Source organism: Eumetopias jubatus, unplaced genomic scaffold (assembly GCF_037043125.1).
Source record: "Eumetopias jubatus isolate StellerSeaLion01/CBP00866 unplaced genomic scaffold, mEumJub1_p1.0 scaffold_147, whole genome shotgun sequence".
Lineage (NCBI taxonomy): Eukaryota > Metazoa > Chordata > Mammalia > Carnivora > Otariidae > Eumetopias > Eumetopias jubatus.
In genome coordinates this window covers 338728-410816 of record NW_028274953.1, presented here as the reverse complement: position 1 = coordinate 410816, position 72089 = coordinate 338728, and the positions used below count along the sequence as shown (strand labels likewise).

Sequence of the window (72089 nt, the reverse complement as noted above, 5' to 3'; positions counted from 1 at the left end):
AAGGACAGTGAACGTGGGTGCAAGCCAGCGTGGCCTCCCTTCCCTGCTGCCCAGGTAGAAATTCAGCGTTGAGAGGAGGAGGAGGGACAGGAGAAGCCGGCGGCCAGTGTTTGCTGAAACTGTCAGGCATGAATTTAAGCACCTCGCCTACGTTCATTTAATTCCTAGTTTTAGACAATTAACATAGGAAATTCTTACTATAAAAAAGAAAAATAACTGAAATGTCCAAGACCAAAGGTGGTCTATCCATACCACGTGACATCACCCGGTTTAAAAGAAGTAGGCAATGTGACGTGTGCCATGGCACGAAGCTTGAAAACATTTCGCTCAGTGCAATAAGCCAGACGCAATACGACAGACCCCGAAGGGCTCCACCTCCACGAGGTGACAGCAGTCAACTCCACAGACACGGAGGTACAGAAAGGCTACGGGGGCCGGGGAGGGGGGACAGCGAGGCGTCTCCCGGGTGCAGAGCTTGGGTTTGGGAGGAGGAAGGAGGCCTGGGGGCGGGAGGTGAGGACAGTGGTACAACAGCGTGAATGTGCTCACGGCCACTGCACTGCACGCTTGGGTAGACGTGCTTAAGATGGTAAGTTTTATGTTAGGTCTGATAAATTTTTTAAAAAGGAACACATTCTATAAATATCGCTGAAATCCAGCTTCCTAGCAGCCGCGTAACCCCCGGAAGATGGGTATTTCCTCATCACTACCCACATCTCCAACATACGAAGCTGGTTTCTACCCTGGGGTCGGCCTGAACGCACCACCAGGCCCCTTCCCCTCACCCTCCTGCCGGCTGCCGCAGTTAAGGAACTAGAATCGGTATGGCTATCCTGGAAAAGCCAAATCCTCACACACCAGGCACATTCAGGCAAGAGTTTGATCACTTGGGGAGCTGGCCTGTCAATGAGACCAAACACCAGAAGGAGAGAGAACACTCCTGAAGGCCTCCTGGACTGTGAGGCCCTGGAGAAGGGGGCTGGGGTCTACGGAGCCCTTCCCACAACCGGGCACCCAGGGTACCTGTATTCTGCATGGTCCAAGAAGAAAAGTTTAGCGCAAATGAGAAACTTTTACAGCACATGACAGTAAAACCATTCCTCAGAAACAGTTCTCACAAATAAAATTTAAAAAAAGCAAACACTTGGGTGCCTGGGTGGCTCAGTTGGTTAAGCGACTGCCTTCAGCTCAGGTCACGATCCTGGAGTCCCAGGATTGAGTCCCGCATCGGGCTCCCTGCTCGGTGGAGAGCCTGCTTCTCCCTCTCCCTCTGCCTGCCTCTCTGCCTACTTGTGCTCTCTCTCTATCTCCGTCAAATAAATAAATAAAATCTTTAAAAAAAAAAGCAAACACTTTGAATGACAGATGAGCAAAGACAATTCATAAAAAAAGAAATACAGCTGTACTTAGAGAATTATGTGCAGCCACATTAGGAACTCTAACCCTTCCCACACACACCTGAGGGACCGCCCTGGGCGAGCGCTGTCCCGACGAGGACAAGCACAAGAAGCGGGCTGCCTACTTGCAAAGGGAGACGTGCTGGGAAGACTCTAATACAGAAGGCGCGAGGGCCAGAAGGAAGCCGAGTCTCAAGAGGAGACACCTGCATGAAAGGAACCAACCACAGAAGGTCTTGGGAGACCTGGAAGGGGCTGCAGAGCCTTGAGGGCTCAGGACTGGAGAGAAAGCCGGGGCAGCTGGAGTGGGCAAGGCACGGGAGGGACACCGGATGCGGCTGAAGGGGTGGGCAGGGCTGAGTCCCGTGGGCACGGCCTGCCAGGATAAGGAGTCTCACTTTAACTCTCAGGGGAAGGGAAGTCAGTGGAAGGTTTTAAGACTAGGAGTCATTTTTGTTTCCAAGAGAACTTCTAAAACACGCAAATTAAAACAACTGAAAAAAATTCTTCACCCTTAGCATTCTTAACAGTCTTGGTTAACGAAGCACTCTTAATGGCTAGCAAGAGTGTGAACAACTTTTATGGAGGACAGTTTGTGAAAATGCCCTGACAGCCCTTTTTTGTAATGGGAGTAACTTTAACCATAGCTTCTAATGATCCATGAAAGCAAATATTTGAAAACATGAAAAATGTACAAAAGATTGATCTACCAAGATGACCATGACTGTGCTGTGCTGCTCAAAAGTCTACCCAAAAAGCACGGAAGACTTTAGTTCCAGTGATGAGACCCGGTCCCGGGTGTCGGACACCCACACACTGTCGCTGACAGCAGTAAGGCGGAGGGAGGGCCTTCCGAGAGTCACAGGGAGGAGCGGCAGCACCTGTCCCCGCCCCGACCAGCACCCAGGGTCCCCTCGCTCCAGTCACCATCCACACACCACACAACATCACAACAGGAGACTCGTCATTTGAGGGGCTCACACAAAAGCTCCTCTCAGCTGTGAGGGAGCGGGCCTAAAACAGAGTCAATAGGTTTCCTCAGAAAAATTCCTTTTTTCTCATTCTCTGCATAAGATCACTTCTTTTAAAACAGTCAACTAGAAAATGAATATTTATACAAAATGCAATTAAAATTCAAAATGCCACTTAAATATATTATAATATAGTATACAAAATGAGATTTTTAGTCTTTTTCATTAAGTTCTTTCAGCGATTGTGCTGCATTTTAGCAAAAGTCACAATCTTATCAAGTTTCATGCTAGAAAAGTAGTACAAAGAGTCTGAAAGATAATGAACATAAGCAACATCACGTTTAGTAACCTCCACTTCAGAGATGGAGCCTTTGAACTGGCAAGCAATTTATTCCATTTCCAAAGCAATTTTCCTATCGTATTGAAAATTTTACCTCAGTATTTAAAAACAATAAGATGATGAATAATGGATTTTTTCAGAGACAGGATAAGCAGAAAATCCTAAGTGTCTGTGTTGCCTAGTGTCATACACACTTAATTGGTTTGTCACTCAAGAAAAATCAACGTTTCCAGCAATTAAGTATAATTCTGGAAACATATTTTTAAAAAGAGTAAAAACAATGTGAACAAAGAGACAGAACAGATGATACCAAACCCAAGAGTACTGCCACACTAAGAAACGGAGACAACTCTCTTAGCTGCTGCCAAAGGTTTAGAAAAATTGGGAACCTTCAACAAAAAACACTCAAGTACTAGAAGGTGCGTAATTTACATGTATCTAAGTAAAAGTAGGTCAATACAGTAACTAGCTTAAACTCACATTAAGTATGTAATAGCCTTATTGTTTCCATTTTGAGGAGAAGCATTGCTGAGAAGCCAACTGATAGTAAAGGGAGAAACCATTTAAAATATGCCTAATGCTTAAACCTTCTTTAAGAAAAATAAACACTGCCCTCTTTGCCTACATGTTAATAGAGTAGAAAAACAAAGCAACAAAGTACTATAAAGAAATGGGTATGTTTCCTTCATCAAACACAGCTTCCAAGTTCAAGCGTGTCACTGATGAGTCACTAATAAGCAGCAAAACTGTATACTGGGAAACTGGGACTCTTCCCTTCCTACAGTAGCAGAGGAGTTAAACAGCAGAATAGTTGTGTAGAAAAAAAAAAAAAAAAAGGAAAGGAACATTGCCTGAAAGGCACGCCTTGACCTCAGCAATAAAAACAAGCAAGACGCGCAAGGGCCAGTCAGTGCCCACGCCCGGAGATGCCCCCCATGTGGACTATGGACACAGTAACCTCGGAGCCACCGACTCCTCTTCCACGGCGTTCTGTAAAAAAACCTCAATACCAATTTCTTAACATAAGAAATTACACCAACGCTATACATGAATCGAAACAAGCCTCTAAATTAGAGTAATGGGACAATATCTAATATTATGTAAACGCCAATCCAGATATTAAAAACATACGTGGGCCGATTAGCTCAGGACACATGACCCAGTTATACCCAAAACTGTCATGTTCACAATCACCAAATCTATCTTCATGCTAATACTGTCAGCTGTAGAAACTACAGTGAAACAGACCTGTTCTGGCAGGTTTAAAGAATTTCATGAACTCGAGTGAACTACAGATCCTTAAAAATATGTCTCTGATTCCAAGGAGTCCTGGGCCTGAGCACTTTGATAAACACTATCTTAAGAATCATTTGGTAGCGGCACCTGGGCGGCTCAGTCACTAGCGTCTGCCTTCGGCTCAGGTCGTGATCCCAGGGTCCTGGGATCGAGTCCCACACTGGATTCCCAGGGGGTCCGCTTCTCCCTCTGCCCCTCCCCCTGCTTGTGCTCTCTCTTTCTCTCACTCTCTGTCAAATAAATAAATAAATCTTAAAAAAAAAAAACAAAGGAAGAATCATTTGGTACTTGAAAAAACCTTTTCAGCTGTGAAAACACAAAAAAGAAGTTTCATCTTTATAACTAGAGTAAAGGCATTTTTTTAGATCATCATAACTGTAAAATTTTTAAAGATTCAGAGGAAATCGTGTATAGACACTCATTCTGAGTGTCTATAAAAAAAACTGTGTTGCCTCTATTAAGAAACACACGAATATTTTAGAGATAATCAGACAAGAGCCATCTGTTCTCAGCATGACTCTCTTCTCAAACACTAAAGTTTAACCATTATAATATTGCAAATGACTCTAGGCAGGGCCAAAAGCCACACTGCAACATGAAGCAAAGAATAGGTACTAATAGACATGGATAAACACAATGATGTCCAGTGTCAGTCATTCTCTTTTCAAATGTGAAGATAATTTGAATGACATGGGTACCATTTAAAAGACAGAAATGAAAAATATCAAATTAACAAATACCTTACTTTTACCCACCTATACATACTACAAGAAGAAAATCAATGCCTCACATTAGTTCACAGAAAATGATCTTAACAAGTAATTGCACTCTTACTGAACTATTAAATACTATGCGTGGGACACAGCATTTCATTCACCTAGTAACTTCCAAAAAAAAAAAAAAAACCCACCCCCCCAAAAAAAACCAAGAACATCCTCCTGTATTAACCATACTCAAATCATATCTAATTTGTCCCCTTGAAATTTTCATAAAGTACAAACCCAATGATGAAAAATTTTATACCAGTTGTAATAATTTATGATCACTACATGTTAAATATATTGTGTCCTAAACTAGCATGATTATAATGAAATAAAAGTAGTTTCACTCCAAGGAAAACCTGAAAACCTTTAAAATACATTACTACAGTTCCTTATACCTTATGAACACAAAATGACATTTTTATATGGTCAAAAAAAAGCCTTTTAAAGCTCACAAAGCAAGAAAAGCCCGTGTCAAAGCTGTTTTTCTAACAACTAATTAGCTTTCAATTGCCAATGTGGAAGAAAAAGACCCCATAATATAAACTTTTGTTATTGGAAATAGAAGACTGAATTTGCACTTTTTATTTTTTTATCTATTTTTTTAGCTGTCTTCTAATTTACAGCACACATTTCCCAAAACAGAAATACTAGAAAAGCCATAATTTGGATATAAAACTTTACTCACTTTACAGTTCTGAAATATGAAATTAGAGATTTGTTATATATTAAGTCAAAAGTACCCTAAACACAGTTAGCTTTGTTAAGTATATCTCACTGCAGTAAGAAAACCTCCAGAGATGAGGTGCGGGAGGTGCTGAGAGGCGGGGCGCTAGGTCTCTCTCAGAGGTGAAGAAAATCTTCCAACCCTGCCCGTGGTGATGGCTGCATTTACCTTGTGAATACATAAATAGTGTATTTTTTGAATACACTGAATTTTACACTCCAAACGGGAGGCCTGTAGCCAAAACTTGTTAGTGAATGGAAAAATAAATAATAAGACGGACTTTCAAATACAAAGAGTAAAGACAAAAACAGAACAAAGGTAAATGACTCCTTCCTGCCAGTTCCAGAACAAGACTTGAGCAGACAGGGCGCCCTCCCCCTCTCCCCCATAAGCTATAACCCTGGAGACGACAGAGGGAAAGGTGAAGAGAAGGAGGCAGACCAGGAGGGACCCAGACCCCAGAGGTCACACAACAGGGAGTTCCCAATGCGCTCCTTCAGCCTCATTTATCCCAAATTGTGTACCAGAGAGTCAGCAGCCAGAAAAACCACGGATATAAACCAAAGAGAGCCCCAAGAACAGCCCAGGCCCTCCTGCCCATCCCTACCACTGGGTTCACAGGAACCCAGACGTAAAGGCCCCCCAGGCCATACTGCAGGAGGCCAGAGGCTGCAATAAACAGGCATTCCTCCCCTCCCCAGACAAGGGGACATCAGCAGAGCCCCACGCGGCACCGCAGACCCCATGTCTGCCCAGCGGTGAAGGGGGCACCCTCTTCTCCCAGGTGTCAAAGGGAACCCAGCTTTCACCCCATCTGCCAGCAACAAGGCAGCACCACCTCATCCCACCTCCCTAACCCCAGTCCCATGGGGTGTCAGAGGAGGCCTGATAAAACAGAAGATTATTTGAATAAAGTCCAGAACCTCCCAGCATAATACCCAAAATGTCCAGGATACAATTTAAAAAAAAAAAAAGGACTCATTATACCAAAAGCCAGGAAAATCTCTAATCCTGAAGGAAAAATAACCAACAAATGCCAACACCAAAGGGATGCATATGGTGAAATTATCTGACAAGGATTCTCATATCCATCATAAAAATGTGTCTATGGGCAATTACAAACATACTTGAAGCAAATGAAAACAAACAAACAGCTATTTCAGCAAAGAAAGCTAATATGAAGAAGAACCAAATGGAAATTCTAAAACTAAAAAATACAATAATGGAGATTTGAAAACAATGCATAGGGTTCAGGGGCAGAAAAGAAGAGACAAAGGAAAAGTCAATGAACTTGAAGAGTGAACAACAGAAACCAATCTGGACAGAAAATGGACTTAAAACAAATGAGGAGAAACTCAGGACGTTTGAGACACAAGAAAGATCTCACAAGGTGTCTCCAGAGAGAGTGTTAGAAGAGATGAAAGAGGGTGGGGCTCAAAAAGTTCTAGACAAATAATGGCTGAAAACTCCTAACCTGACAAAAGATAAAACTTGCAGATTCAATATGCTACGTGAACCCCAAACAGTATAAACCCAAAGAAATCTATGTCAAGACCCATAATAATCAAACTACTGAACTAAAGACAAGAAAAAAAGCTTGTAAGTAGTGAGAAATGACATCTTACCCACAGGAAAAGAAAACATTCCAATGACATCAGATTTCTCATCAGAAATCATGGAGGCCAGAAAGAAGTAGCATAACATTTTCCAAGGGCTTAAAATAGAAAAAGGACTGTCAACCCCAAATTGTGTATCTGGTGAAATTACCCTTCAGGAATGAAGCAGAAATAAGACCTTCTAAGACGAAAGAAAACTAAGAGAATTTGTTTTCAGCAGACCTACACTAAAAGAATAGCAAGGAATTCTTAGAACAGAAATAATAAGGAATTCAGGACCTTCAAGAAATAAGAGAACAACAGAAATAGTGAAAACATGGGTGAATAGAATAGGCATTTCTTCTCCTTTTGAGTTTTCTAGATTATGTTTGAGAGAGAGAAAAATTAACACTGATGTGTAACTCTAGTCATATGTAAGGGAAATATTTATGTACTTTTGCAAAATTAAAGTATTTATGTAATTGTACAAGATAATTACTTTACCAGTAAGGATGAGTAAAGGGATGTAAAGAGGTACTGATTCTTCACTTTACTAACACTGATAAAATATCAACACCAGAATACTGTGATGAATCACATATGTATAATGTCATATCTAGAACTACCACTAAATAACATCTATACAAAGACATACAGTGGAGAAACACCATAGGTAAATCAAAATGGAATTCCAAAAATTGTTCAAGTAACCCACAGAAAAACAGGAAAAAGAAAACAAAGAAACAACGCAGCAATCAAAAAGGAAAATGGCAGATATAAGCCCTAACTTGTCAATCATTACACTGAACATAAATGCTCTAAATATATCAATCATAAGACAGAGATTGGCACAGGCTCAGGTCTTGATCCTGGAGTCCCGGGATCGGGTCCCGCATCGGGCTCCCTGTTTGGCGGGGAGTCTGCTTCTCCCTCTGACCCTCTCTCCTCTCATGCTGTCTCTCTATCTCATTCTCTCTCTCAAATAAATAATTCTTTAAAAAAAAACAAAAACAAAACATAAGCCAACCATATGCTGACTACAACAAACTTACCTTAAATATAAGCAGGTGGAAAGTAAAAGGATGGAAAATTATATGCCAGGTAAACATTAGTCAAAATAAAGCATGAGTGGCTATATAAATGTCAGAAAAAGGAAAGCCCAGAGCAAAAATATTACTAGAGACAGATGGAAATTATAAAATAATAAAAGCATCAGTCCATCAAAACAGAGCAATCCCAAACATGTCTGCACCAAATGACAGACTGGCAAAACAGTAAAGTAAAAATTGATAAAACCAAAAGGAAAAATAGACAAATGCACAATTACAGTTAGAGACTTCAACGACCCACCCTCAACCAAGAAAACAACTAGAACATAAACTAGCAAAGATAACAGGATCTTATCAACATTTCAGAACATTTCACCCAACGACAGCACAATACACCTTCTTTTGGGCCCTGAAATTCTTACCAATACAGACCATATTCTTGGTCACAAGACAAACCACCAAAATTAAATGAAGTAACACGAAGCATGTTCTTTAACCACAAAGAAATCATGCTAGAAATTAGTAACAGAAAAATAACAGCAAATTTTCCATACACATTCCTAAGTAATCCATGAGACAGAGGGGAAGTCTCAAAGTAAAACAAAATGCCAAAATTTGTGGGACACCGATAAATCAGTGCTGAGAGGGAAATTGACAGCACAAAATCCTTATGTTAAAAAAAGAGGAAAAGTCTCCAATCAATAATCTAAACTCCCACCATAAGAAACAAGAATGAGAAGATAAAAAATAAAACCTAAAGAAGCAATCAAAAAGAAGGAAAAGTAAAGCACAGAAATTAATAAAAGTGAAAACAGACAACTACAAAAAAAATAAGAAAAATAAAGGATAGCTCTTTGAAAAAACTCAAACCTCTAGTAAGACTAACCAACAAAGGAGTGAAGGCACAAACCACCAATATCTGAATGAAACAACATCAAAAAGATAGTAAGAGAATAGATGATGAACAACACTACACACATAAATATGGCAACTTTCCTGAAAAGGACCGATTCCTCAAAGGGCACAATCACAACTCACCCCAAACAAAATAGCTCATTTGAATAGCCTAGTTAACTATTAAAGAAACTGAGTTCGTAAAGTGAAACACCCAAAAAAGAAATCTCTTAGGTCCAGACGGTTTCACTGGGAATTCTACCAAACATTTAAAGAAGAGAGCAACTCTATTCGAAGTCTTCCAGAAAGCAGGAGAGAAGGGAACACTTTCCAAGTCATCTCATGAGGCCAGGCATCAGGGCTAAAATCTGACAGTCACTGCCGTTCCATTCATGGAAAAGAGACATCTACAGTCAAGTGCAATCTGTGCTCTGAGGGGGAACAGGGGCCTGTAGGAGCCAGCAGGGGCATCTAACTCTATCCTGGCTGGGGTTGAGATAATGGAAGGCTTCAAAAGAAAAGTAATTTTCGATGCTGACAGAGTCAGAAATATAGCCACTGAAATATGGAGATTTTAAATGCCAGAAGAAACAGCTAGAAGAATCCAAAATAAGTGCCTTGGGGGTGAGAGGCTGGGGTAAGGAGGAAGCAATAAGCGGAGTACAGAGCCACAGTATATTCTCATTAGCCTTTTACCATATGTTATTATGATAAAATACAACCAACCTTCACAAAATAACGTAAAAGCACAACTTCCAGTTTAAGATCCATCTCTCCCTGCTCCTCTTCCCTAAGCCCAACTATAAGCTTGGAAATAAAGCAAGAGCCAAACAAAGGAGAGCTCTGGAAGGGGGCGAGAAGGCAGCAGTGAAGAGGAAGAGGGTTAGGGGGGCTTGGGACCAAGGACTGAGAAACGACACAGCGGCAGGACGTCCTACAGGCCCTCACCCAACAGCAGGAAGGAGACAGGCCTGGCATTCCCTAACTCCCAACCCAGCAAGGAAAGGCAGCCCAGAAAGATCATTCCTCCCCTGGAGGGAGCAAGAGTACACCACCACCAGCAAGAGAGATCAAAAAGTGCCGTGGGAAACGGCATCCTTCCCCATGGAACTAAGACTCCCCTGTCCCATCGAGGGACAGGGGTGCATCTGGGCGGCAGCAGTTAGAGGAACCCTGCCACAAAAACAGGTTAGAAGCCTCAGAAAGCCCCTGTGTCCCCGTGGGCCGAGACGCCCCTCTCTTCTAACCAGGAGGGAAACCAGGCAGCATCACCAAGCACAGCCCCACTTCAGAAGCAGCCAGTCCAGGAAACCGCTTCTATTCAGGGCCTGAACTCCCCTCCTCTGCCACCAGAGACCAGAGCAGCAGGAAGCACCAGCAAGAGGGATTCCAAGGGCCACAGCGGTGCTGAGGCTCCTCCCCTAACCAGACACACCAGAACAGCCAGCAGGCTCGTGCAGAGCGGGTACAATCACAACCACTGCCCATCCAACAAGGCCTTTTCATCACATGGACTGACCATTCCTTCTCTTACCAAGAGACACTGGGCCTGGGGAGATCGCCTCTTCCTTTCAGCACGATAAGCAGGGACAAGAAGGAGTCCCAGTACACCACATAAACCAAGCACACCAAAAACTGTAACACAAAATTAAACTGTCACTGGGATCACAACCCACAAATGTAGGCCAGGACCTACAAGGTAAACCTAAACAGGGCGATCACCTGCTAAAGTAAAAGATATAAACAGAACCCACATTCTCCAGACGTAAGAAACAGAATGTCCAGGATAAAATAAAAAATCATCCATCACATCAAGAACCAGAAGATTCACAGTGTGAGTTAGAAAGGATAATCAACAGACACCAAAACTCAAATTAACTCAGATACTGGAATTATGTGACAATCATTTTAAGCAGCAAACATAAACATGCTTCAACAAGCAATAACAATTCTCTTGAAACAAACAGAAATTATAAAACTGACAAACACACTAGTTCAAATGAAACACTGCTGCATGGAATCAACAGAAGAGTGAAGATGACAAAGGACAGAATTAGGGAATTTGCGAACAAAAATCAATACAATGCACACAATCTTAACACAGAAAAAAGAAACTGGGGGGGGCGGGGAACCTAAGGGAATTATGTAACACTAACAAAAGATCCAACATTTGTATCACCCCAGTACCAGCAGGAGAGAGAAGACAGTGGAAACCAGAGTCCTTGAAGAAACTCCCCAACTTTGGTGAAACAAAACCCAACAGATTAAAATCTCTTACTAAATACCAACCAAGATAAACCAAAAGAAATCCACACCAAGATACATCACAGTTAAACTTGTAAAAATGAAAAACAAATAAGACCTTGAAAGCAGTCAGAGAGAAATGACACGTTACCCGCAGGGAAACGCCAACTCGCGCAGCAGTGAACTTCTCATCAGGAATCATGAAGGCAAGGTGGGCAGTAGCCAGTTTTCAAGGCTAACGAAAGAACTGTCAACCAGGAATTCTATACCCAATACATCCATCCTTCCGGAATGAAGGGGAAATAAGAACATTCTAAGGTGGAAGAAATTTCAAAAATTGGCTATAGGAAGCACTTCAAATAGAAGGGAATGGGGAAAAAAGAATCCTGGAATACAAGGAAGGAGTAACAGAAAGAGTAGAAACATGGGTACGTACATTAGACTATCCTTATAATCATGAGTTTTATAAATATTTGATGATTTAAACAAAAAGTGTAACACCATCTGATACTCAAGATAGGATATTTGAAGTGTAGGGGGAGAAGATGGGTAAAGGGACCAAAATGCAAGTAAGGTTTACACACTCTACTCCACAGACTAAAATACGAATCCCAACGCCCCATGGTGATAAGTCACATACGTATACTGCAATACCCAACAGAGCACACACTACAAAAACTACAAGAAGACCTACACTCAAAAACCCCGCAGAGATCTCCAAAAAAAGTTCAAATGACCTAAAGGAAGTCAAAAAGAGAAACAGAAGAGGAATGAGAATCAGAAGAAACAAAATAAACAAATAATAAAATAGCACCTACACTCTAATGTAGCAATAATTAACTTAAATGTAAAGGGTCTAAATACACCCATCCAGAGAATGACAGAGTGCATAACGGAAAACAAGGATCCAACAAAGAGACTCCAAATTCAACTTAGGCTGAAAGCAAACACCATGCAAACATTAATCCACAATAAAGCAGGAGGAGATTTCAGAGCAAAGAAAATTGCCAGAGACAAAGAAGAACATTACGCAAAAAAAGAAACACTCTACCAGAAGACGTAAGAATCCTAAATATGTACACACCAAATGACAGAGCCTCAAAATACCTGCAGCAAAAACTGAGATGCAAGCCGCGACGGAAACCTATTGTGAAATAAATAGCATATTTCCAAATAATGATCTCCCCAAATCAAGCACTCAGAGAATTTCTGACACAATCACTGTTACAGGTACTGTCAAGGAGGAAAAGAGAAATGGTACTTCTGGCCAAACGCTAAACACAGGCACCTCAGTAGGTTCTCCTGTAACCCTTCACCATCCTGTAGGAAAACAACAGTATTCCCCCCCATTTTACATCCCAGGAAATGGGCGTTCAGGTTAATGAGATCAAACAGCTAGTCAGTAAATGAGCCGCGATTCAATTCAGCTCTACAACATTACAACACATACTTTCTGACTCTATGTTACAGCTTCTCAAAGAGCCCAGAACCAAAGTTACTCTAAAACTCGAATCCTGAAGCAACTGGATATTGAAATTTTTTTTTCCTCTTCTGTACTAAAAGTTAGCAGCTTCTGCGGCACCTGTCCAACTCTCGACTTCAGCTCAGGTCGTGATCTCAGGTGGTGGGATCAAGGCCCGCCTAGGGCTCCACGCTCAGGGGGAGTCCGCTTGAGGTTCTCTCTCTCTCTCCGACCCTCCCCCCGCACGCACGCGCACTCTCTCAAATAAATTTTTTAAAAAGTTAATTGCTTCTACAATTCCTTAGGAATAAAATTTCGATTAACTGCAGAAGACAGTACTTCCTCTTTTTATAAGTTCCTTTTTTATAAAATGTAGTATTCCTCTCTTCGGGCGAGAAACAAGTGCGAGCTGAAACCAACTAGGGGAGGAGGCTTCCATTTTCAACGAAAGGTCTCTATGTTTTAAATGGACGACTGAAGTGGGGTCCCATTAAACAATCTAACCTTGTAAAGTTCCGTTTCTCATCGCTAAAAGCACAACTTCTGGCCAACGAACATGATTAAGTGCACCTGGGTTTGGCACAGAACCTGAACCCTTTGCATCTGTGACAGGCCGTGCTTCTCCACTCAGGTGTGTGCTTCGTGTCTGCACGTTCACGGTCCCTACGGGAACCACGCCGAGGCTCGGACAGCAGCAGTGTCTGCGGGATGAGGGCCCCGCCCGCCCGGCTCCCGTGAGAGCGCCGCAGCCGCACGCCGGCCCCCACCTCCGAGGGCGTCGATGGCCAAGGCAGCCCAGGACTGGGGCGGAGCTGGGGGTGACCCCGCCCGGCCCCGACGCTGGGTCCCGGGGCCTCTCCCAAGGGTGGTCGCCCCCCCAGAGTGCAGGCGCGCGGGAGTCGAAGCACTGTGCGCGGCCTGGGAGCTGGGACAGACCCGCCGCCGGGGGCCGGGGGGCGGGGGGCCCGGACGGGGCGCGGGGGGAGGGACGCCGCGGGGGGAGGGAGGTCGGCGCCGTCGTTACCTGCTGGGCCGTTCGGCGCCCGGCCCAGGCCCGGCCGCGCTGTAGTAGGTCGCGCGTTTGCGGTTGGCCACGGCGGCCGCGCTGCGCACCGGGTACAGAGGGATCCGCTCCGCCATGTTCCGGCCGCCACCTTCCCGCCCCTTCTCGATTCGCTGCCTTTCCCCGCCCTCTCCGCTCAGCTCCAACCCGGCTGAGGCGCCGCCCGCGCGTCCGTGCCCGCCCCGCGAGCGCCGGAGCCCGAGAGCTTCACAGAGCGTCGGAGCCTGATGACGACAGCATGCGGCGAAGGGAGGGCACAAAACGCGGCGGCGTTAAGAGGCTCCGTCCCGCGTCCGGGCCCGATGACGTCAACGCCGCGGCGCGGGCGCAAGCGGAGGCGGCGACGCGCTGAGGCTCCGCCTCTCGCGCGCCGGGGCCGGATGGCGTCACCGCGGCGCGCAGAGGGGGTGTGTCCCGGCGGCCCCGCCCCGGGCTCTGGGCGCTGGGGGCTGGGCGCGTGCGCGTGCGCGAGGGCGCGCGCCGGAGGCCGGCCCGGGGCTGTGCCCCAGGTGCGCGTGTCCGGGGACGGCGGCGGCCGCGGCCCCCGGAGTCCTGCCTTTCCCGGTCGCCGGGGACTTCCCGGTCCCTTAACTCGCCGCCTTGTCGGGCTTCCCCTGCGCGCAGGTGTGTGCGGCGTTGTCCCGCACCTACGGAATACGATTCCCGTAAGTGGCCTCCAAAGAGTGGGCCAACAGTCGGGTCCAGAGAGTGCTCAACTTCGCGCTCGTGTTGTTAAAGTTTGTTACTGATTCATAGCTTGGAAGTGTGGTCTGAACTCTTTCCCTGCTTTAAAATTGAGGTTTTCTTCTGATCAAAAATAAAGCCAGCTGTCCGCGATGTAATTGACCCAGGACCCACAGAGTTAGCTGTGCCTGCTCCCCTCAGTCGTAATTTTTGACCGAAAAAACTTGACTTCCAATGCCTGCTGTTGGCCGGAAGCCTTACCGGTAAAGTAAACGGTGATGAACGCGTTTTGTATGTTGTATGTATAACATACTGTGTTCTTACAATAAAAAGCTAAAGAAAAGAAAATGTTATAGAGGAGCTCATGAGTTAGAGAAAATGCATTTACAGCACTGTTATCTATATTTATTGGGAAAAACCCCCGTAGAAACCCATATTATTCAGGGGCGCCTGGGTGGCTCAGTTGGTTAAGCCACTGCCTTAGGCTCAGGTCATGATCCCGGAGTCCCGGGATCGAGTCCCGGGATCGAGTCCCGGGATCGAGTCCCGGGATCGAGCCCCGCATCGAGTCCCGGGATCGAGCCCCGCATCGAGCCCCGCATCGAGCCCCGCATCGAGCCCCGCATCGAGCCCCGCATCGAGCCCCGCATCGAGCCCCGCATCAGGCTCCCTGCTCGGCAGGGGGTCGACCTCTCTCTTTGACCCTCCCCCCTCTCATGCTCTCTCTCATTCTCTCTCTCCCTCTCTGCAAAAAAAAAAAAAGTTATTCAAGGGTCATGTGTCTTGGCAAATAGATTTTCTGTTCCAAGATGGAAATGCTAACGGAGTAGTGGTGTTCTTGGAGACCTCCTTCTAATCCACCCCAGTAGGTGGTCATTTCCTTAATGCTCCTTGAGAGTCGGTTTGGAGGCACCTTTATCATGGGGTCACTTCTCAAGAGGATACTCACTCTAAAGAGTCCCAGCGGCCCCACTTGTTCCAAGGTGCGGACCCCTGCAGAACACCTGTCTCTCCTAGCATCCCACAGTACGTCTTCTTGGAAGTTGCCCAAACTGCTTCCTGGCCCCCTTCAGACAACCAAGGACGGTCAGAAGTACCTGCAGACAAACTGAAGTCTCTTCTACTCCAAAATCCCACCTTAATAGGATGCTTCCCAGTCCAAGGCTTTTCCCCTTCTATGTGATAAAACTTAATTTCCTTTCTAAAACCCTTGAAAGTGACATCAGAAGGGCTCCCTTGCTGCAAGTTGATGGGTAAACAGCCTTTATTAATTTTGTCTTGAGGTCGTTTTGTTTGTGATAGTTTGAGGTATTTATTTCAATGACTTTTATTTTTTACTTTGAAGATTTTAATTGGTCCTTTTTCCTATGCATCTATTCTTATTTCATTTCTGTCTTTTGTTTCTTACTTTCAATTATCTAAGGAGAAGAAAATGTTTTGACTGTTGATTTGTTAACTTTCTTAGCATTGGGTTTCTTCACATGTCCTGGAATTTAGGTTTGCGGGCAGCGGGCAGGAGATAGCGGCTCTTCCCCCTTCCCCTCCTGCTCCTCACCCTTCCCTAGTCAGTGGCCTTGCCATCGCTTCCACCTGCAGCCCAGAACGGGGTCCCACGTGGCATGTCAAGGCTTTCAATAACAGGGAGAGCATGTCAGATGCAGGGTCTGCAGGCAGTGGTATTCATTCTTGGTCTTCAGTTTGGGTCTCTGTCTTTGTACTCCTAAGCCCCCACTGTGTTCAAAAGCCCTAGGCAGCTGTCAGCAACAGGGTTTTGTTGGTTGTTTGGTTTAGTTTCCTACACCGCGTAGGACAGCCTCACCCACGCCTGTGGGGTGAGCCCCTTGCCCACTCCGGTGGCCAACTTCCAGCCCCAGAAACCAGCCGACAGGAGCCACTCTCACCTCTGTTTCTGGTCCAATAACTTTGGTGTTTTCGAGCCCTGCTGTGTCTTTTTGTTTTCTGTTTCCATAATTTATAAATCCATTATGACTATGTGTTTGAAGCAATGTGTTCAACATAAACTTCTAAATTCTAGTCTCATCTTGACTATTTTCATGTATTACCTTCTCCATTTGAAAACTTATTTTTAAAAAAGTTAATATTCTTGAGTAGTTGCTCCAACTTTCTGGTTCCAGTTTGCTATTTCGCTGCTTTTTATGTGGCTTGAATACAGGCCACTTTGTAGACACCCCTCTCAAATGACGCCGTGGCCTCCTATGTGCAAAATGAACTTGTGCTCATTCTTTTCCTTACTCCGACTCACTGCGGCAGCTGACATTCACCTCTTTCAACAGCTGACATTTGTTACACCAAGTGCTCGACCACACTCCACAGAGGACACTGTTAACACAACAGCTCAACCACACTGAAGACTTAACATTGTAACACCAGGTCCTTACATGTTTCCCTTCTGTGATAACTTTGAGACAAATCCTCTGGCTCTCCTCGATTAACTCACTCTCTCCTGGATAGTTCTCTTTCACAACCTACCCACTTTAAATAAGAACCCCTCCAGTCTTTTTTCTACATGCTGACCTCTCCTGGCTCCATTTCTGCATTGCTAATTTAGGTCAGTTTAGCCAAGATTCTTCATTCCCATTCTGTGCCCAGGTGAGGGATGGGTGTGGTGGGGATGCAAATATAACTAAGACATGGCGTCTGCCCTGCAGGAGGCTCTTCCTGGGCAGGGAGGCCAATCTGCAAACTGCTGGCTGCAACTTGGGCCACAGTGGAATGAATACGTGCGTGCTGTAAGCCTAAAGTTCCGTTAGGGTCTTTGCAGGAGCTGGATGGCCTGCTGCAGCATTCAGTTGAAGAGTTTAGTGGAGGAACTGTTTACAGATGTGTGGGTGGGAATAAAAACCAAAGCAGTTGGAGGGACTCCCGGGGACAGGTAGATGGGAAACCGTTCTCACCTCCAGGCTCAAAGAGACCGGAAGAGGAAGAGTAGTACTGGAGCCAAGGGGAGCCCAGGAGCCAGATGCCCCCCCAACCCCTACCCAGAGATGCTGAGGCTATAAAGCCGGGGTCACAGCACACTGCTCACAGGTAAAGTCTACCTGTCATCTGTTTGGTAAAGATAGTTTGTTTAGACATAACCATGCTATTTTATCAACATATCATCTATGGCCGCTTTCAAGCTATAATGGTGGAGTTGAGGAGGCCCTACAAAGCCTATGTGGCCCTTTACAGGCAAAGCTTGCAACCCCTGTTACGGAGGCCCAGGGCCTTGCTAATATCTGGGAACGGCAGGGGGGCATGCCCTGACAGCGCAGGGATGGACTGTTTCTATGGGGACAGCACTTCCCTTGAGCAGTCCCTGAAGGAATAATGAGAGAAGGCATAATAACACGTTAATGGAGGGGACTGGAGTGACAGAGAATACTTGCATAATCTTTAGGAAGGCATGGAACGAGTTTTCAAAAAAAGAACAGATGGAGGAAAGAGCAAACCAATAAGATGGTAGAGTTACACCTGAATGTCACTTCATGTACATTAAATGTAAGCCGACTAAGTACACCAATAAAAAGTCAAATTGTCAGATTGGACTACAAACCAAATCCAGATATATGCCTGAGGTCTAAGAGGCCTCCTATGGAGAAGCAGAAAGTGAAAGGATAGAAGACCATGTGATCACTGGCCATAATGACGCGTCGTGAGTGTCCCTCACCTCCGCAGATGAGGACCCCGATGCACACCATGGGTACGCGGCTGACCTGGGTCACAGCCAGAACTCGAACCCAGGCTCCAAAGGCCATGTTTAGCCTCTGAACCAGAGTTGCCAGCTGAGCGAGAATAAAGAGAATACTGACCGCCCGAGCTTGGACATAAGGCGAAAGGAGGCTGGCATGTCATTTCTTCTCACGTAAGGGTACAGGCCACCCGAAGACTGGGAAAATGGACTTTGTTCAACTGACTGCTATTTAGTAGAGGTCCCCAACTTAGTGAAATTAGACATTTGCGTGAAGGTTTTTGCCGGTAGAGAAGCAAATAATTTCGGTCCGGGAAGAAAATAGAACATCAAAGGATATAGTTTATTGTCCTTTAGGATATTAACCACTTTTGTGTCTAACTAAGTGACCTGATCCTAACAGCTATGAATTCTAGGTCCTGAAAAACTCTCCCCGGCTGTCTTAAGGTCCTACTCACCCACAGTCAGCTAGCGGGCGATACAGAGCTAGAGCATCTCTAACACGAGACATTGCAGGAGGCATGGGGCAGAGTCAGCCCTGGCGGCAGCTAAGATCTAGAACCATCTGATGCACTAGAACGTACCCCCGCGTTGACTCGAGCCAGCCATGGAAGCAGCTCGAGAGCCTGAGCCAGTGCCCCCACAGACTAGAGCCCCTCTGCTCCGACCCGTGGACCCCGTCCACAGGCAAAACCCGCTCCGGCATGAGGTCCGGAGCAAAGCCAACTGCACACCAGTTCTCTCATCCGATCCAGCATCATTGCCAGAGTGAGAGCCAGCCCGAGATCGAGAGCCACTTCTCAAGGCAGCTCAGTGCTGCTGTGGGAGGCTGTGCGGGGTTTCCTGTGAAAGGCACAGGGACAGGCGGTGGGGATCAGCACAGGGTGATCACCCTGGCAGGGTGGTGGTCTTCTCTCCTCCTGCCGCTACGGCACCATCTGCAGATGGAGGACTGGCCACTGCAGCAGGGCTGGTCACCACTGCAGGGTTGACGGGGCTCAGAAGCAGCTACAGACCCAAAGCCCGCTCCAGAGCTCGAGGCATTTCTATCTTCTGCTGCGGTGCCTTTGTCGGGAGCTCGGGAGCTGGAGCCAAGTGCGCCCCAGTGTGGGTAAGCCCCCTGCCCCTGCAGCCAGCTCGTGCCCCCGCTGCACAAACACAGGGGTGCTTACCACCTGGCGAGCTAGAGCAGACGCTCAGACGTGCGCCAAGCGAGCATTACCTCCACCCACAAAGCCAGAGCCACCGCACACAGCAGCCCCCGCACCGACTGCGGACGACGGCCCCCCCCGGCGGCAGCTCCCGGGCTAGAGGCCCCTCTATCTGCTCGCCTGGACCAGCTTCAGTGCAGCAGTCCTCTCTGCTGCCGGTTCCTCCACCAAATTTGGCAACAATGCCAGCCTGAGAGTTCACTGAGCCCTGGAGTCCATTCCAGAATCAGCTTGAGCCCCACCATCGGGGACGGAGACAGCTCCAGCTGCAGCTCCAGCTCAGGTCCTGGGCTGGTTCCACGGCAGGAGCCGGGGGCATCCCTGGCATCGGCCGTAGCTCCGGCCCATGGCTCGAGCCACTCTGCCGAGGTCCACCTGTCACCGAATCTTTTTATTTTTTTCAAGAGAAACTTTTTTTTAGCATTTTATTTGTTAGAGAGAGGGAGAGAGCGCAGAAGCAGGGGGTGCAGCAGAGGGAGAGAGAGAAAGAGATCCCCCCGCTGAGCAGGGAGCCCGCACCAGGACTCGATCCCACTACCCTGAGGTCCTGACCTGAGCCGAAGGCAGACGCTTTAACCGACTGAGCCACCCAGGAGACCCCACCCTTCACCCTTTTCTGTTACAGGTTTTATGATTTTTACATTTAACAGTTAATATTTAGATTCAGTAAAAGTTAACCTTCCGTCACTTTCAGCTGTACCATTCAAGGCTACTTCCTCAGGCTCCTGCATGAGCTCAGGCTTGGGTCAGGTTGACCTGGGTTCAAAGCCACAGCGGAGCCATGTCACAGCCCTGTGACAGGCAAGCTCCTATGGGAACTCTTGGAATCATGCGCGCGGCCATGGCGTGGGGAGGGGTAACTTGCCGGGCTGAATGCCAGGGGTCCCCGTGATGCACAAAGTACTGCCACGCGAACCCACATTCCAGAAACAGCCCCCCGCCCAGCTCATTTCGTTGGAGATCCTCGAACCAAAAACATGTTTGCATGTTGCATCCCAAAGACCGGAGGCTACAGGCTGAGGAAAGCAAACTGTGCAAACACTCCCTCGCTGGGGATGTCATGTCAGGGCTCCCCGACGTCTCTGTCCATTTGGCTGGAAAGACCGAAAGGAGACACTAGGAGGCCCAGAGCCAGCCACCCAGCCCCACAGGGTCTAATCGATGTATGCAGCCCCAGGTCCCCTCCCCGTGTGTGCGTGTGTGTGTGTGAACAGGGGTCATGTAGGGCGGGCCAAGCCGTTCAAGAGCAGGCTGATGAGGGGTCAGATACCCAGGGGACAGGTCATGTTCAAGGTCAAGGCTGGGTGGGTGGGATGGAGTGTGGGGGGCTGCGCGCTTCTGCCTCAGGGTTTATCCCGCTAGCCCTGCGGGGATGGGTCAGTGTCCCGCGTGCAGGGCTGTGCACGCACAGGTGTGTGTGTCACATCTGGGAGCAACAGGGGGACGGGGCAGGGGGACAGGGAGGTTGGCGGGGCAGGGCTGTGATGCCTCTGGGCCGGCTACCCGTCCCTGTCTTTGCAAGCCACAGATGAAATGGGGACGAGGCTGGCGGACACCTCCTCCTACTCCATGAGCTGGGGCGTGACCCCACAGGGGTCCCCAGGAGCAGGGGCTGGGGATTGTGGGGGAAGGCCTCCGAAACCACCCAGACCACTGTCCCTGGTGGTCATTGACTGGATTGTGCTCCAGGAGCCGGAGCCCACGGAGGTCAAGCCCGAGGCTGGGAAGCTTGGGGCTGGGTGCCTGTGGGTGTGTGGGGACGGGTCGGGGCTGGCCCCACAGGGAGGAGCCCCAGAGGCTGGTGAGGGGCCAGGAGAAAAGACTGGGCTCAGAGGGCCCAGCGGGTGGATGGCAGGCGGGGAGACGCCCCAGAGAGGGCTCCTCCCTGGCTGCGGCTTCTCTGGGAGGCCCTGGGCTGGGCTCTGTCTTGCAAAGGCCCATAGAGAGGAGCCATGGGTTGAGCTTTTCTTCTCCTCTCTCAGCTGCTCCACCATCTCAGGAGCTAGAGCCAGGCTCCACCTCTGTCCCTAACTCGTGTGAGGAGCCAGGTGCAGGGGCAGAATCCAAGCCAGCTTCCATGGGGCTCTGGAAACACAGGAACTGTCACTCAGCTCGGAGGCATCACAGCCCTGCCCGATGTCCTCACTGTCCCCCTGCCCAGCCCCCCTGCTGCTCCCAGATCAGACACACACCTGTGCGTGCACAGCCCAGGGTCTCCCAGAGATGCCCCAGGTAGGAAGGAGACCTCCCTGGGACGTCTCCCGGACTGCAGTCCACCCACTGGACGCTCGGAGCCCAGTCTTTCCTCCAGGCCCCACACCAGCCTCCGGGGCTCCTCTCTGTGGGACCAGCCCTGACCCTTCCCCCCACACACTCAGGCACCCAGCCCCGGTGTTCTCACCCTCGGGCTCGGCCACTGTGGGTTCTGTGTGCTCCAGCCGGGTCAGCAGAAGGTGGGCATGGCGCTCCAGGTCGGAACAGGGCATGTTGAGCTGCACATGGGCCACCAGCTGCTTGAGGCAGGGAACGTCTTTGGCTGACACAAGTCCTCCGAGTCTAGTCCAGCCATGTGCCCAGAACGGAGGAGATGGCCCTGGAGGTAGGTGGGCAAGAAACAAAGTCAGTGGCCGGGCCTGCCCTTCCACACACCCCCTGGGGCAGCCTTGGGGATGCTCCATCCACAGGTCAGGCCCCCCCAGCCCACCCACACTGGCCATCCAGGCAGGGGCAGGTGTGGCCAGCAGGTGCGGGGGGCCGGCAATCTGCATGAGAGGGAGCCCTCCATCACGGGTGTGAGCACCCCTGCCTTCCTCAGGGGAGCGTGCCCCATGCCTCAATCTGTCTGTGGTCCCTCCTGTTGAACTGGAAACCCAAGGAGGGGGTGGTGTGGGTGCAGTGTCTGCTCTGTCCCAGCGCTGGGGAATCACAGAGGAACTGCAGAAGTCTGTGAGGGAAGAGGGAACCCAGCGGGTCCTGGGTTGGGGCTTGCTGCGCGGAGCCCACTGGCTCTAGCTCTGCAGGGGGAGCGAGCGCCTGCTCCGTGTCCGGGGAACACCCGCAGCTGACTGTGGAGCTGGGCCAGCTCGGATTTTGCAGTGGCTCTAGCTCTGGAGTTGGTGATGGAGCCGTAGTTCCAGCGGGCTTACTCACACTGGGGCGCACTTGGCTCCAGCTCCCGGGCTCCCAAGCTCCCAGCAGTGGCACCGCAACAGAAGATCAAATGCCTCGAGCTGCGGAGCGGGCTTTGGGCCTGTAGCTGCTCCTGCATCCACGTCGACGGTATAGTGGTGATCAACCCCGCTGCAGTGGCCAGTCCGCCATCTGGAGATGGTGCCCAAGCAGTGAGGACGCACGGTCCCTGCTCGCGTGGGGCTGGCCGGAGTAGAGGTCAAATGAGGACTTCACGACCCAGGGGAGTGTCTCTGATCAGGTGGGATCAGGTGCCGGGAGCAGCGGTTCAGGCCCTTGCCCCTGTCGGGCACCTCAGGACCGACTTGTATGGGGCACGAGGTGAAGGGCATGCAGGATCCTTGGGCTGAATCCCCCCGTAGCCATTACCCCCAGGTAGCCGGTCCCGTCACCGCCCCGAGTTTTGTCATCCATGAAATGGGCAGGGGAGGAAAGCCGTTCGTGGGTTCAAGAGCCTTATCCAAGTGCGGAACCGGATCTAGATCATCTCTGGAGGGGGATTCAGCTCTAGCAGCTGCCCCAGAGCTCGAGGCAGGTCCAACAGCGATGCGAGCCGCAGCTCCCGAGACTGGGGCAGCTGCAGCTTCAGCTCTCGCGCCAGCTCTGGGATCAGAGCCCGGTGTGCAGCCTGAGCAGCTCCGACACCAGCTACGGAACTCGCCAGCCAGGGGCCAGCACCTTCATCATCACACCCTCGCCATCGTGCACGAGGTCAGGAGAGGGGCTGGGGACCGAGAGGGTCCCTCCTGGGCAGGTCACCCCGTGTGCTTTGGTCACTCCATTCAGAGCTCGCCCTCCCCACCCCTCCCACAGGTCACAGCCCCGGGCGTCCCCACCCCTGCTTCCCAAACAAGGCTCAAGGTGGACAAGCAGACCATGGATGTTGGAATTCGAGACTTGTACCTTAAACACTGTATACGTGTTGACCCACAAACTCCCCTTTATGGATTCTGTTGCAAATAGGGGATTATGGACACGGGTCTTCCCTTCAACAAGCTGGGATTGAGCTGCCCACAGTAGGTGATGGGTGCACCTGCAGGCTGGGATGGGTGCTGCGCACCGTCCTCCCAGACAGGGGTGCCGTCACCCTTTCCTCCAGGGGACCTCCGCTTCCTCACGTTCTCCCCAGGGCTGCTGGTCCCCAGACCAGACACCTGCCGGTCTGAGGGTGACCAGCGCTGCCTCCATAGGGTTTTTTGTTTTCCCAGAGTCCTTACCTGGTAGCTCCGCTTCTCTGATTCCCCCCGTGCCTGTCCCCACTTGGACTTGCATGCGTGTGGTCTCTCCCTGTGGAACCCAGTGACTTGGAGCATGGTTTGGACCAGAGTCCGCTGAAACCTTTCTCTGGCCTTGGGTTGTGAGCAATGCATTGCCTTTTGGGGTGTGTCTTCCAGCTTTCTGCATTTCCCTGGGTTCTGTGTGGGCCACAGGAGGAACCAGCCCTGTCCTGTCTGGGGTCAGGCTGAGGTGTCCCAGCAGGAACAGGGGTCTCAGCCCCAAGATTGTGCCCATAATTCCTAAAGTGGCCTCTCTGATTACGTCTGATCTGTAAGCCGCCCCAGGCATTTCAATATCGAATAAGGGAAATTCTGTGTCCAATAAACACAGAAGGAAACGAGTTCCCTTTGAAAATAGGGGGGCAGACACAAAGGCCCCTATTGCGTGATTCCACGTACAGGAAACACCCAGGAAAGGAACAGAGAGAGAAAGCAGCTTAGGGGTCGCCAGGGGCTGGGCTCGGGGAGGAATGGGCAGGGAGGCCTTCTGGCTCAGGGTGTCCTTTGCGGAAGCAGATATTGTGCAGCAATGTTCTGTGGTGCGGTGGCACAGCATTGGGAATATAATTAATGCTGCAGACTTGTCCAACAGAAAACAATTAATTTTATTTAAAATAAATAATAAACAGCGTAGAGGATAAGGAAAGATAATATAACAGTTAATATGTACCAGAGAGAAAGAACACAGGGCGAGGGGATGAAACAATCTGGCGGGGCATCAGGGTCGGGTGATGGAAATAAGGGGAATTGTACAAGGGGCTCTCCCCACGAGGATGTGGGCTCTGGCTGTGGTTCTGGGAGCCCTGCAGGAACAGGAGGAGGGGCAGGGTCAGATGCAAGAGCAGGGCCAGATGCAAGAGCAGGGACAGGGGCCGGATCCACGGTAGGAGCTGGGTCATGGGCTAGTACAGGAGCACAGGCAGGGCCAAGGGAAGGGCCCGCGGTGCTGGAAAGCAGGGCAAAGGGCATCGGCTCTGGCAGGGGCAGGGGCAGGAATGGGGACCCAGGCAGGGGAAAGGGCATCGGCTCTGGCAGGGGCAGGGGCAGGAATGGGGACCCAGGCAGGGGAAAGGGCATCGGCTCTGGCAGGGGCACGGACAGAGACACAGGTAGAGGAACGGACAGGTGCAGGGGCAGGAGGTGGGTCATGGGCAGGAATGGGTGCACATGCAGGGGCAGGGAAACGGGTAGGGAAAGGGGAAGGAGCTGGGTCAGAGGCAAGCACCGGAGCACAGGGAGGAGCAGGGGAATGGACAGTTGCAGGGGCAGAAGCCGGGACAGGGGCAAGAACAGGAATACAGGCAGGGGCAGGGGAAGGGGCAGGATCCAGGGCAGGAGCTGGGTCAGGGGCAAGAACAGTTGCACACGTCGGGGAAGGGGCAGGTGCAGGGGCAGAAGCCGGGACAGGGGCAAGAACAGGAATAGAGCCAAGGGCAGGGGAAGGGGCAGGATCCAGCGCAGGAGCTGGGTCAGGGGCAAGAACAGGTGGACACGTCGGGGAAGGGGCAGGGGCAGGGACAGAACCCGGGTCAGGGGCAAGAATCGGAGCACAGACCGGGGCAAGGGAAGGGGCAGGCTCCAGGCCAGGGGCTGGGTCAGGATCCGGAGCAGGGGCAAGAACAGGTGCACAGGCAGGTGCTGGGGAAGTGGCAGCTGCAGGGGCACGAGTAGGGGCAAGGGAAGGGCCATCGGCTCTAGCAGGGGCACGGGCAGGGGCAGGGACATGAGTGGGGGCAAGATTTGGGTCAGAGGCGAAAACAGGGACACAGGCATGGGCAGGGGAAGGGGCAGGATTTGGGTCAGGGGCCAGAACAGGAGCACAAGCAGGGGAAGGGGAAGGGGCAGGTGCAAGGGGAGGGACAGGGTCTGCAGCAATGGCACATAGAGGAACCAAGGCAGTATCTGGGTCAGGGGCAGGGACAGGGGCACTGGCAGGGGTAGGGACGGGTCAGGATCCAGGGCAGGAGCGGTGTCTGGGGAAGGAGTAGGGCCACAGTTCGGGGCAGGCACAGGGGCCCTGGCTCCGGCAGGAACAGTGGCAGGAACAGGGGCAGGCTCTCCGGGCACAGGTTGTCGAGCAGGCCCTTCCGGGTCGGTGTCAGGCTCTCCGTGGGCAGGTGCCGGGTCAACTGCCGGCTCCTGGGCTCCTGCTGAAGTCTCTGCAGGCACCACCCCTCCCTGGAGAGCTGCTGATGGAGTTGGAGCCGGCTCTAGCTCCTTAGGTCGTGAAACGTCTGTGAGAGGAGAAAAGCTCACCCCCGTGCCTGCTCTCCGTGGGTATTTGCAAGACAGAGCCCAGCCCAGAGCCTCCCAGAGAAGCCGCAGCCAGGAAGGAGCCCTCCCCGGGACGTCTCCCCGACTGCAGTCCACCCGCTGGGTGCTCTGCACACAGTCTTTGCTCCTGGCCCCACACCAGCCTCTCGGGGCTCCTCCCTGTGGGGCCGGCCCCGACCCGTCCCCACACACCCACAGGCACCCCGCCCCAGGCTTCTCAGCCTCGAGCTCGGTCTCCGTGGGCTCCATTCCTGGAGCACAATCCACTCAATGACCACCAGGGACAGTGGTCTGGGTGGTGTCGGAGGCCTTCCCCCGCAATCCCCAGCACCTGCTCCTGGGGACCCCTGTGGGGTCACGCCCCAGGTCGCGGAAACGTCACGGCTGTCCGCCAGCCTCCTCCCGATTTCATCCGTGGTCTGCAATGACAGGGACGGGTAGCCGGCCCAGAGGCATCACAGCCCTGCCCAGCCAGCCTCCCTGTCCCCCTGCCCTGTCCCCCTCCTGCTCCCAGATCAGACACACCTGTGCGTGCCCAGCCCTGCACGCGGTACAGTGACCCCCGCTCCAGGGCAATTGGGATAAACCCAGGGCAGAAGCTCGCATCCGCACACACCCCGTCCCACCCAGCCACCCTTGACTTTGAACAAGACCTGCCCACTGGGTATCTGACCCCTCATCAGCCTGCTCTTGAATGGGGTTGGCCCACCCTACATGACCCCTCTTCACACACACACACACACACACACGGGTGGGGACCTGGGGCTGCACAGGTGGATTAGACCCTGTGGGGCTGGGTGGCCGGCTCTGGGGCTCCTGGTGTCACCTTGTGGTCTTTCCGACCAAACGGCCAGAGGCGGTGGGGAGCCCTGAAAGGACATCTTGAGACAGCATTTGCTGGGCGCGCTTTCTTCCGTCGGCAACCTCCGGATCTGGGAACGCAGCACGCGAACATCTTAGTTTCACTATCTGCAATGTAATGAGCTGGGCCGGGGGCTGTCTCTGGAATGTGGGTTCCTGGTTACCTGGGTTCCAAATTCTGATGGGCTCTGTTGTCAGGGAAGTGAGGTCACCATGGCCGGGGTCCCCTCACCCAACTTCCTCCTCAGACAAGAGCCCCACCCGCGAGGGCCCCTCCCCCAGCTGTTCAATGCTGACCCCCCCCCATGCCCCATCTATACAGTGACACCCTCCCACCCCACCCCACCCACAGCCCACGCAAGGCCTGGGTGCAGCCCTTGTGTGAGGACACAGAGCTGGGTTCACCCTGGGCTCCTGCGCGTGCCCAGGGCTGTGACCCTCGACAGACCCTGTGCAGGCCCTTCTGCACTTGGGGTTTGGCCCCTCGACATGCTTCACTTAGCCGCTGAGGCAGAAATGCAGTCCTGTGCTGAGCCCTTCCTCCCAGCCTGCTGTGGCCTCGCCTGCTGTGGCCTCGGCGTGGCCGTGAGACGAGCAGGACGTGGCCGCCCTCGGTGGGAGGGGGGACAATGGCAGCAGAGCCGGCGTGAACCAATCACGGACAGCCACCCCCCAAGGCGGGCGCAAGCTGCGGAGACCCCCGCCGCCCAGTAGGGCCAGCCTGCACCACCTGACCCCATGCTGCCCAGACGGGAAAGCTAAGTACATTCGTGTCGGTTCATAGCACAGAGATCCTGTGGGTGGTCCTTACGTGGCAGTAGCTGACTGATGCCGTTCTACTGTGTTCTCCTTGGGTGGCCCTAACCGCACCGGCGAATTGCATCGCCAACTACATACTGGTGACTCCACGTGTCCGGCTCCCACATCTCTCTGTCCTCTGAACTCCAGCCCCTCACGTGGCATCTCCGTTTGGGGGTCCTGGGCTCCAAGCTCAGTCCCCGAGCCTGCCCGGGGCTCCCTGTCCTCGGACTGAACCTCCCTCCACGGCCTGTGCTCTCCCCCCCCTCACCCTTCCCTCCGCTTCCACCACTCTGGGGTTTTTCACAAGTGGTCTCCTCTTCCGCGGAAGCCCACCCAACTTCCCTAACTACCTCTGTGCCTCAGCTCTCTTCCGAATGTCCCTTCCTCCGAGAAGCCCTCCCTGACCCCTCCTGCTCCACCCGGCGTGAGTCAGACCTGCCGTTGTTTTGCACTCTCTGCAGACACTCTTCCACGATCTTGTGTGTTGTGTTCTGGGATCTCTCACCTGCTCAGGAAGGGCCAGACGGGCACACAGGGAGGATGGCCTGCAGAGATGGGGGCAGTTTTGGGGGACGCACCAGCCCTCGAGGAGCACCCATGGCCACCAGCAAACCCCCAGGTGGTGGGGCAGAGGAAGCGGCAGTCTCCATCCCAGCCTCAGAAGAACCAGCCCTGGCTCGTGAGCCTTCGGGTGGACGGGAGCGGCACTCCTGTGGCCTCCTCCGGCAGCCACTGGGCACCGCTGTTCAGCTCAGCACAATTCTGATGAAAACTCCATTGTTTATTCCTCGTGCAATGAGACTTTGGGGTCTTTGTTTCCAAGTCTGGGATCTCTCTTGGGTGTCGTCCAGATATTTTAGCGTCTCGTCTAGGATCCCTCATTGTAGTGGACTCTTCTTAAATCCTCGTCGGAGACACGGGTGCGGAATGTCCTTTAATTCCCTCTGAGGTGTCCACGCTGAGCGAGCTCTTCAGCAGTCTTCTCGAGCCTGGGCTGGTGTGTGCAAGGCGGCCATCCGTCTTGGAGCACAGTGTCCTCAGCTTCTGCTTGCCACCACACCCTCCAGATGACCAGCGAGCCTGTCCCACTGTGTCTGAGTCATGTTGGTGTCCCAGCTTCCCCCGTGAGCCAGCGCTGGAGGGCTGCATTTGTATTTCCCCTTCTAACCTCGGAGCCTGGGAAGGTGGGGTGGGGCTGAGGACACAGCGCAGATCAGCTGAGGCTGTGTGCAGGTGTCTCTACAGAATCTGAGCGCTTTAGTGATGTGCCACCCGGAGGTCAGCGGGGCCAAAGCCAGGGGAAATGTCATCATCTGCCTGGAGACGGGAAGGGGTGAGGGGCTGATGGAGGACCCTAAGAGTGAGCAAGAGGAGCATCGAGCCGAGGATACTGGGCTTCTGGGGGACACTGCTCCCTGATGGAGCGGAGGGGAGGTGACATTCTGAGCGGAAAGAACCTGGGTGAACTGAGGGGGGGGGGGGAGTAAGGAATAGGAATTCCAGGACTGAACGAGGCAGGAGGGCAGGTGAGTCCACCCTCAGGGGTGCTTCCCTCCCTGAGTCTCAGCTTCCTCACCCGTGGAAGGAGGAGCACCCTAGCACCTATGGCAGGTGCCCTGCTGACTAGAAAGAAACCTCTGCAACGTGGCCGGCCATGTACTAGCTGGAGAGGAGGGGGCTATCGCGGGCATCCCGCCGGCCCTCAGAATGTCCCTTCCAGCCCCCTGGCGGGGACACAGTGTGGCGGCCCAGCCATCCTAGGGCACAGCCCTGGTGGCACCAAGGAGCGCTCAGCCAGCTTCCAGCAGGGGGCGAAGGGGCCCCGGGGCCAAGGCGGTGAATGAGGTGCTCCACCTTGGGCGGGATGGCCAGGCTGCCAGGGCCTCCTGCTGCTCCGGGCGGGGCCGCGGCTCTGTCCGGGCCCGGGTTCCGTCCGGACGTTGGGCTGGCCGAGCAGGGGACCCGGCGTGGGGCGCGGGACTGGGGACCCAGGCTGGTGCTCACGGGCAGGTCCCGGAAACCCCGTCTCTCCACCCGGCGGGGTCCTCAGGCACCCAGAGATTTCCTCTCCGGACGCTGGTTCTCGCTCCCCTCGCTCCATCGGGCGTTGGGGAGTCGGGTCCCCCGGAGCCGTCCCAGTCCGACCCCGGGAAGCCGCGGCGCAAGGTCGCAAGGTCGCGGAGGGGCTGGGGTGCAGGCAGCGCCAAGAGTAGGGGAGGAGGTCTCCGCGGGACCCGGGGCCATGGCTGAACTGCCCCAGAGTCAGGCCGCTGAGGGGCGGTCCCCGGGTCCCCTGGCAGGAGGGGCCGCGGCAGGGACGACGAGCAGTGCGCCCGAGGGCCTGCAGGGGGCGCCCCCATCCGCAGGGTACAACGGGAGGTCCGGAGCTTCCTGGGACCCGTGTGATGAGAGCCAGGAGACCAGGAAGCCGCGGGCGCCCCTGGGGTCAGCGGTCCTGGTCCCGCGGAGTTCCCCGGTCCTGCCAACGCCCCCTGTGCACCCTCTTCGGGCTCCCTCTGCACTGGGGTGCTCGGGGCTGGGCGAAGGGCTGTGCGGCCTGGCCTGGGGTGGGGAGCCGGCAAGCGGGCGCAGTGGGGGCCGCCCCCAGGACTCAACCCTGGGCGCAGAACACGGGAGAACGCGGGCTCAGGTGGGGACAGCCCTCCTGTGGCCCAGGCGCAGGGGCCCCGGGGCTCGCGGTGCGCTAACTTCCAGACTGCGTGCACCTGCGTCCTAGGGCAGGCAAGTGTTTGGGGGGTTAAGGTAGAACACAGGCGTCACCGAGGTTGGGGGAAGAGGCCGCGGCCTGGAGTCTCTGGAAAGAGCTGTTGTGGGATGTGTGCTCAGGCTCGCTGTCCCCCAAATCACTCCCGAGTCGTCCCTGCTTACTGTCAGCCCGGGCTCTGCTCCTGTCACTGACCTTCAGGAAAGCCGGGTGGTGAGTGTGCTTCTCATTTCACTGGTGCAAAACTGGCTTAGGGAGATCAGGGTCGCCCTCCCGGGTCATAAGGCAGGAAGGGCCAGACCGGAGCCTGGGATCCAGGTCTCTTCAGCAGCAGCCCGTCCTTCCTGGTTCTGCTCTCAGCCTCCTTTATCATAGTTTGTTCCTTTTTTCCTTGAAAAATTCTTTCACAACATTGATACAATAAACCACACACGAAGCGTGCAGCTTAGTAAGCTGTGACCCATGTAGACACCTGCGGATCCGGCGCTCCTGTCAAGACAACGCACGTGTCCCCCCACGGGCTGTCCCTCAGGCCTCTGGTACTTGCTGTGGAACACAAAGGCAAAAGAAATAGAGAAAAGAAAAATCAAACTTCCTTACAGTTCACAGCCCATCGACACGTCCTTGAGACAGGCAGCGTGACCTTCCCCTGGGAGTTTAACTGCCCCAATGTTCACACTTGCTGGAGGCAGAAGACAGCCTTAGTTTGACATTAGCCTGACCTCCAGGATCCTGTAAAAATCCCCTTGGAAACTTCCTTTATCTCTGCGCCCCCACAATATGTGTTAGCCATCATCCCCCAAGCATATGACCGTTGATACACCTCTGGAGAGTCTCACGACTGAGGTTTTACTGGGCGGGAGTAAGTGACGTTTTCCTAACCGCAGCTAGCCCCGTGGGGTCCTGGAAACCTTGCTTCCAAATTCCTTGGAGACTTAGCAGTATCCATTACACCCCCTAACTTGAAAGTATAGGATCAGTGTCTCCTCATGACCCCAGTGCAGCTCTTTCTACCCTCGGGTCCTACCCCCGTGCTTTAATAAAACTACCCTTTTTGAGCTAAACACATCTCAAGAATTCTTTCTTGATCGTTTTCTCCCGGACCCCATTTCCCAGCGTACTCTGCTGTCTAGGTTGACCTCAGGCTACGGGGACCAGTGCTCTACCTGCTCTGGGACTCTTGAGGAGCAGGGGCTCTGTCCTTGGTCTCCATACACTGTGGTTCCAGCAACATCTAGCCCATGACTGACCCCATGCAGACCTGAACATAGAGTTCAGGGCTTTTGAGAAACCTGGCAAACAGTCCCCATTCTCAGATTCCCTACATCCCTTCATCTGTTTATTTATTCATTCCACCGATATTTTTAAAGATTTGATAAGTACCAGGAGGCCTGGTGCTGGGTGGACACCAGGTGAGGAGGTGACCTGAGAGATATGAATGGGGAGCTACATTAGTTTTTCTTTTATTGTTTGTGCTTTTGGTATCCTACGTAAGAAATCAGGTTCACTCAACAGGTTCTCACTCTGGATGAGGGCTGTTTATGGCTGAAGCCGGGAACAGCCATGGCCGAGTGGATCTGCACTGAAAGCTCCTCGGCACCTCGGCTGCTCCTGGAGAACACACGCCACGGATCACAAAGAGGGTACGGGGTTGCGGCTCCTTGGCGATCTGAGAAGAGTCTCAGAATCTCAGAGATCGTCGTCTATCAAGCCTTGGTGCTCAAAAATATGACAGAACACCCAGGCCAGATGTGAGGAGACAAGGGGCAGTATGATTTCCGAGAGGCTGTGCATTTTGACTGGGGGATGGACCCACCGTGAGCTAGTTCAATACTGGAGTCCGTCAGGCTACATTCTACATGAAAAAAGACGCAGGCAAAAGTGCTCCAGGCAAACAAAACATAAATGCATAAGTAACTGATTTACTTTGACAAGAGTAATTCCACACTAATAATTAACATAAAAGAGTTTTCATTTCTGGTCTGATTATTTTCAGACCTCTTATGACCTTAGCCATTTCCCACCCAACGGCCTTCCCCAAGTGCTGCTGCGTGATTCCCGTTGGTGGATCTTCCTAACTCCATCAGAGGTCAGCACTTGTGGCTGACCTCCCGGGAGCTTCGGTCTCCTCCTCCAGTCTGGCCTCCTGGGCCAGACACAGCCCAGCTGTGGATGCTCCCTGGGACTACTCATCCCCATAATCAGATCTCTGGTAGCACTTCCCTTTAACTACACATACTTCCACAAGGTCCATAAAATAAAGACTGGTCAAATTTTGCTTATCAAAATGTTTTTCTCCACTGTTTTTATCTAAATGTGGTAAAACTTGCTGACATGGCACCAACTACTTTGGGGAAAGCAGAACAGACTAAATCAAACGACTGACCAAAACCAACGACCAAGAAAGTAAACAGTCAACAAAGGCAAGTCTTTTATCCAGCAAAGTCATCAAAGGACAAATAACCCCACGGTACCTGCCTGTTCTACCTCAAGCCTTCCTTCCCACACTCTAAGTGGGTTCTACTGAGTTCCAAGCAGGGACGGGGCGGTGTGTGTGGAGCCCTGAGGTTCTGGGTCGGGCAGGAAGGTGTCCTCAAAGAGCCAGGGTGGGGGCACGTGGAAATGCAGTCCTGAAGGACTCCCAGAGATGCACTCTACACTCCTCTGTGTCCTTCAGCATCTCTCAGAGCCTTGATACTTGACGGATGATTAACTGTCCTTACAAAACAATGCTCTCAAGAAAACAGCAAGGTGAGACACATATTCCTCCCAAAGGATAATCCTATAACTTACATGAAGAGCATTTTAAACTATAGAAGAAGCTGCTGTGAATTGCCTGAAGTGAGTGTTGGTCATCAGATTTCTCTTAAACAATGATCCACCGCAGGTAAGCTAATTTTTCTTCAATTTCCTTTCAAAATAAGTATGACATGATGGTAGGAAATGGCACCATAATGACTAGAATTTAAACGAATTAATTCTTCCCAGACTATTTTTAAGGATCTATAATCCACGGCGGCACAGCCCATCTTCCCACCTGCCTGTCACGATGACAACAGGCCTCAGGCAGGCTTTAGCTCACGTGTCTTCCCAGAGCTCAGGGGCTCACGCTTCATCCTGGGGCCCCACTCCACGAGAATGGTCCACGTGCACAGGGCTGCGTGCACAACGTCCGCGTGAAGTGCCACGATGTCATCTGGCCTGTGTGCAAATTCGCCATCTTTTGTTTCCTCTCTAGATGCACAACTAGTGACGGACTGTGGGCAGGAGAGACACACGGAGTACTGGCGGGCACGCGGGCAGAGCCTCGCCTCTCAGCCAGGCCAACTCAGCACCGCCAGGCCGCTGGCCCCACGCACCGCCCAGTGTGGCCCTTGGAAGCTCTTTCAAGGCGAGATGCATCTGGGCCCGCTGGGGTCTCTGGCTGAAAGGCACCCTCTCCACGGTGAGCCCTCTGCATGAACGACTCAGGCTGCCGGCCTGGGATGCGGCCCTGGAACCTCTGCAGTCTGGCCCACAGCTGGAACAGGAGAACCGCTCACGGCAGCCAACCACCATCATTCTTGTTCTAATGTCATGATGAAGTATCTACTTCTCATTTGGTCTCATTTCTTTCAATCCAAGCAAAAACACTGTTACAGAATAGCTCACTTGGAGGCTGCAGATCTTTCCCCCTTTTGAAATCCAATCATTGGAACAGCTTTCTCCAACAGGAGGTCATGTCGGCTCCGGCCCCTCAGCCACTGGTCACACACATCACCATCTCAACAGCGGAGGAAGAAGACAGAAGTGAATTTCACAGCCTGTCCACACAGAGCTCGTGAGTGGGGTAGGGGCAGAAGAGTGACTCAGGACCGGTCAGGACGGTCAGGGGCAGGCTGCGCCCACAACTACTAAGGAGCTGGCTCTGGCCTGGCCGATTCCATGAGTGAAAAGTAAGATCTGGACTTTGGCAAGCATCTTCAAAGCGACACCCCATTGCTCCGAACACACATGGGAGTGTACGGAGTTGGAAAAAAATGGCGGGACCGACGTATTCAGGGTCATCCTGCACTATGGTCTTGCACATCAGCAGCCCAAACTGACAAGTCACTGTGCTTTCTTTCCCAGTGTTTCTGTGAGCCTCTGCCCTACACATCAGGGACCCACCATCTGCCTCCCTCACACAGACAGGAAATAGCTTCCCCAGGGCCCTGAGGCGGCCTCAGCACCTGACCAACAGCAGTGAAGTCTTGTGCTACAAGTCACCAAGTTTCTCATTTAAGAAACTATCAGCTGGCCAAACAGGGTAAATATTTTTTCTTAGAGGGGTGGGGCAGAGAGAGAGAATGTTAAACGGGACAACCTGAGATCATGACCTGAGCCAAAATCAAGAGGCGGTCGCTTGACTGACTGAGCCCCCCAGGCGCCCCAAGACAGGGTAAATTCTTGAGATGACAGTGCTCAACATCTGACTGGGATCTGTAATTAAAATGCAAAGTATGCATTTAATATTTTTAATGGGAAACCAATTTGGGAATAAAAGGCTTCACTGCAACTATATTTTTATATGGCAATAAATAGAAAATGAAATTTTAAGAGGTAACAAATGAAACAGCATCAACAAAATCTAACTACCTAAAAATAAACCAAACAAAAGGTGTACAAAACTCTACAGAGAACTACTGGGTATTTATCACAAAGATACAAATGTAGGGATCCGAAGGGGTACGTGCACCCCAATGTTTATAGCAGCAATGTCCACAACAGCCAAACTGTGGAAAGAGCCAAGACGTCCATCGACAGATGAATGGATAAAGAAGATGTGGTATATATACACAATGGAATATTATGCAGCCATCAAAAGGAATGAGATCTTGCCATTTGCAATGACGTGGATGGAACTGGAGGATGTTATGCTGAGTGAACTAAGGCAATCAGAGAGGGTGCCTGGGTGGCTCAGTTGGTTAAGCGACTGCCTTCGGCTCAGGTCATGATCCTGGAGGCCTGGGATCAAGTCCCGCGTCGGGCTCCCTGCTCAGCAGGGAGTCTGCTTCTCCCTCTGACCCTCTTCCCTCTCGTGCTCTCTATCTCTCATTCTCTCTCTCTCAAATAAATAAATAAAATCTTTAAAAAAAAAAAAAGAAAAGAAACTTATAAGTCAATCAGAGAAAGACATGTATCATAGGACCTCACTGATATGAGGAATTCTTAATCTCAGGAAACAAACTGAGGGTTGCTGGAGTGGTGGGGGGTGGGAGGGATGGGGTGGCTGCGTGATGGACATTGGGGAGGGTATGTGCTATGGTGAGCACTGTGAATTGTGTAAGACTGATGAATCACAGACCTGTGTCCCTGAAACAAATAATACATTATATGCTAATAAAAAGAAAAAAGAAAAAGAAATAGGGACCCCAGGAATGGCTCTGGGCAGGAAACTAACCTCAACCAATCTGCACTTTGTGAGCATGTGTGATGCCAAGAGAACAGGACTGCAGCTGTCTGAGCTGTGCAGGTGAGGGAATGGCAGCACTGCCTGGATGGGGTGCCATCCCAGAAGTATGGGAAACCCTGATGGGCGGAGGGGCGCCCCAGACGGGAGTGGGTGCTGGTAACCATGGGGGGATGGGGGAGGCTAGCCGCATGGGAGGGGAAGGGGAGGCTGGAGGGCGCAGGTGCAAGGGAAGACGACGATGAGAGCCTGGCGCTCCAGCCACCAGCCCACAGGTACGCCACCCTCTCACACAGCGCGCACATCTTCAATTCACCGGAGTTTTTACGACCCCGTCTCCTGCCAGAGGAGCCGCTGCGGAAACAGTGATTTGCAGCTTAGGCAGTAACTGTATTTTCAAAGTTAATACCCACACTGCTGTGCATCTGTATAAAATAGATCATTTTAAATCCCTAAATTATCAGCGTGAAAACTTGTACAAACTTTGCATTCCAAACAATTCTCCTCTCTTCTGAAAGTAATTTTTGTGAACTAGATGTGCTTCAAAAAATAAGATTCATAATCAGAATGTAATGTTATAGTTCTGTCTATAATAATGTCTTGGTTGTTTACAAATTTAGAAGTTTTAATGGAGTAAAAGAGCCAATTAACACAGGTGCCCAGGCTGACACGAAGCCCCCGGGCGGCACTGGCGGCACCTCGGGGTCACTGTGGGTCTGCCTGTCATTTGCCAGCGGCCCTCCTTCTTCAGGGTGAGAGTAACACAAGACAGTGCTCTTCTGAAGGGCCCTCTCAATCTCGGCCTCATTTCAGCACAAATTCAAATCAACCAACCAAACAGCTCACTCAGCCAGCCCACTGCACGAACTAACCCGGCCTCAGTTATTAACTAACCTGCATCAGGACCAAGCTCACATGATCACTAGGATGGGGGTTTTTACACTACGTGAAACACCCAGCGGGCCCCGCGCATCCCTGTCCCCTGTGACCTCAGGACCACCATCCTTCTGAGCCAACCCCCCCAGCCCCGCGCAGCGCTCCTCCCACCAGAATTTAAAAACATCAAACAGTAAGTATTTCACTGATCTTTGCTAAAGCTTTGCCACTGGAGGCTCTGTTCACTGGAGGAAGGAACTAATTAACCTTTAACCAGTATGTTTTGGGCTCGCTCAAAACTTTTCCTATTGCCTCTAGAAAATACTATGAAGAAATACCCTGGCATGTTGATTTCAATTTATACTGAAACCAAAAAAAAAAAAAAAAAAGGACTGTCTGATGTGTAACTTATCCCACAGAAGTTTCTGTGTCCTCACTGTGTTCAAAAATGTCATTGTGACTCAAGGCCTCAAAAAAGTTTTGATTTTGATGGTATTACACAGTTTAAAAACAAGACTCAGAGATGCTTGCTGTGGATGACTGGCCCTCAGAAAGAAATCCCAGGCAATCAACAGTTCATCACAGTGGGAAAGCTCACACACACACAGACACACACACGATATATTTTAAAGTTTTACAAAAGGTAGTTATTAGCTGACACCGCTAATTACATAGGAGAAAAGAAAGCTATTTAATTTCACGTTAAAATTATCATACACACGTTTTAGTTAATGCAGTTTTAAAAAAGAAACTTTGGTACAGTTGCTACTCTAATGACAACTCAAATTTTTTAAAAAACGGTAGCATTCAGAATATATTTTCAGAAGTATGAGAAGACAATTAAGTTGAAACCAGATGTTTTAAGATTTGTTTCTGAGGAATATTTTTAAAACAATTGTCGCTTAGAAAAAATTAACTATGGAGGGGAAAAAAGACAATCAGCTCCTTAGTAAAACTATCTAATCATTCAGCACACGTGCTGGGCGCTATGCCAGAGGTCTGACATGGTCATGGTGGCCAGCGTGGGGCCAGCTCTCCGGGGGACAGGCTTGGGGCCCGGGCAGCAAGCTGGAGGCGCCCTGCACAAGGAGCCAGCGGGCCTCCAAACCCACCGAGACCTCAGCCCCCAGGACAAGCACCCTGCACGGCCTGCCAAGTGCTGGCTAGTCCATGTCCCCACCGAGGACCAGCTTCTCTCTCTAACGAGGAGGAGCCAACGCAGGGGCCGAACGCGCTGCACAGTAGGCCTTCCCAGGACACAGTAAGGAGCCCATGTGGCCTTCCCTTCTAGCTGGCCTGGCTTGGAATTTACCCCCAGGAAAGTCTGCTTCTGAACCCACACCGTGCACACAACCTGTTCCTGATCCTGAGGAAGACCCCCCGTGTGCACAGTTGCACTGTGGGTCTGTACCACTCAGACCCACCACAGCCCTCTTGGGAAGAAGACATGACTCTGGGAATCTCAAAGCAACAGGAAAACCTCATTACCCCCCTTCCCAGTCTCCACTCATACCATCGTCACCCACACTCCACCTTCCTTCAGTTCCTGTCCCAAGTTTTAAAACTGGTCTTACTCCTTACTCTCGGTTCTACTAGATATTCCAGATCCCATTTCTCACCTGTCCAAAATGGCTTCCACCAAAAAAGGCTTCAGGATTATCTGATGATGGTAAGTACTCAGTTTTGTGAGCTCATAAAAGATGGAAACATTGTGATCGAAAGGCATCACAACTTCCACAAATTTCTAAGTTTTTATAGGCTCGGAGTAAGGAAACAAGGATTTCAAAAAACAAAGACAATTATGAAAACATTTGCTTCTTGAATAAACTATACTTCTTTCGTTTTTTAAGATTTATTTACTTATTTAGAGAGACAGAGGAAGCGGGCACTAGGTGGGGGAGCTGAGGGAGAAGGAGAGAGAGGATCCTAAGCAGACTCCCTGCTGAGCGTGGAGCCCTCCTCGGGGCTGGATCCCAGGACTCTGAGATCACCACCTGAGCCAAAATCAAGAGTCAGACGCTGAACCAACTGAGCCACCCAGGTGCCCCTGTACTTCTTTGTTAAGACTTTGGTTATAAAGAATTTAACTATACTGCTCAGAAATGATAAAATACTATCGAGTAGTTTTCGACAAATGATTAGTAAGCCCTCCTCATTCAGAACTTTATGTAAAACTAAGGCTTTTTAGTGATACAAAGTATTTAAATAACAAATACGCTCGTGTTCCTATTTAGAACACCTGCTTTATAATCAAATTCATACTTAAAAGGAACTTAGGGACTAAATCCCGGTTTTCTGGTGTAGATATTTGCTGCATACTCTGACAGAGCATTATGTCCCAGATGTTATCATTAGGATTGCTTTTTAACCCTTTAGCATTTTGCCTCTTTATTGCTTTCCTGAAATTGTAAGTTTATTTACATTCACAATGCTGATGAAGAAACACAACTTTTCATGGTGAGCAGCTGCAATATGAAAGTGTGCAGTCACACAAGTGCAGCAAAGGCGGGGTATGTGGGGCCATAACCCCTAGAGCCACCCTGGGTCCTGTCGGCATGCCGCTGAACCACGTTATTGTAGGCTTGTTTCTCTTGTTGATCTTTTCCTGATGAGGCTTTCAAACACTATGATTTGTTAATATTAGTAACAGTTATCCAAATACAGCATTCCTGAAGTCTCGTTATTTACAGTTGCCGTATTCTACAGCACACAGCACGTGCGCGAGGCACACGATCACGTTTCTAAACAGATATTTAAACCCAGGGATATTTTATTACTCAAGAAGACAACTATTAGAAAAATTAAGGGGTACTATGATTGCACACAAGAAACCACAAGAAAAAAGAGAAGGAAGTTATTCTATGGTAACATCTTAATACAAGTCAATACAACTTTTAAAATATTAATAAACTGTCCTTTTTAAAATAAGAAAGCTATTCTCCAACACAGCCTTGATATTTCAACCTACAAAGTACAGCATAAATGATTCTATTTTGTTCTGTTATCTGAAAATGCCTTTACGATAATTCAGAGAACAAGAAGTAGCTCTAATTCACATAATGGCACATATCACCTGTCTGTCAGTGAGACATCTGAAAGCATCTTTTTATTAGAAACACAAATCAATATGCCCAAGGGATTACAATAACTGCCTGAAGCAATCTGTATTACCATTTCATCCCTGATGCTCTTGCTCTGAGCAACTTATTATTATGAATGGCATGAAAATGGCAGCCTGTCACAACTGATTTTTCTTCACCACCTGTAAGAATTTTCCCTCTTAAATGTAATCAAGTATCATCTTATTAAATATATCTCAAGCTAGGCTTTATACAACAGTCCATTACTCAAGTTGTATTCCTTATAATTTAAACTTTCACCAAATATTATTATAAAAGTAACTCCTTATTAATAAAAACTTTTGGTTTGTTTGAAGTTTTAAGATAACAATTTCAGACTGGGTAGACCCCATGTCCCTGCCTTGCGCCTGTTGGGAGTCCTGGAGGCATGCATTTTTGTCCTGAAAAAGAGCCTCGAGAACTGGTCTATATCTCAGAACTCTCCTCCATCGAACAACATCATAGACTTTGGTATTAATCGACACAACTAGATAAAACGTGCTACATTTTAAAGAGTACTCCGATAAACCCTTGTAATAAGCTTAAAGCTGTATATTCTGATTCTATAAAAGGATCAACTTGGATTCCAAGGACCACTCTGAAAGGGTGAACTAACATGGCTCATCTGTCAGTGATGAATCTGGCTGCAGCTTAGTTCACCTGCCTACGAATTCTCTTTCCATCTCAGATTGTCGTGGCCACTGAGGAGGCGGTGGCTCTCAGTTATCAGTATGGGTCCCAGCCCTCAGGGCTGGCTGCACCCCCAATTTCCAATTCAGGAGGTCTAGGAGAGACACCCCGGGGCAGTCTCCGCGCAGGCAGAGGTAACACTGATGTCACCAGCCCAGGGCCACTCAGCTGGGCCACGAGACAAGGCCGTGTGGATAGGGAGGTGCCGCAGAGTAAGACAAGTGGCTAAGGCAGCAGGTAGAGAAACTGCCTTCTCTGTTTCTTAAAATGCATGCCTGGGGTAGAGTGCAGGCATCTGTGGCCACAGCAGAAGATGAGGCAAGTGATCACATTTTTCTCCTCATTTTTCTGTTGGATGTTTTCTTTCTGACAAGCAGCTAGAGAAGAACGGAACAGACAAAATGAAGACAAAAGGAGAAAGGCCCAAATTAAGGCTTGGGAAATGGGATGGGCAGAAGGACAAGTTTAAAAACAGGTTTTATGAAGCAACGAGCAACACTGGTTCAATGGCGAACATCCCTCTCCTCAGCTCTGGGAGGGTATTCTGAAAGGGACAAATGCTGGTGCATGAGCACCTCCGGCCTCCACAGGGAAGTCACACGCACATCCCCTGACCCGTGGGGACGGCTGGCGCTTTTCCCAGGGGGAGACAGGCCTCTGTGCAACAGTCCTCACCAACGACTCCACCAAGGGGAACGGGGGCCCTACGAGCGGGCCATGATGTTGAGTACCGCCAACTGTGTGCACCTGCGACTGTGCAAGTTCCCCGACTCGCCTGCCCCACCACCTGTCACTCTGGACCGGCCATTTCTCCGCCCATGTCTCTGCTTCTGCTCTGGGGCTCTTGAACATCGGCCTGAGAAAGCCACACACTCCTTACTGGCTCCATTACAAACTTAAGAATCCCAGCAGCTGTTGGGTCCTTCCATCACTCAAGAACTGATGAGGCTGAATCGTTTGGCGAATCCTCTCCAACTCCGGCCATGTTGTGCATCCCTCTCCCCACCTGAATGACTGTTATCACTGGCTTCTCCCCCACCTGTCAGCACTGCTCTCTTCCCGCAGTGCCTCCATCCCAGAAGCGCACAGACGTTTCACAAATGAGCAGGTCCCTCCTCCGCACGCTACGGGAAGGCAGGGAATAAAGGCACTACGGAGCGATAGCAAGGACACACCGGCTGACGGACTGAGGACCGTCCACATGTGTCCAGAGCCATGGAGCCACGCCCTACTGCACACAGCAGCTCTTCCCCCAGTGACCACAGAATCTTCTCTTCGGTGATCTGAAGTGACTGCGGGATGACCGTGGAACGCATTCTTCCATAGACGGCAGCTTCTCCTTTATAAACTAGGGCCCTCTCTTCTTTTATGGAAAGCATGAATAATTTTACAATTTTCTCAACCAGAAACAAACAAAATCAATAAAGCCCTCTGCCCGCATCCCTGCTGCTGTCCTGGTGCTTCGGGCTCCCTCCCAACCCTCGGCCCCGCTGTCCTTCCCCTCATCCCCGACCTTCCTGCTGCCTTTGCATCTGATTCCCCCGGAACAAATCAAAGACAATGATTCTCCTGTTGCTAAATCTACTCGTCTCTTTTCATTTTTCTCCCCAACAACCTCCAGAGCGCCGGCACGCTGTGGACCTCCACCCAGTGCTACGAGTGCCTTCCTCCTTCAGCCTCTTCCTCCCTGGCCGCTCTTCTGCCACTTCAACCCTTCACTGCCAGCACTAGGAGGTTTGACGAGGTTCCTGTCTCGTTCTGGCTCTTACTGTACATAAAAGGCCTGGGAGCGCTCCTCTAGGACCACGCTGGGGTAGCCAGTGGTCCTAAGTTATTAAGTAGTCCCCTTCCTCTCCTTCTGCACTGGGGGTTGGCCTCTACCCCCGTGACCCACTCACCTTTTGTGAGGGCCATTCCTTGCTCTGGCCAAGGAAAGGTGACCTGAGCCACTTGGTATGTAACCCGCCCCGTCTGTGTCTTCGTCCCCAGTGGTCCTGGAAGCACGTGTCCAGGAGGGCTCCCCGAGGGACCACGATGAGCAGAGCACCTGCCAACGTGTCAGACCCATACTGAGGAGGAAAGCGGTCTTTGCTGTAGTAAGCCACTGTGGTTTTCAGGGCCATGTGTGTCACAGCATGACTCAGAGACAGGACTCTTTCGTAAGTACGTATTTCCAGCCCCAATTACTCTGCTGTCGTGAGCACCACAGCGAAATCTCACCGGAGCACTGTGTCTGTCACTGCCCTGCGTGCACACAGAACGGAGTCTGAGGAACAGTGCGCTTCCCTAAAGAAGAGAAACTCGGAAATGGTCTGACTTCCCTCTGAGATGTTTCCTTTGTGTTTCGGGTGGCCTTCTCTGAAGGCCAAACGTTGGCTGGTTTAGTAAGCCACTGCAAGAACACTGAGAGGTCATCTTTACATGATGTCTTCCTTTCTCTCTTTAGGGATCTGAATAGATCCCATCATCTTTTCATTCAACATGTATCAGTCCTTCCCCTAGATAAATTACATCCGTTACTTTTTGCCCACTGTAGCATGCTCATGTTTCCTGAATTTTTTTCTTATAAATCTGGCATTTGACACTTAGAAATATTTAATAACATACGCAAATTTAGAGATTTTATTCTTCTCCTAGGAGCATTCCTTAATTTACAAAAGCGCTTCCTCTCAAGCTGACGCATTCTGACCCGCAGCGCTTTCAGGGAGAAGCACCACGGTGACTGCACCACAACGTCCCCGCTCCAAAACCAGCTGCCACCATTTCCTCCGAGGGTGGTCACGCAGATTCACGACGTTACGTACCGGGTGCTTCAAACAGCACCTGCCATGTGTTGGCGCTCTGCCTGGGCCTCAGCCATCACAGGTACAAAGACTTCCACCTGGAGCTGATGGAGCACCAGGAAGGTGCCGGCCATGGAAGAGCACGTTTGCTCCACCTGTGAGGCTGACACGTGGCAGAGCAGGGTTCTGAATCCAGTTCTGCAAAAAGTCAGAGATGCTCTTCCTATTAGAGGTGTGCTGTGTTAGCACCAAGGACATTTAGAGGTTTTGTTTGGTTTTAAAGGAGGGACGGAGGAAGAGGAGGGGAGCGGAAGGACGGCTGCCGACATGGGCAAGGAGCAGGTCTCCGGGCCCCCTGGCGGGACAGCGTGGGGTGGGGTGCCCGCACAGCTAGGGGCGCACTGAGTATTTCTGGGCACTCATTCCCAATGCACACTTCCCTGTCGAGGAAGACAGTCATGGTGGGTAATGTGTACTGAGCGGTAAGACACAGAATTAAGCCATCTGCCCAGGGTCACAGAGCTGGCTAGTGGCAATGCTCAGACGCTGACCGGGCAGCAAAGCCCCAGGCCGGAGTTCTTCACCTCCGGTATACACCTGGGAAAGGTCACCCGACGGCTTCTGTGTCCACGCCCAAGGGGAAGAGCATGGAGCCAAAACCAAAGGTGTGTGCAGAGCAGTGAGGTGAGGACAGACAACAGGAGGGAACAGAAAAGAAGCCACCCCAAAGAGTAAGCTGGGAGGAAACAGGAGTTGTATTCCATGACAGGATCACTTTTCAGATTTTAAAGCTTACTATTGAAAATAAAATTGACCCTCAAAGTCATCCTAAAAGTAAAACGATTAGAAATGATTAAGAAACAAAACATACCCTAGAACTTGTATATGCACAGGTAGAACATTCTAGTTTTGCTTACTAAAGAAAAAAAAATATTGCTATACTTCACAGAAAACATACACAAATATGCATGTAATCTGTCAATAATTTAATAATTTATTTTTAAATAGATTTAACTCTACTGAAAAAATAAGGACTTGAAGTATATTCAATTTCCTCAAATGAGCGCAAGTTTTGTAACAGACATCAACAGGGATAATTTTCCATGTTATCACAATCAGAATTTAAACTAATATGAATGTGTCACACACAGACATTTGGAGTCCTAATGAACACTACTTCATCGAGCTCCCTGGGATGACCCGTGTGGCCCGGCGGGGGCGAGGACACTTGCCAGCCAGCAAACGTGTCAGAACCACTCTGAAGCACTGCAAATAGGCACGGACATTCAAAGGGTAAGGAACGCTTTCCTAATGTTGGAAGGGTTATTTTTTAAAACAATATTTAGCTGAAAAAATGGAATACATCTTGTCCTTAAAAATATCTTTTCAAAGAATTATTTCATTTCTATTGCTTTGCAATAAAAATTCCTACAAAAGACAACCTTTTCTATTGATTACTCAGAAAGCAAGGTATGAATCCACGACAGCACTTTTTTTGTTCTACTCAGATACACCTCAGATTATATTTCAAATAAAAAGGAGTAAAATGCACAGTTAAAAAGAGCTTCTCATAAAGTGGACATCGGCAAATTCTGTGACTTGACCATACAAAATGTATTAACCAAATAATAGCAACTGAGATATCAAACTAACTTTTTTTTGGTTCCTATGTAACTTGCATACACATGCTGCCTACCTAAACAATTTCAGAAGTATAACAGAAAGATGATCAATTTAGGAATATAATCAAGCAGTCTTTAAAACTAAAACCTGTTTTCAACATGCTATGAAATGAAAATAACTTAAATGAGTTCAACAGTGTCGCACTATCAAATACTGTAACATACTAATGTAGATTCTATTTTAAAAATGAGCCATCGACATAAAAAAAAGAACGCAAACTGTAAAATAAACTGAAAAGAAAGTTCTTCAGTCTGAGCGTGCTGTTACATAAATACAGAGAATTCACATCTGAAAACACCAACATTTTTGAAAGTCTGTTTTTAGGTTATTTATATTAAGCTAAAATGAACAAGCTCTTCAGGACTGCATGTACTTTCTTACTGAAAGGGAAAATCAAGTCATTAAAGCAGCTGCTCCTTAATCTAGCCTACCTTATTTTGTGGATTGGATGTGTTCATTACACTTCGAGTCTCTTTTCCAGTATAAATGACAACACCTATTACAGTACCTGCAAAAACACGAAAGTGGTCCTTACAGAGATGCCTCAAAGGGGAAGCACAGAGAGAACACTTTCTAATCAATTGTCTTGATGGAAAATATTATTCACTACTTAATTTTATATAAATTTATCTAACAGCACATTTGATTTGGGAGGGCAAGAAAGTCTAATCTCAACTTTCAAAATAAGCTTTGAGGAACTCAACTGATTTTTTAAGCTATACAAATTTACCTATATACAACAACATTAGAAAATGTACTGATAATCTTTTCCCTGTCAAGAGAAAGGGTGACATCACTCGGTTCACGTGTGCAAACACCACAGGTAAGTGAAGAGAGGCTGTGTTCTCAAGTGGTCAGATGCATCATGGGACCTTCAAACCAAGACCGCACCAGCTGAACCACCTTCCCTGAGCGAGACTTGAGTACTACTAGGTATAAGAGCCTCCGCTGACATTTTAGCACCTATACAATTAAAACAGTAAGAGACAATTACATAAATAACATTTGATGTTGAATTTAGATGTTATTAGCCTTTTTTACTCATGTCTCCTCAAAGGTTGGTTTTCTAAGTGTGTATGCCTATCAAACTTAAGGTAAAAGAATACTAAAATACCCCTAGAACAACCATTGGATTACAAAGGCTCAGAGGCACTCACCTCTGTAATATTAAATTAAAAACCACAGAACAGGTCTGTTTCTAAACTGTAGCTATGCATAATCTATATTCCTAGTTTTCGTAAATTCTGAGGATGAGAAATGATTAAAGAAAGAAAATCACGTCCATAAATACCCACTGAGACCAACAGCACTGCAGAATTCACTATAATAATTGTACAAAAACTCTTTGATGTCACATTAATGTAACGTGTGAAATTTAGCGCGTTGTAAGTCAGGACCCAGGGAATAAATGTGATCCTAGTGATCTCTTGGATTTATATGAACAGAGAGCTGCAAATTATATGCATTAGATAATGAACGGTTTCCTCCATGGAATGTTCAGGAAGACAGGGAGGTGCTAGAGGGCTGCTCAGTGGTCACATCTGCAGAGGTTACAAGTTTCTTTCAAAATAAGCATTTCCTTTCTTCCCCCTGTTTTAATTGTGAGCCGCTTGCAGAGCTGTGTGGTTGAATTTCCTGAGCCCCTTGAAAGCAGAGCAGCCCCTCCAGCACAGAGGGCAGCCCAAACTGCACAGATGCGACCTCTGTAGAGCAGTGCCCAGCAGAGCTGCAGATGGCAGGCCTGCACTTAGTGCTCAGGAAAGCACAGATTACGTAATGAGCCAGTGCCGTAGAGGACCCCACCCCAAACACACACAGCTCTTGGGTCAAACAGTACATTCAATCCGACTGCGTCGGTAGTTTCTTCCTATTTTGCCAATTAAACTTAAAATATAGGAGTGTCTCATGTGAAATGAGCTCACTAATGTGAAAAAAGTACAAAAACAGAAGACAAACTGCAAAATTATTTTTAATATTAGCAGAACAAAGAGTCTCAGAAAAGACTTAAAAATTAATTAGGCTAGAAAACACTGTCCTAAAATCCAGACAAACTATTAGTAATGTTGATTCTAGGCTGGTATTGCACTTAAAAGTATCCAAAATGCAATCTGAGAAATGACAAGACTAAGAAAACGTAATGCATACAGATACACATAGATAGCATATTTAATCAGTACCGCAGGTTAAATATAATGTACATAAAGAGTATTTAACAGAATTCCTCCCATGGTTTTCCTTGTATAATCTACTGAAGTCTGGTAAAGGCTCTCCCATGCATTATCTCATCCCATTCTCACTGAAAAGGAATTAGAATAATGCATTTTTTTCCAAGTCGGTCATGCTTTTTAACTACTAAAATTAGTGAAGTCAGTATGGAGTATTTGCAGTACTCTCCATTCTTTTTGACAAAGGGCACCTACTTATGGACTAGTACAGGCTGAAAGGTTGACCAAACCCTGTATGTAGGGCAAATCTATCTATAGATACATATATATAGATACATATGGCAAAGTGGTCACCTGTTCATTTTGGAAACAAGACCAGAGAGGGAACACAACAGAGCACATTCATCAGAAAGTCTGACAGAGAGAACGTGTCAGAGACAGACAGACACATGGACAGACCTCGAGAATGCTCAACCATCCGAAGTAGTTCCTGACTGTCACTTAGGCACCTGCTGGCTCCCATGCAGAAGTGCTTTCCTCGTGCCAGTCTCAACAAAACCCCGAGCGTGGGCGGCCCACCCACTGCAGAGTTTTCGTGTGCCTGCAACAGAGGGGGAGCACAAAGGCGGCCAGCAAAGACTACGGATTTGCCTCAGGACAGCAACACAGCGAGACCGAGCCAGGGACACAGGCGGACACTGCGACCTGCACCAGGTCTGGGCCCCGCCCAGTGAGCGTGCCATGCGTCCGGGGACAGCAGGGCAGCTGCACCCACTTCCCAGCGGCCAGGACTGCCCAGTCCCGAGACCCGAGGTGCAAGCAGCAGCAGCGTGCGGCGCCGCTGTGTCCTCCGTGACCCCCACTGCCCTCCTGCACCACAGCTCGCGGGTCGTGTCCCTCAGGGGACTGCAGTGGGGCAGCTTCTCCTGCTTTCCCGAGGCCCATCAGGCAACCGCTCTGCCACAGGAGCCTCACACACCATGCCCACTAAAGGGACAGTGTGATTTTAAGTTTCTAATCTGGCACGAGGACTAGTCTCATAAAATATCATGCCAAAAATTACCAAGAGAAATGAAACCACACAAAAACGAAAAAGAATATCTATGTTCCAATTTTTTCAACCTAAATTATTTCATCAAACTGCTATAAAAGTATCCAAGTGTTTACTCTCATTTTCTGTATTTATCACAATCAGTACCAGCCCTGGACCCCTGTCTACGTACAGGCCCCCCTCTACAGGGAGGGGTCACCCTAGACCCCCGTTGGCACACACGCCCAGCAGCCCTGCTCTGGGGGGGTCACCGCCGTCGGCACAAAGGCCCCCGCTCCAGAGGGGTCACCGTGGACCCCCGTCACCACATACACCCAGCAGCCCTGCCCCGGGGGGGGGTCACCATTGTCAGCACACACGCCCCTGCTCTAAAGGGGTCACCCTGGACCCCCGTTGGCACACACGCCCAGCAGCCCTGCTCTGGGGGGGTCACTGCCATCGGCACACAAGCCCCCGCTCTAGAGGGGTCACCCTGGACCCCCGTTGGCACACATGCCCAGCAGCCCTGCTCTAGGGCACATCCCTGCTTCCAGGCTCTTGGCAGTTTAATTTCAGAACACTCTCTTGTCCACTTATCACTTGCAACGTGGCAGCTCTCTGGGACACTGACTCTGCTCTGCGAATGGCGTTCACTGACAGACAAGGGGAAGAAGATGGAGGGCACCACAAGCAGTTGTGTTTGTCCCTTTTCAGGGACCCTTGGCCCTCGGATCCTCTGTGGTGTTAACGTGAGCCCTCATTCCCATGCACTCAGAACCCCAGGATGACGGAGGAAGGCCCAAGTTCACTTCACCTAGGAGGCAACCTGAATTCAGTGGACACATATTTAAAAAGTAAGATTTAAAACAATTCTTTCTCAACTTATAATCAAGTATAAAGAAGATATGAGCCCTTAAATTACTCCTGGAAACCCAAGGTCTTTCAAACATTGCTCAGGATACAGCAGTTTCATAATATATAGAGTCTAGTAATTGCTCACATTATTAAGGTTTTTAAATAAAGGTAAGTATGTGTTAAAATATTTAAAATTAATGAAAAGAGCTTGCGTTTTTAAAATGTCCAAACACAAATGAAACTTAAGAGGCGTCTTAAGACTTAAGTTTTTTTGAACGGATGGTTTTTGAGCAGCATAAATACTTTCCTGGAAGATAAAAAGCCCGGGTGCACTGAATTCAACCCATGAGAGAATGAGAAACAGTCCTCAATGTGGCAAGCATATGTGACGCCTAGATTTGTGTCTGTTCTGCCCACGTGTGCAACCAGGAGCTTCCACGTGCCAAGGTCGCCTGGAGAGGAAACGTATGTACGGGGGTTACCGGGCGCATCACATAGGCCTTCTGCTCGGGGGCTTCTGCCTCTGTGAGAAGAAAGGCCACAGATCGATAGCGCTAGGGTCAGTAGCAACATTCTAATACACAGGGAACAAAAGAGCAAATAAAACGTATTTTTTTTTTTTTTAAAAAGCATCTTCAGTATGATGGAAACAAAACAGAATACAGCTCTAGACATGGGGAAAATGTGAAATCAGTGACCAAGTATCAGCTCATATGTGCTATGTTTTAAATATTTTCCTATCAGCTATTAAACGCTAAAGGCTGAAGGGTGACAGCTGTCGAGGATGGATTCCAATCCCGACCCTGGGACAGCCTGGCTGTGTGACCGAGCGAACAATGGGGGCCGGCGCGATGCGGCTGTGCAGCACCACACCGAGCCAGGGCGCAGCTGTCAGCAAGGTCAGCAAAGATCGGCAGCGTGGAGGACGCGTGAGCTCAAGATTCGGAGACTCCTCCTGGCCGCAGTGCCCTCTCCAGTGACCCCCCGGGCACAGCCAGTCTCCCCGTCCTGGGGTCTACACAGCCCGAGACCTGGCCTGCTCCCCACCCCTCCTTGGTGTGCTATCCTGACTTCTCTTTCTCTTTAGTTTGAGAAATTTAAAAGATCATCAGTACAAAAATCATGAAAGACCTCAATTTCTATTAAAATTGTCCTAGTTGCCCTCAGATTTTTATTAAACATAGGAAACATTAGTATAAACCTAAGGCCCCTCTCCTCCTCTATTCCCTAGAAGGTGCACACGTGGACCCCTACAGGAGCCTGACTGACACACTGCTGTGCACACAGGCCCCCACGGCGCACGCGCACAGAACTGCCCGGCCTTTCCCCGAGCCCCAGACACCAGGCCCCGGCACCATCCTCGTCAGCCTGCAGCTCAAGACGCCCTTACGTAGCTGCTGGTGTGCTCACGAATCCTCCCCACACCTTTCCACCCCTTGACCTCACGCACCTGTTTGCTCTTCCTTCAAACTCTGATCAGGTAAGGATTTTGGCTTCTTTGTTTTGGGGGCACCCTATACTTCCCTGTGGTACTCAGCAGAGCGTAAAGCACCCGCCTCACTTTATTAAAGTAGTCCTTGCCCATGCGCGCTCCCGAGGACAGTGCATTCAACAGCGCCTGGTCTCTGCAGAGGGATTCTTACAAAACCACCAGAAGAGCAACCAGGCTCTATGGGCGCTGGGCCACAGATTAAGAAGACAGACAGCCCTACTCTGAACATCCCCTAGCCTTCCTACCCCCACCAGCAGCCTTCACGCTCCCTGCTGCTAAGATTCACTCCTGTTTATCATTAGCAAGTCAACTACTTTCTGAAAAGCTGACCATCATTTAGATTTCAATACCTCCCAGAGAAATTTACTTCCCAAAATGTATATTTAGGTGACCTCCCTGTTCAGCCACTAGAAATACTCCAACATCCTCCAATTTCACTCAGAAGAAAATTAAGACGCTTTACTCTGGTCCCCAAAGGCCAAACAGGAAATATCTCCCCAGGCCCCCTATCTCATCTAATACTTTTCTCCCTGACAGACAAACCCACCACAGTGATCTCTTCCAAATTCTACTGGGTGACTGAGGAGTGGGAAAACCCCCAAATACCACCCCTTCCTTCCCCGGTTGCGCTAGGCCACCTCCCAGTAAGGGACATTGACAAGTCTGGCGAGAAGAGGGATCAGAACCCACGAAATGCCGCTGCCCTGCTCCACGGAGGCCTTGCTCCTTGCAGCGCACAGCCCACAGCCAGCGCTTGCTTAGCACTCAGCCCCTCAGGTCCTGCCCCACACCCGCCAACTACAGGGAATGATCCGTAAGGTCCCTGGGTGGTACAAGGTGGTTATTTTCAGAGATACTGCACAGAGTCACTGCAGCACAAAAGCACCACCAAATGTGAGAGCTGACACTAACAAGAGAACTTGTTTCATACCTGATGCAACAATGGTGCTCGCCCGCAGTGTATTTTCTAGGCTGAGACTCTCATGAATGGGTGGGTGGCAGTCTTCCTGTTCACAGAGAAGGGGAAAAATGGCAAGTTAGCAACTTTTTTTACTTCAGATATCTGCAGTGATAAAACAAACATACAAGCTGGATTCAGTGAATGAGCAGTGAAATGGCACTGCAGAATAAAGGTGAAAAATGGGAATTTAGACAGAGGCTCCTGGGAAGAGGGCAGAGCAGGGAGCACCAGGAATCTCTGCCCACCGGGCAATGACCACATGGCAGAATCTGTCTGATGGGACTATTTGGGGACTGTGGAGTCGGCTGAAGGCTTGCAGCTGTCCAGGAGAAGTAGTCAGTTTTGGTCTCTTCTAGCTCCCAGCACAGAGCAGCTACCCAGCCATGCGGCAGGCAGCTGTGCACGTGTTTCTGGGGCAGCCTGCAGACGCCAGGTGGGCAAGAGGCACCCCGTCCTCCAAAGAGCAGGAGTCTAAGCTCTGACCACTGCCGGCTGCTTCTGATCACACAGGTGCAGACACAGAGCCTGGCGGCCCTCGCTGTCGGCCCTCCAGCTCCAGTGACTCCAAGGGCATTGGAAGGGCGAGGGCCCCCTTGTCCCCCTTCTGGGAGCCAGACATTAAACACTAGAACATTCTAAAACAACTGCATATATGGAAAAAAACACAAAGTGACTGTGGGTGCCCAAGAAAAAGCTCAGAAAAGACCTGAAAAGACATTAAATGTACACCTCAGACTGATAACCCAGCACAGAGACAGTCTATAATCATAAAAAATAAGTAAATCAACAAATAAATATAATGACTAAAACCCCAGCAAGCCCGGAAGAAGGGCGAGAATGGACTTCCAGAGGTACATCATTACACTAAAAACAAAGTGTTCAATAACAAGGCATTAAAAACAAAACAACAACAAAAAAAGTATGGCCCATTTATTTTTTTTTTTTAAGATTTTATTTATTTGAGAGAGTGAGAAAGAGCATGAGAGAAGAGAGGGTCAGAGGGAGAAGCAGACTCCCCACTGAGCAGGGAGCCACATGTGGGACTCGATCCAGGGACTCTGGGATCATGACCTGAGCTGAAGGCAGTCGCTTAACCAACTGGGCCACCCAGGCGCCTAGTATGGCCCATTTAAAGGAACATTGTAAATCAACAGAAACAACCCCTGAAAAAGACCTGATGTCAGATATACGAGACAAAGACTTTAAAAGGAAAGTATTAAGGATGTTTAAAGAAATGAAGATGTGGAGAATGCCAAGAAAACAATGTGTGAACGAAACGTAAATATGAAGAGACAGAAAACCTCAACAGAAAGCAGAAGAAAGTCAAGAGCTGAAAAGTACGACGACTGAAATGAAAATTCCCCTAAAGAGATTCAAGGCAGATCTAACCACGCAGAAGAATCAGCAAACCTGAACACGGAACAACGGAAATGACCAAGTCTGGGAAACAGAATGAAAACAGGTGGAGGAAAATTAAAAAGGTCTGAGGGAGTGCAGGACACCAAGGTACAAACCAATATAGGTATTGTGGGAGTCCCAGAAGTGGAAGACAGAATGAAAAGGGCAGAGAGAATATGTGAAGAAGTAATGGATGAAAACACCCCAAATCTGATGAAAGACATGCATGTAAACAGTGAAGAAGCTCAAGCAAATCCAAGGAAGATGAACTCAAAGAGACCCACATAGAGACACATTATCATAAAAGTTTTAAAAGACAAAGACAAGGGCGCCCAGGTGGCTCAGTCATTAGGTGTCTGACTTTTGTTTCGGCTTAGGTCATGACCTCAGGGTTGTGAGATTGACCCCCACACTGGACTCCACGATCGGCGCAGAGTCTGCTTGAGACTCTCATTCTCCCTCCGTCCCTCCCCGCCACGTATTCTCTATCTCTTTCTCGAAAATAAATAAATAGGTCAGCACTATTTTTAATTTTTTGAGGCACCTCCACACTGTTTTCCAAACTGGCTGTACCAACTTGCATTCCCACCCACAGTGTAAGAGGGTTCCCTGTCTCCACAACCTCTCCAACATTTGTTGTTTCTTGCCTTGTCCATGTTTGCCATTCTAACTGGTGTAAGGTGGTATCTCAATGTGGTTTTGACTTGAATTTCCCTGATGGCTAATGATGATGACCATTTTTTCATGGGTCTGTTAGCCATTTGTATGTCTTCTTCAGAGAAGTGTCTGTTCATGTCTATTGCCCATTTTTTTGACTTATTTGTTTTTTGGGTGTCAAGTTTGAGAAGTTCTTTATAGATCTTGGAAATCAGCGCTTTGTCTGTAGTGTCATTTGCAAATATCTTCTCCCATTCTGTGGGTTGCCTCTTTGTTTTGTTGACTGTTTCCTTTGCTGTGCAGAAGCTTTTTATCTTGATGAAGTCCCAATAGTTCATTTTTGCTTCTGTTTCACTAGCCTTTGGAGATGTATCTTGAAAGAAGTTGCGTGGCCAATGGCAAAGAGGTTACTGCCTATGTTCTCCTCTAGGATTTTGATGGATTCCCGTCTCACATTAGCTACCCTATGACCCAGCAATTGCACTTCTGGGTATTTACCCCAAAGACACAGATGTAGTGAAAAGAAGGGCCATATGCACCCCAATGTTCATAGCAGCCATGTCCACAATAGCCAAACTGTGGAAAGAGCTGAGATGCCCTTCAACAGATCAATGGATAAAGAAGATGTGGTCCTTATATACAATGGAATATTACTCAGCCATCACAAAGGATGAATACCCAACTTTTACATCAACTTGGATGGGACTGGAGGAGATTACGCTATGTGAAATAAGTCAAGCAGAGAAAGTCAATTATCATATGGTCTCACTTATTTGTGAAACGTAAGGAATAGCAGGGAGGACGTTAGGAGAAGGAAGGGAAGAATGAAGGGGGGGAATCAGAGGGAGAGACGAACCATGAGAGACGATGGACTCTGAGAAACAAACTGAGGTTCTAGAGGGGAGGGGGGAGGGGGGATGGGTTAGCCCGGTGATGGGTATTAAGGAGGGCACGTACTGCATGGAGCACTGGGTGTTATACGAAAACAATGAATCGTGGATCACTACCTCAAAAACTAATGATGTACTGCATGGTGACTAACATAACATAATAAAATAAAATAAAATTTTAAAAAATTAAATAAATAAATCTTTAAAAAAAAAGACAAAAAGAGAATCTTGAAAGCAGTATGAAAGAAGCAAACCATCACATACAAGGAATTCCCAATAAGGTTCTATGCAGATTTTTCATTAGAAATAGTGGAGACCAGAAGGCAGTGTGCTGATACAAAGTGCTCAAACAAACACACACCCATGTCAGCCAAGAATCCCATATCCAGCAAACTGTCCTTCAAAAATATGGGTAAAGTCAAGATATTCCCAGACAAACAAAAGCTTAGAGAGTATGTGTCCCACTAGACGTTTCCTGCAAGAACTGTTCAAGGGAGTCCTGCAGGTAAAAGAAGAGGGTACAATAACTCGAAACTACATGGGGAAATAAAGATCTCAAGAACGGTGAGAATACAGGCAATTATAAAGGCAAATATTGTTGTAGCAATGGTTTGTAACTGCACTTTTTGTTCTCTACATGACTTAAAAGAATAATACATAAAACCTAGTATTGTTGTAATTTTGGTTTGTAACTCCAAATCTTGTTTTCTACATGAAGAGGCTGGGTGCATTTAAAAGAACTATTCGTTTACATTTTTAGTCACAGACCGTATAAAGATGTAATTGTGTGAAATCAGCAAACAAAAGGGGTGGGGACAGAGCTATAAAGGAGCACAGCCTTTGTATGTTATTGAACTTAAGTTGGTATAAATTCAAATTAGAGTGTTATATCTTCAGAATGTTAAATGTAATTCCCATGGTAACCACAAAGAAAACAGCTATAGAATATGCACAAAAGGAAACGAGAAATTTAAACATTTCCCTACAAACACCAACTAAACACAATAGAAGACAGTAATGTAGGAAATGAGGGACAAAAAATATATATATATAAGGCACACAAAAAATTGAACAATGACAGAAGTTAAGTCCCTTCTTTTCAGTAATTACTTCAAGTATCAATGGATTAAACTCAACCATCAAAAGACAGATTGGCACAATGGATAAAAATACATGATCCAACTATATACTGTCTATATGCTGAGACTCACTTTAGATCCAAAGACACAAAGAAGTTGCAAGTGAAAGTACAGGAAGAGCTATTCCATGAGAATAGTAAGCAAAAGTGAGCAGGTGTGGCTACACTAATATCAGCAAATTAAATGTGAAACCAAAAAAGGTTATGAGAGACATTATATATTAATTAAACGTTCAATAAGGCAGGAAGATACGATTATAAACAACTGTGCATCTAATGAAAACCTGTAAAAATATATGAAGCAAAAACTGATAGAACTTAAGGGAGAAATAGCTCAAGAGTAATAGAGACCTTAATATTCCACTCACAATTATGGCTAGAACAACCAGACAGAAGTAAGTAAAGAGAAAACTTGGCAAAATAAGCCAACTAGATCTAACAGACATGCAGAACATTCCACCCAAAAACAGCATACACATTCTTCTCAAGTGCACATGGGACATTTCCCAGGACAGACCTTATGTTACAAATTAAGCTCCAACAGATCATCATACAAAGTATCTACTCCAACCACAATGAGATAAAGATAGAAATCAATAACAGAAAATTCACAGAACTGTGGAAATTCAACAACTTTTAAACAACCAATGGATTACAAAGAAATCACAAAGGAAATTAAAAGATACTTAGAGACAAATGATAAAAAACTTGGGAGGTGCAACATAAGTGGTGCTAAGGGGGAAATTTAAAGCTATAATATATGCTTATATTAAAAAAGAGGAAAGATCTCAAATCGATGACGTAACTTTACAACTATGGAACTAGAAAAAGAAGACTAAACTAAACCTAAAGCCAGCTGAAGGAAGGAAAAAATAAAGATTAGAGCAAAGATAAATGAAATAAAGAACAGAAAAACAATTTTAAAAGTGAATGAAAGCAAAAGTTCATTCTTTGAAAACATCAACAAAACTGGCAAACCTGTAGCTAGTTGGACTGAGAAAAAAACAAAAAAGAAGACTCAAATTACTAAATTCCGAAACCAAAGTGGGAAAATATTACACTTCAACGGAAATAAAAAGGATTAAAAGAGAATACATTAGTACCCATGTGGCAAGAAATTGGATGAATGGATGAATTTCTAGAAACACAAAACCTACTAAGAGTAATCATGAAGAAATAGAAAATCTGAATAGACCTATATATCTAGCTAAGAGACTGAATCAATAATAAAAAATCTGACAGAGAAAAGCCCTGGGTCCAATGACTTCACTGGTGAAATCTACCAAAAATGCAAAGAAAGACTAACATCAATCCTTCTCAAACTTTCAAAAAATTAGAGAAGGGACATCTCCTAACTCACTCTATAAACCCAGCACAACCCTGATACCAAAGCCAGACACAAATATGACAAGAAAAATAAAGATCAACATTCTTGATGATCACTGATGCAAACAAAAATCTTGTAATACTAGTGAATAGAATTTAGCAAAACATTAAAAGGATTATACACGATGACCAAGCAAAATGCAAGGTTGGTTCAACATGTAAGCCAATCGATGTAATACATTATATTAACAGAATGAAGAAAAAAATCCACATGATCATCTCAACTGATGCAGAAAATGCAAATATTCAATACGCTTTTGTGATTGAGGGAAAAAAAGCAAAAGCATTCAATGAAACTAGGAAAAGAAGGGAACTACAGGGGGGTCTGGGTGGCTCAGTAGGTTAAGCGCCTGCCTTCAGCTCAGGTCATGATCCCAGGGTCCTGGGATCGAGTCCTACATTGGGCTCCCTGCTCAGCGGGGAGCCTGCTGCTCCCTCTCCCACTGCCCCTCCCCCTGCTTATGCTCGCTCTGTCAAATAATTTAAATAAAACCTTAAAAACAAAACTGGGGGGGGGGAACTACATCAACATAATACAAGCCATACATGAAAAGCCCACAGTGAGCACCATACCAGATGGTGAAAGACTGAAACCTTTTTTTTTGGTCAGGATGTCCACTTTCACTATGTCTATTCAGCTTAGAACATAGTACTGGAAGTTCTAGCTACAGCAATTATGAAAGAAAAAGAAATAAAAGCCACGTTATTGGGAAGGAATAAGTAATATTACTTGTTTGCAGATATGATCTTGTATGTAAAAAACACTGAAGATTCCACAAGAAGATTGACCTAACAAATGAATTCAGCAAAGCAGCAGGCCACACAGTCAACATACAAATAGCTGCATTTCAGGGGCGCCTAGGCGGGGTAGTTAAGCATCAGTTAAGTGTCCAACTCTTGGTTTCAGCTCAGGTCATGATCTCAGGGTAGTGGGATCAAGCCCTGTGTCTGGCCCTGGGCTCAGGGTGGAGTCTGCTTGAGACTCTCTCTCCCTCTCCTTCTGCACCCCCCCCAAAATAAATGAATAAATCTTAAAAAAAAAATCAGTTGCATTTCTACACACTACCAATGAACAATCTGAAAAGGAAATTATAAGAACAATTCCACCTACCTTCAAAAATAATAAAATATTTAGGAATTAACTTGAAAGACTTGTACAATAAAAACTGCAAAACTGATGAAAGTAAAGAAGACATAAATAAATGGAAACACATCCCATATTCATGGATTGGAAGACTTAATATTGTTACAATGTCAAGAATACCCAGAGTGACCTACAGATTCAATGCAATCCTTTATCAAAATCCCAATGACATTTTCTGCAGAAATAGAAAAACCCTCTTAAAATTCATATGGAATTGCAAGGGATCCCAACATCTAAAACAATCTTGGAGGAACAAAAGAACAAAACTGGAAGAATCATACTTGATTTTGGGCGCCTGGGTGGCTCAGTTGGTTGGGCGACTGCCTTCGACTCAGGTCATGATCCTGGAGTCCCGGGATCGAGTCCCGTATGGGGCTCCCCGCTCAGCGGGGAGTCTGCTTCTCCCTCTGACCCTCCCCCCTCTCCTGCTCTATCTCATTCTCTCTCTCAAATAAATAAAATCTTAAAAAAAAAAAAGAATCATACTTGATTTTAAAATTTACTACAAATCTACAGTAATCAGAATGGTGTGGTGCTGGCATAAAGACAAACATACAGACCAGTGGAATAAAATGAAGAGCCCAGAAACAAACACTTGCATAGATGGTTAAAATAATTTTTGATGAGGGTGCCAAGACCTTCCACCGGAGAAAAGAGTCTTTCAATAAATTCAATAAATAAATGATACCAGTGCAAAACTGGTATCCACATGCAAAACAATAAAGTTACCCTTCCCTAATACCACATATAAAAATAACTAAAAATGTACCAAAAACCTAAATGTAAGTCTTACGACAACAAAACCCTTAGAAGAAAACATCGGACAAAAGCTTCATGAAACTGAATTTGGTAGTGATTTCTTGGATGTGACACCAAAGGCAGAGGCAGCAAGAGAAAGAACAGACAAATCGAACTTCATGAAATTTTTAAATTGTGTGCATCAAAAGACACTATCCAGAGTAAAAAGACAACCCAAAGAATGGGAGAAAATATCTGCAAATCATAGATCTGACAAGGGATTAACATCCAGAATATAAAGAGAACCCCTGAAACTCATCACCACCACCAAAAAAACATTCAAAAATGGGAAAATGACTCAAATAGACATTTCTCCAAAGATATATAAATGGCCAAAAAGACATGAAAAGATGCTCAAGATCACTAATCATTGGGGAACAGCAAATCAAAAGCACAATGAGGTCCCACTTCACACCACACACTCATGAGGATGGCAATGCTCAGAAAAGGAGGAAACAGAGGATGTGGAGAAATGGGACCCCTGTGCGCTACTGGTGGGAAGGTAAAATGGGGCAGCCGCTGTGGGAAACGGTACGGTGGGTCCCCCAAAAGTTGAAAACGGAATTACGATTTGATCCAGAAATTCCACTTGTGGGTATAGACCCCCCCAAAATGGAAAGGAGGGTCTCGAAGAGATATTTGTACCTCCAAGTTCGTAGCAGAATTATCCCCAATAGCGACCACGTGGAAGCAACCCAATGTCCATGGATGGTTGGATGGATGGATGGATAGAGGCAGACTGTGGCCTATCCATCTAATGGAATATTACCGAGTCTACTGCACCTGCTACAACACAAATGATCCTCGAGGGCCTGGTGCCGAGTAAAACAAGCCAATCCCAGTAAGACAAACACTGCATGATTCTAGTTACATGAGGTACTTAGCCAAAAAAATCTCAGAGACAGAAAGGAGAATGGTGCGTGCCAAGGGCTGCAGGGAGCAGGTAGGGGGAGTGAGTCTTTCATTGGGAGAGAGTTTCAGTTTTATGATGTGAATGGTGGTGATTCCTGCACAACATAATGAACATATTTACGGCCACTGCACTATACACTTAAAAAGGTTTACGATGGTAAATTTTAAGTTATGTGTATTTTACCATAACAAAATGAAAAAAATTATACAAAACATACGGGAATACTTAAAGAAATGAAATTATAAGTGGAAAGAATGCCTTTAATCAATTCATTTTTAAGATATTTAACTTTAATATAAATAATTTCAAATTTGCATTAAACCACTACATGTTCTATTTCTTTCAGGCAGCAAACTAAAATTTTATCTTCCAATATGTAACTTAATAACAACCACAGCCCTCCTGGAAAAGTATAAAATATTATCACAGATAAATTATAAATTAACCCATCAACCTCTACTTAGTGGCTATTGTAGAATATTGCATCCTCGCCTTTTGCTAAGGAGAAGGGTTATGTTTTTCAAATACGTATATTCACGGGAGAAAAAAGTCTATCTGTGAACATTTTAAAACTAATACATATCTGTATCTATCTCTATAAAGGCAACATTTGTATTTTATTTTTCTTTAAAATTATTAGTATACTAGACATTTTTCATTTAAAAAAAGCTCAGAGGTAAGCTGTATGTTAGGAACTACTGTGTACAGATCTCAAGCACGGCCATAAGTCATTATCACAATAACAATAATGCACACTCTGGTTTTATCTTTACATTATAATGCGTATGTTTAAACACAAAAATATTTCAAATCTGGGGACTTTTTGCCTTGATCTGAAGACATGGTCTATACAGCATTCTTGCAATTTTGATTATGGAGTGTTTCTAGAATAGAGAATTACAAAAGCCCAGAGCCCTGCCCCTGGAAGTATCCCAGGAAAGATTTCAAGCGTGGTGGCATATTGCCTTTATATGTCTGAGGTACCAAACCTTCACTGTCCTGAGTGGCATGAGTCTCTCTTCTATAATGCCCCCTCCATGCAGAATTGTATCTTAAGATCAGAGAAGTAAAAGTAACTTGGGAAGGAGGAAACAAACTGAAATTTTCAAACATGCGTGTAAGAAACAGAGGTTTGTGCTACTGGTGTTTTCTTTCCGTTCACTCATCAAACCATTTTTTTTTAAAGATTTTATTTATTTGAGAGAGAGAGAGAGAGAGAGCACAAGCAGGGTAAAGGACAGAGGGAGAAGCAGGTTCCCCGCTGAGCAGGGAGCCTGATGTGGGACGCGATCCTGGGACTCTGGGACCATGACCTGAGCCGAAGGCCGACCCCCTTAACCGACTGAGCCACCCAGGTGACCCTCATCCAGTCGTTTTCAATGATATAAATTCTGGCCGTTTTGCTAATTACTTGGAAGACACTTGCTAGATATTTGGTTCTCTGATTTATTTGTGAGGTACAACATCTAAACCAATCCTGACAAGTTTCCAAAATATTTCCCCTAGTATTGCAAATATTGATCAGGTGAAACACTATAATTTAAATTGAATTCAAGGGAAGGGCTTGGCACACAGCGGCCTCGTGCACATGGGACAGCAGGACCAGCCGCTGCTCAGCCTCTTGCATTCCAAGCACTGGACAGTCAGCAGTTAAGTCCTCGGGCCACAGCCATCTAGAGCCCTCGCGAGGCCATCAGAGAGCCCTAAAAAGAAAGCTACCACTCGAGAGATAAGACAGGCTTCGTCATTTGACTGCGATGCCATTCAGTGTTCAAAACACAGGTGGGTGCTGTTTCTTGAAAATCAACCCATTTTAAGAATGGAGAGGGGTATATAATGTAAATGTGCCTAGGGTACGTCCTGTGGGAAGAGGAGAGTTCATTCTACTCTTTCCAGTATGCACTCGGTTCCTAGGCAGAGCCCACAGCCCGTGTTAGAGGCTGGGGCCGGGAGGAGAGCTGAGCGCGCCTTTCACCGCAGTTGTCCCTGGTCTAGTGCAAGAGCCAAAAAGGGACACACACAGTGACACACAGTGCGCCACCGGCGCACGCACGGACGGGCAGGAGCGCAACGGTAACCAAGAACAGAACAGAAAAGGAAGTCTTCTGAGTATCAGTTCTTAAACTGGGTCTAAGATCCAGGAGCTCTGCAGACGGCCCTTGATGAAAGGGATCTGTGGACCACGGCCCCCGTGTACGGCCAAAGCTCTGCTTCTGGAGACACACTCACTTTCTTTTTCATCTTACAGTCACTCTGAAGTTACTTCTTCAAATATAGTTTGTCAAGTAAAATCTATTCTACACTTTGCTGCATTTAGTAGGTGTAGCTGGAAAAACCTATTGATAATTACATAACGGCATCAATATACAAAATACTATGGAAAAGTATTTTTTAAGAAAAAAAAACATCAGGCTTCCACGATCCCACTAAAAATGTGTTTCTGAGAAACAACTTGGAAGAGTCAGAAGAGTCACACTAGTGTTTACGTCAGAAGGAGAAAGACTGTCACACTTCGGAGCACTTGTAACCACTTCAGTTTATACAGCTTCACAGCAATGGTGACCACAGCCTTACAAATGTTCAAACACAGCCGGCCTCTGACGGAGCTCCCGCACAGCAGCCCGCGTACCGTCATGAGCGTCTTTACCACACGGGACGGTATTCAAGTACTGTGCTTGTGCGCTCGATTCTTCCACAGGAAAATGCCAGGGAAGGGAGCTGCCACTTGGTCCCTCTGTTTAGAACCAAAGCAGCTGTTCAAAGCAGAGGTAACAATCACCTGAGAAATAAATCCTCCAAGAAAACGGAGTTCCCCTTTGACTTTTATGATTTTACAGAACAAAGCATCAACATTCAAAAGAGGAGTATGTGGCCTCTCTGCATCAACTGTTTTGTACTTGAATTTATTTATAGCTGAACTAAAATGTCTAACTTCTGATCCATTGAGAGATGGTCTTAGAATCCAACCCTGAAAGACACTGTTGGATAGAGAACAACCTATGTAGACTCACTCCTATTTCCCAAATATGGTCCACATGGCTTATCTTTCAATTATATGTTAATCTAGGAGTTACAGCCACAACCTAGCAAATGGAGTATATAATTTGGATAAAACCTGCCAGTTGTTGACTCACACACTTAACATTTAAAGTATGAAACAGGGGCGCCTGGGTGGCTCAGTCGGTTAAGCGGCTGCCTTCGGCTCAGGTCATGATCCCAGGGTCCTGGGATCGAGCCCCACATCGGGCTCCCTGCTCAGCGGTGAGCCTGCTTCTCCCTCTTCCACTCCCCCTGCTTGTGTTCCTGCTCTCGCTCTCTCTCTGTAAATAAATAAATAAAATCTTTAAAAAAAATTTAAAAAAAAGTATGAAACAAATAAAATGATTCTCTAATGTGAACTCTGAATTATCTTCACGTATCGTGGCAATTTCCATGCTTCTCTCCCCCCGACCCAGACTGTGAGCTATGTAACTATGGTGTTGACCTAGATCTTCTGAGCACCTAGCGCAGAGCAGGCACCCATATTTGCCCCGTAATTGAAGAAATCAAAGAGTAGAAACACGTGGAGCCCCCCCTCTACTCTCCAGCACCCCTTATCTTTGCACTCCGTGGGAAGCCAGCAGTCAGCTGTTATTCTAAGCTGTCCTATTCCGTGGCATGCCTTTGAAGCACTCCTTTGAGGCACAACCTGCCTGTAGCTGCCCATCACCAAGTGACCACAAAAGTACAAATGAGTACAATTTTATGAGTTTGAAACTCTTCCTAGGGGTCCCCACATAGGGACATCTAAACATTACCTATGCACACAGATCCTTTAGTACAACATTTTCCCACTGTGTCAAACTCCAAGAAAATAAGGCATTAAAAAATAGACATGGGGCAGCTGAATGGTCCAGTCGATTAAGCATCCGACTCTTGATTTCAGCTCAGGTCATGATCTCAGGGCCGTGAGATCAAGCCCCGTGTCAGGCTCTGCACTCAGCAGGGAGTCTGCTTGAGATTCTTTCCCTCTCCTTCTGCTCTTCCCACCACCACCCCACTTGTGCGCTCTCTCTCTCGCTCATTCTGTAAAATAAATAAAATCTTTTAAAATATGTAAATTTTGTCAGTCTTTCTATTATTATAAGGCTTTCTAAACTGCAAATAAAAGGTTCAATACAATTTCATTTTAGAAACTTAAGTTGGTTCTCCCATGACTTTTCTACAACTATTTAATCATGTGAATTCATTTTGTCTATTTCTAGCACAATTATGTACTGAAGAACACACAATATCTATGCAGTTTCTTTTCAATTCTGTAATAACAATGATGGACTTTAAACATTAAACTTTTTCTAATACTAAGAAAATTATTGTAAAAGATAGCTCTTTACCAATCTCAGAGAGTACAGAATAAAGATTGGGAAGATGGGAAAGAAATTATCTCTAAGTCACTTTGTCTCTCGGTTTCCTTCTCCTTAATGTTACACAGTTTGCAAAGATGAAATTTGCTCTGGGGAGGGAGAAAGCAAAATGTCACCACGTGAAGCTGTTTTCACAATAGTGCACCCCTCTTAACAAACAACAGAGATCTGCTTTTTAGAAAGGATAGAGTATTTTGATTGGAAAAGACCTGAACAATGATGAGTGTGCTATGGTTTGCAGAAGAAATGACAGCAGAAAGTACATATAAAGAACATTAAATGGGAAGGCGATGTTAAAGGCCTAGGAACACTGATAATATTTCAAACTGGCTATAGTTTTAAACTCTAAACTTCAGGGAGAATTGCTAGGTCCTGAACAATAAGCAAATCAATTCTATCAATAATAACATGGATCATTTCTATCACTCGGGATGTCATGCAGTGAGCAGCTGGGGTTACCCTGACATTATAGGGTAAGCAGCGGACAGTATTCACAATGTGCATAATTAGATGCTGCTCAGGCAACAGAATACATAATACGTGAATTGCCACAGGACACCTGAATTAATTTGCTCCGATTCTTATTTAATTACTTAGGCTGATATACACTATGTTTTCTCTCCCTTGTAGTTCCTACTCTAGAAAAGGAATATATGCAGATGTCACTTCTTTAAACGCTCACTTAATACTGGTGACTTCCAATTTCCAGTTAGAAAACCAGTTATTTAGCATGGTTTTTCCTTTCCTCCTTTTTGAAAGATGTACACAAAAAATAAAGCTTTTTCTCCTAAAATAATCCGGAATTCACTATGAATGTATTTAAAAGGAGTGAAATAAAATCTTGTCAGAAACACTAAATGGAGGCCACGAAAGGCCAGGACTGTTCCCATCAAGAACATGCGGTAACTCACACGAGCTAAATAGAAGTTCAGAGAACTACAAAGCCGCCATCAGATCCAAATCCTGAGAGAAAATCCTTGTGCCCTCTCCTGGCTCTGGAGGTGACTGTGCCATGTGGGGTACTTTTCCTCACTACAGAAACTGGAGCTCACAGTGTTTTCTTTCTCCCCTGTGTGCTGCGTGCACGAGCTACAGGCAGCCCGAGCTACCTGCACCTGACCCGTACGGTTTGGGGACGCAGTGGGACGGGAGCAAATTCAGGTGACTGCCTTCATCCCAAGCAAACCGGAAGTCTAGAGGACTCTTTTACGTACACCAATATTACAATCTCTCTTCTAAGCTGAAAATCCTTAAATGGCTTCTTCCTTCTTCTGACAAGACCTTCAGGAAGGAGCCTGGCTACCCTTCCCCCACATCTGCACGCTCACTCACATACAGTCTCACACGCTCGGCCATGCACACAGGTCACGCACCGTCCCATGCTCAGTCACGCACTGTGTGAACTGCGCTTTGCAGCCTGGCTGTGTTCAGCCAAACTCTTGCTCCCTCGCACTGATTTCAGGGGGATTCCACACATTGTCTAGCAGACATTTCCAACTCTTAGCAAGTGATAAGCAATATAAATCTGTGAAACAGAAAGGAAGTAAGCAAAATTTTATTCCAAAATATTAACAGTGGCTAAGTTAATAACTTTTTTTTTAATTTTATGCATTTTTTTGACAGAAGAAAGATTTGAGAGCGCACAAGCAGGGGGAGTGGCAGAGGCAGAAGGAGAAGCTGAGCAGGGAGCCTGATGTGAGGCTCAATCCCAGGACCCTGGGATCATGGCCTGAGCCAAAAGCAGACACTCAACTGACTGAGCCACCCAGGCGCCCCCTAAGTTAATAACTCTTATCGTACTAAGGAAGCCCTTTGGAAAGGCTTTTTCTCAAATAATGCTAAATTGTCTTTAATTAGAAGATGCTTTCTTCATAAATATTTTTACAAAAACACATAAAGATCTCGGTATTCTCTCCAGACCTCATTATGCACTGCCTCGTCTCCCTCATCTGTTTCCATGAACACCTTGAACATACTGTTACTGAAGCACTCGTAAAAATAAAGTTACAAAGCAATGGCCAATGACTATCTCCTCCACAGGCATCCTCATTTTTACATCCCCATAATTTCCTCATTATCTGGCATTAGCAAGTGCTTTCTCAAATGATGACAACTGCTCACTAATCCTGGTACGTGAACAAGAGGGAAACGAAGCAGACTATACCAACAGAAATCTGCAGCAGTTAAAAGTAAACTATAGACATATACTAAAACCCCTTAAGGATTATATATATATTTTTAAAAGATTTTATTTATTTATTTGACAGAGAGAGACACAGCGAGAGAGGGAACATAAGCAGGGGGAGTGGGAGAGGGAGAAGCAGGCCTCCTGCTGAGCGGGGAGCCCGATGTGGGGCTCGATCCCAGGACCCTGGGACTGTGACCTGAGCCGAAGGCAGACGCTTAACGACTGAGCCATCCAGGTGCCCCCACAAACCCCTTAAGTATTATGAAGCATTTATAATATCAGCTGTTAAAATCAAAAGGTACTGAGTCCTCCAAATCTGACTGGGGAGTCACTGGGGAGAAGGGACTTCAAGCTATAGCAAAACACCATGATCGTGCAAAGAATCCAATGAAGCACACACGGGTACATGAGCAGATGCACAGCCATCCAGTCAATACAAACCAGGAAACAATGTGGGTATCACAGTCTATTAAATCCTATCCAAACTCACACTGAACTAGTGAAAGTACTTCATCTTACTGGCTCGTAATATTTTCAGGGAGAAGGACTTTCTCCAGAGTAAATATGCTAAACAAAAACACTGTACTGACTATATCCCACAGAGACTGGATGTGGGAAAATTTAAGAACTTGAAACACTCTCTAGGTTTTCCCTTTTCAGTTCAAAGCTTCTGTTCTCATTTATTCAAATTTAAGGTTTGCTGTTTTTAACTTATATACACAATGAATATCTTTGTATTTAACACAAGATTTAACTTACCCTGGTAAATGTGCCTTCAAAACTATGAATATCCAGTTGTGGCTTCTGGGCATATACATAAGCACTGACTGAAAAAAGGTCCTGGAATACAGAATATCTGAATGAATTACATTATAATTAGACAAAATTACTTGGAAATTTTTCAATCACCAACTAATATTTTTCATATGTTATGTACCAAAAGCGATGGTTGGTTTTCCTATACTTTGTGTGCCAACACTAGGTTAGGATGGAGGATAACTAAGGGAAATAATTTTTAAGCTCAACAGAGGTGTGGCAATTTCTCTTGGTTCTAAAAGACTACTACTTAATGATAGGTGTATGTCGAGCACTTGGGAGTTGCTCAAAAGCTCCATGTTGCCTGGGGCTGTCCCAGATTCCAAGTTTAAAGGTGGAAATATACTTCGTGGAGTTCTGTCATACTGTGTATGAGTACTCAGGAGTTACATGGGTACCCAAGAATTTAGTGGGATTTAAATAATCCTCACAATTCTGCATGAGTTCTATAAAACAATTTAGCAAATTCCTAAATTTACTTGCATGTTTTTCTTCTAACAGCTACTGCATTTGCCATAAACAGCTGACTTCCTTGAAGCTATGAACATATTGCATTTCTCCCATGTGCCTGAAGCACATCCCCACGATCTATATTTACAAAATTGTATGGGAAGGCTTTAACTATTCACACATCACAGCAACTTTCCCAGAACTAGCTCTGAAGTAGAAAAAAATCGTTTAGATTACCCGACTCACAGGCAACAGGTAAATGCTTAAACAGTAAGTCTCTGGACATGACACTGAAGCACTTTATTTTAAGGCAATTTATAAAAGTACATCTGTTGATTTATAAATTTTAGTTTTTAAAACTCTATGTAATTTTATTAAAATAAGGTTATAATAGGTGAAAATGTATTGATAACAAATTTTACTTTTTTAATGGTGCATGATTATGTTTACCAGGAGATCACAAAGAATTTATAGTACCAAAAAGTTCCTTGCCTGTATGGACTTTAACCACCAACACCCACACAGGATTCTGACTGTACTGCCTACTAGACAGCCCAAGGGCGAGTGACTTCCCATTTCTTCTGTGTGGTGATCCCACACATCCTAACGTGACCGGCGTGTAACTGACATTAGGAGACAAAACTCCAAAGCACACAGGTAGGAAGCATACCTGAGTTCACAGAGGGAGGATGCAAATGATCATGTGGATGTAGAATGACCTACTAAATTTCTTATAATCTAAATATGCTCCTGTATTTTTCAAACTGATTCATGTGGACACAAGTAATATTCTTAGTGGGTGAGTTACATCCACAAATGGAGATGATACTGGAGCCTTTCAGAGTAAACTATCAGAAGTCTTTGAGTTCTTGGTATTTCAGTTGTTTTAAAATATATATCTATTCTTAATTGGCTATCAGAAAGCTGGACAAGTACAATGCTATACGGAAGTTTCAGAAATCTGTCCTTATTACAGGCCTGAAATTTAAACAAGACCCACATCAGCTAGGAGGGAAAGAACCCCAGCCCGCTGTGTCCCCATGCTCCTCGCCAGGGCTGCTGCCTGCCTGCCCTCAGGACCCTGAAGCCACAGTGCCCTGGCCCATGCGCTGCCCGCATTTCCAGTCTCTCTGCTGCCCTCTGAAGGAAGACTAGGATTCCTTTTCCGTTTCATTAATAATCTACGCGTTAACAACGGGCATCACGTACACCTGAAGATACCTGAAGGTGCTCAACTGGAAAGTGAAAAGAGACTTCTAAGTTTAAGGTAAATTCTGTAATACAAATGCAGGTTTGATACAACAATCTAGTGACTATTGAAAAAACGAATGGAAAAAGAGAAAACGAGCCACTCACACAAGAACTCGTCAGACTCAAGCTCACTGCACAGCAAGGTAAAAGCTGTGGATGGAGGGCCAAGCTGGTGTCTGAACAGGGTGGGCTTCCCAATGTGTCCTGAGAACGAGGCACCCCCCTCCCCCATCTCCACCGTCCCCTCAAGCCCTCCTTGGAGCAGGGCTGATGCTGCGTCTTAGCACAGCTCTCCCAGCATGGCCTGGAAGTCCCATCATCTGGAACCCTGGACTCAACAGATCCCAAATGCCTGCACTTGACTCTAAGCTGGACCCTACGTGGTCTGCCAGGGCCGTTTCAAGCATGGCACGATCAGCGCCAAGCTGAATCGAGGAACAGGCTCGCAAACAGAGCTGGGACCTGCAACAGGTGCAAGAATTCACAACCCCTGGAGGGAAATTAACCATTAAAACAAGCCGGATGCTGGCTGGGCCATCTGGTTTCCCTGAGCTGCCCACGATCAAGGGCCCATGCTCTGATGGGCCATATGAAATCAAGATGCTAGGGGCACCAACTTGTGACCCCTGCCCAAAGCTGCAAGAGGGAGGTCCATCCCATGCTGGTGACCGTCTACAGCCCCATCTGTCTCGGGAGTGTCTGGCTGCTGTTAACTTGTGCTTGGCATTCCAGATCAGCTGCAGTTTGCAACAGTGGACCACGAGCCTGAACCCACTTCCCCCACCTCCCCCTGTATGCACCTGAGAGTAAGGTAGTTTGATTAGTAAGTGCCGCTGCCCCAGAAAGTACATGATCTCTGGGGGCCATTCCCCAGATAAATGATGGGGACAAAAGCGGTGGTGGGGTATGTAAAGCCATTTTGAAATGGTTTGAAGATTCAGATTTCCTCTTGACCAATTCCTAAACATGATGTGTCTTCAGGATTAAGTTGTATAAAAGTATTTTCCTGTATGGGGAACCTGGGTGGCTCAGTCTCTTAAGAGTCTGACTCTTGATTTTGGCTCAGGTCATGATCTCAGGGTCATGAGCCTGCTTAAGATTCTCTCTCCTTCTCCCTCTGCCCCTCTGCCTCCACCCCCCCCACACTCTCTCTCTTTCTCTAAAGAAAAAAATAATTTCATGTAAAAAATGCTTTGTGCTTCTTCTTCTTCTTCTTCTTCTTTTTTTAAAGATTTATTTGAGAGAGAGCAGGAGAAAGAGCGAGCGGGGGTGGGGGGAGAGGCAGAGAAAGAATCTCAAGTGGACTCACCGCCAAGCACGGAGCCTGATGTAGGGCTCAATCTCATGACCCTGAGGTCCCTCGATCCCTCAATCTCATGACCTGAGCCAAAACCAAGAGTCAGACACTCAACCAAATGAGCCACCCAGGCTCCCCAAAAGTTTTGTGCTTCTTGCATAAACCCCTTTCAGCTGAAAGTCTGGGAAGACAACATGAAGTCTCCTGGTGGCACAACACTGGGGAGGAGCAGAGGAAAGAGGGCACTTTTGCTTCTCACAACTGTCGGCAGGCTCTCCAGTCCAGCAGGAAACCCTCCTGCTGCCAGTGATTGGCATCTGAGATCCAAAGGGGCTGCCAGGCCTACAGCACGTCTGGCAGCTGGGATTTCTCACTTGGACATGGTGGTAAAAGGTGAATGGTACTGTTTTAACGGGCTCTGGCCAGGGCCTATACGAGGCAGACCTGGCAGCAGGCATGCAGACTGGTCTCACCCGGCTGCGTGAAGTCCCAGAACAATACTGCTAGCACTTCTCCTGTGAAGACACCTTGGCTGAGGCAGTAGGCTGTGCAGAAAAAGGAACGCAGACTTGAGAAAGGCCTGCTCACAAGCAAGGCTGGCCCTTGGGTGAGGTCTAGAGATGTGGATTTCAGGAGCATTCCCACCATTCCCAGATAAGAAAGACTCACTGTGCCTGAATGATTTATTCAAGCAGCGTGGTTTATACCGAACATAGGCTTCCTTCTGGGACTCTGGCACCTTGATATGTGCCAGACAGAGGAATGCCTCCATGAGTCTCTCCTGTGTTTCCTTGGTAGGCACCATCTCACTTGTGTTCTCGTAACATGCTGCCGGGGGTGTGCAGCGCGTCCTGTGAGGGTCCACTGGGAGGCGCTCCGGAACCGTGCGCCATGCTTCCTCCAGATTCACCCCAGGGCCTTTCACTTGGCTGTCTGTGCCCCGCGTCCCGTTGCTAAAATCAATCATGGTCATGAGGAGGACTATGTGCTGAGTCCTGGGGGATTCTCCCAGGTAATCATTAAAACTGGGGGTGGTCTTGAAGGTCCCCCAAAACAGAGAGCTTACCATTTTTATAGTTCTCATTTTCATTTTTTGTTATTTGTTATATTGTGGGTTTGCCTCAGAATAAATGTTTTAGCGTGGCTTCCGCACTTAGAAAAATCACACACTTGAAGGCATGAAGACTCAGAGGCCAAAGATGGGGGTAACCACAGCGGCTGAGGAGCGACGGGGGACGTGGAGACCTGAGGTGGGAGAGTGCCTCGGAGGGGCCCTAACTCTGGCATCCTCTCACCCCGACCCCACATGACCCACATGCGGGGCGGCTTTCCAGCAGTCCAGCTGAAAGAAGTGAACAAAGACCCCCAATTGCCGGGAAGCTAGAGCTCAGAGTTCGACTTCAGCCCAGTGAACTACCAAGTAGAACAAAACCAAATTCAAAAAACAGTACCCTTTAGAAGACCATAAGGCAATCCAGAGTGTCTATAATGTATCATTAGAAATGCTGAAGACACCATCCAAACAAACTTCTAGACGTATGAAGACATAAGAACACAAGATCCAAATTCAGGAAAGAATTCAATCAATAAAGACAAATTCTGCGATGAGCAGATATCAGAATTAAGAGATGAGAATTTCAAAGCAATTTCAACATCTCAAAGAATTAAAGGAAAATCTTCTCCTAAAGCAATGGGAAACCACAGTACAGAAAAAAATATATATTTAAGGAAAAAGAACCAAATGGAAATTCTAGCGTTAAAAA

At 47.6% G+C, this 72089-nt stretch overlaps 1 long non-coding RNA gene across 1 annotated transcript; it reads right to left on the bottom strand.

The window, feature by feature from the left end:
* Nucleotides 1-30990: 30990 nt before the first annotated feature.
* On the bottom strand, nucleotides 30991-67318 carry LOC148161568 (uncharacterized). The gene is made up of 4 exons (XR_015767516.1): nucleotides 67272-67318; nucleotides 51568-51643; nucleotides 45526-45602; nucleotides 30991-31058 (listed from the first exon to the last, which is right to left on the bottom strand). It is a non-coding gene; the product is annotated as an uncharacterized LOC148161568 (long non-coding RNA).
* Nucleotides 67319-72089: the final 4771 nt, after the last annotated feature.